The sequence below is a fragment of the Zingiber officinale genome, chromosome 2A (assembly GCF_018446385.1).
Source record: "Zingiber officinale cultivar Zhangliang chromosome 2A, Zo_v1.1, whole genome shotgun sequence".
NCBI lineage: Eukaryota > Viridiplantae > Streptophyta > Magnoliopsida > Zingiberales > Zingiberaceae > Zingiber > Zingiber officinale.
This window is the reverse complement of record NC_055988.1, coordinates 12,355,993-12,428,081: the sequence shown is the minus strand read 5'-3', so window position 1 is coordinate 12,428,081 and position 72,089 is coordinate 12,355,993. Positions and strand designations below refer to the sequence as shown.

Sequence of the window (72,089 nt, the reverse complement as noted above, 5' to 3'; positions counted from 1 at the left end):
ATATCAACTTATCGCTGAAGTATGAATTATTCATTCACCTTTTATTCAAAATAAATATTTTGTACACCTAACATTTACGTTTAGTCAATTGAACAACTTAGACTAAATCATAGATGAACTCACATATATGGTAGGGTTAAAACTACCAATAAGATTTTTTTTTATTCTCAATATGTCATGTCATTATCATCTCAAAAATATAAAAATTTATTATCCTCTCTACAATCAAAAAATTTTCCTATAATTTTTTTTAGACCCTACATTATAAATCATATTTCTTTTATTTTTTTATTTTTTATTTAATGTCTCTATATAATTTTTAATTAATAATTTAATTAATTATGATTTTAAATTTAATTTATAATTAATATATTAATTAACTTATGATTTTTAATTTAATTTAATTTTTAATTTTAGTTAATATTTAATTAATTTATAAATTTTAATTTAATTATAGTTATTTATATTTTTTTAACTTATAGAATGTATTTATTTTTAAAATAATAATTTATTAAGAATTTATATTATTACAAAAGGAAGAAGGAATGATTACTTTACACTTTACCATTAATTAAAGACTCTATCTTTGAAAGAAAAACATAGACTTTAAATTTTTTTATTCAATTTTTTAAATTATATAAATCTCTTAAAAATTTTGTGGTATTTGGCATCGGGACAGATCCTCTAATCCACGAAAAAAAATCAGGAGATGAACTACTTACAATTACGACCGTGATTCGATCGTAATTGGTTGTGATCCCTCCATGGTTCACCGCCCCTTTCAGGATATAGTTTGGGTCAGGACGGACGATCGAAGGCCGCCTTCCGCTAGGAGTCAGACTACCTGACCATTTGCCCACTATCGGCAGCCTTCAGATGACCTCCGATCGTCCGTTTTGATCTAAACTATAATATAAAAAGGACGATAAATTTAAGGAGGGATCATAACTAATAACGATCATGATCCGACCAATGGCAGATCCAAGAATTTAAGAATGGAGGGATGATTTTTACACGGAACAAGAGACGATATCCTCCATCTCCATTAATGAAACTCCATAATACTAAAGATTCCACTAGATCTACCTCTAAATCTGACAGTAATTACAACTGATTCATCCCTTTGTTAGACCGGGAGATCTGACCTCTTTCAACACCCACCCCGTTGCTTTGACTTGTCAATCTACCTCCGTATCTCATCAAAATCTAATGTTCTGTGTACTCCAAGGAATGGAATGTGACCCACGGTGGAAAATTATACTGTAGAGGAGGGAAGGGAAAGGGTATGGAAAACATATAAGAGCATCCATAATGCTCTAACATTATAATACTCATCATCTCATCAAAAAGTATGGGTCCACTACCATATACTCATTATAACAACATCCTTCTTTCACCCACATCCCTTTTAATATAATACTCATTATTCATGGGCCCCACCGTCCACTCACTCATTTTAATATTATATCATATTAAATAAATATATTTTAAATATGTTTTAAAATATTTAAATTATTATTATTTTTAATAATAATCTTATGTTTAAAAATATAATTTTATTATTTTTCAAAAATAATATTAATTTTTAAAATATATTTATTAAATAAAATATATGTTTGTGAGAAAACGAAATTACAATGTTAAGAAAATGAAATTATAAAGTTGGGAAAACGAAATTACAACTGAACATCTAAAATTATAAAGTTGGGAAAACGAAATTACAACTGAATACCTAAAATTATAAAGTTGGGAAAACGAAATTACAACTGAGCGATTAAAATTACAAAGTTGAGAAAACAAAATTTATTTTAAATATTAATTCACGGATTGTTATTGTATTGCCCCCAGATATGCTCAACTAAGTCGACGCGAAGTTGGTGATGAACTTGAGTGTCACGTAGCTCAGAATTTGTTCGAAGATAATCCTGAAATCCTCGGTTTGAGCCATGGATAGGTTGTGCGGGTTCGTCACCTTCTTCGTTGTACCAATTTGTCACGTGACCTCCCTCATCCTCAACAATCATATTATGCAAAATAATGCATGCTAACATGATTTGTTTTAAATTTTTCCTATACCAATACCGAGCTGGACCTCTGACAATCACCCATCGAGATTGGAGCACCCCAAATGCCCGTTCAATATCTTTTCTTGCAGACTCCTGTCTTTCCTTAAACAACTTCCTCTTGGGATCCTCCGGACAAGGAAAAGCCTTAACAAAAATAGCCCACTCGGGATATATTCCATCTGTTAGATAATAGCCCTTTGTATATGTAGTGTCGTTCACCGTAAAATTAATCTCCGGCATATTTCCTTGCAAGTCGTTGTTGAATATGAGAGATTCATATAACACGTTAATATCTTTACGTGAATCGGCGACCCCAAAAAATACATGTCATATCCACAAGTCATGTGACGCGACCGCTTCAAGTATGATTGTTGGTGACCCATGTCCCCTTGTAAATTGACTTTTCCAAGCAACTGGACAATTTTTCCATTTCCAGTGCATACAATCAAGGCTACCTAACATACTAGGAAAGCCATGTCTCTCATCATACATTTGAAGAAGACGTTGAACATCATCAGCATTTGACCTTCTCAAGTATCTATCACCAAATATTTCAACAACGTATTCGCAGAACTTGAAAAGGCACCTGATGGCAATTGATTCACCCATACGTAGGTACTCGTCAAGATGATCGGCGGGGACTCCGTAAGCCAGTTGACGAATCGCAACGGTGCATTTTTGTAGTGGTGACAACCTTTTTCTTCGTACAGCATCATCCCTTTGTTGAAAAAATGCTGAATGATTCTCTAATGCATTTACTATGCGGAGGAATAACTCTCTTCGCATTCGAAATCGTCTTCGAAATATTTCATCGTGATACACCAGGGTTATAGAGAAATAATCATTGACGAGTCTCTCATGTCCGGCTTCACGATTTCTTTGGACGAACCTTCTTCCGCGCGTGTCCCTCCTCTGATATGCTTCCATAAGTTGTTGGTGTTGTTGAAGAACCCATAACATCAGTTCTTCACCCAGATCATAAGTTTGCTCATCGATTTCAACATGGACTTCGTCTTCGCTTGTCGACCTAGAACTTGAGCTAGAGCTGCCTCTAGAGTGAGACATTTTTGGAGGAAACACGTTTTAGTATATGTGTTTGAGAAATGGTATGATGGTCTATATATATTGTTTTTCTCATGCAACGGCTAGTTTGCAATGACTAGTATGCAACGTCGCATTGCAACGGCTAGTTGTAACAGCTAGTTTGCAACGGCTAGTTTCCAACGGCTAGTTGTAACAGCTAGTTTCCAATGACTATTTTACAAACTTCTAATAATTAAAAATCATATTAATCGAAATGAGAAATACAATAATTAAAATTACAATCACTTGAAAATATAATAATACTAGAAAATGGACGTTAAGTAAACAATTTAGATATTCCATCTCGACTTAATATCCTTGCATAGACATTCATGTATGATAAGCTGCTCCTTTGTCATCTGCGAGGTGTCTTTGTTCAATATTTCGTACTCCTTCAACTTCAAGCGACGATTCTTAGCTTCAGATTAGGACAATGCAGCTTTTGCCTTAATCTCCTCTACTTCGAGTTGTTTTTGTTTCAAATCGACTTCGGACTTCTTCACGCTTGTGTACTCAGTGAACTTTGTGATAATATTGTTGTAGTTTACTGTCAAATCCTCCATGGTCTATTTTACTTTATCTTTTCCCTTTCTTTTTGCTGCCTTTTGCCCCATTGGACGAGTATCTTCATAATTCAGGTCTATACTCACATCTTTGTTGGAGGAGGTGTTGCTTACTCCCGACTCTGAGGTCCTCGTCTTCTTTGTGGCCACAAAGTTATCAACGGACTATGGAGTAAACATTGGACAGTCTTTGACAATTCTCCACACATGTTCGAGATTGAATGCAACACCATTGTTATTGGATAGATATTTTTCATACGCAAACCTCAATATATCTTCATCACTGTGACCACTTCGATATGAACTATAAATACTATTGTAATTTACGTTGAATCGATATACCTTCTTTTGGATTGTATTGTGCCAATGTGACCGTATAACATTTGCACTTCTGGTGTTTGAACCTAGGGGAAGATTCTCATTGTAGTAGCTTGCAACCCATCCCCAAAAAGCATCCTCCTTTTGATCATTGCCGATTATTGGATCATCACTGATAGTGGCAAAACTTCTCGCTAAGACCTCATCTTCTGTTGGATTTTTCGGGCCGCAAAAACCCAACATTGGTATCAGAGCTTGAGGAAGAAGAAGGAGTGAATGAGAATCAATTCTCACTAGTAACTCCCAAAAAGTGGCCGACCACCTTCAAGTGAGAGGTTATATACTCTATAGGATTTCAAGAGTCAAAAACTCTTGATCACCCTCATGAGGTGGCACGCCATGAAGTGATCTTGATGATGTGGCACATCATCATTAGCCCACTCAATGCCAACTCACCAATGAGGTGGCAAATGGTCAAGTCAAACTTGACCCTTCATCTTCCTCTCAAGTCAAGTCAAACTTGACTACTTCTCTCCCATGGTTGATCTAATCTAACCATTAATTCAAGTCAATTTTAATTTAATGAATCTCTATTCATTGAATTAAATTGATTCAATGAGTCTAAGTCCAAATTAGACTCATCTAACACATGAACCAAATTGAGACCAACTCAATTAGCCTAATTTGGATTACTCTTAATCCAATTTGGTTCATCACATGAACCTAATCCTTTAGGTTCATCAAATGAACCTAATCTCCATCTAATTGCCCTTTATGTGTGACCCTATAGGTTCTTATAACGTTGGCAATGCTCCTAAACCCATTAAGAAGCATAAGTAATGAACGATATCTAGCAACACATCATTACTATCCAAGTTATAAGAATGTTGAGATCCAACATCACCTTATGACTATTAATTGTGATTCTTCACAATATATGACAAGTGTCCTTCTATTCTTGACATCTAGATTGATCAATATGAGGCATAGACCGTGTCATCCTCTAATCAATCTAAATCTTGAACTCCAAGTAGACTCACTCAATCAAATGAGCTCAATATCTCATATTGACTCATTTGGGCATGGCCATGCACTTCGTGGTCTCACTCTATCAAGAATATCGATGTCACTCTCGTCATATAGGAGGGATAGATCTCATCTACATCACTCACATCCCTCCACATAATTTGTTACATACCCAGTAATTGCCTTTATAGTCCACCCAGTTACAGGTGACGTTTGACGAAGCCAAAGTATGTAACTCCTTATGTAGGGAACCATGGTGACTTCAGGTCCAAGGACTAGTAGTCATATTAATAGCCACATGAGAAAGTATATGACACTCATATAATGATCCATGATACTTTCTCATGGCGGGTCATTCAGTATACATTCTCCAATGCATACTCATGTGTCAACTTGATATCTCTATATCCACGACTTGTGAGATCAAGTCATCAGTTGACCTACATGCTAGTTTCGTCACATTAACATTGTCCCTGAATGTTAATACTCGACTAGGAATGATTAAGAGTAGTGTTCCCTATATCATCTCACTATCGATTCAACCAATCGATTGATATAGGTAAGAACCTTCTACTCAAGGATGCTATTATACTTAGTTATTTGACACCAATACAAGTAAGTATAATAACCAAAAACAAATGCCTTTATTTTATACAAGAATATGATACAACGAGTCCATACAACAATCATCAAATGATTGGCTCTAGGGCTCTAACTAACAATCTCCCACTAGCACTAGTGCCAATCAGTGTAGGCTCTAAGGTCTAATGACCTAGTGTGACTATCATGCTTTCTCTGTGCCAAAGCCTTGGTCGAGGGATCTGCGATGTTAGCCTCTGTGGGTACTCTGTAAATCTTCACATATCCTCTCTCGATAATCTCTCGAATGAGATGGAAGCGCCGTAGTATGTCTTTGGTCCGCTGGTGTGAGCGAGGTTCCTTAGCCTGTGCTATTGCTCCATTGTTGTCACAATAGAGCTCTATGGGATCAGCTATGCTAGGAACCACCCCAAGCTTAGTAATGAACTTACGGATCGAAACTGCCTCCTTTGCTGCTTTTGATGCAGCAATATACTCGGCCTCTGTTGTAGAATCAGGTATTGTGTCCTGCTTCGAACTCTTCCAGCTCACAACACTACCATCTATACAAAACACGAACCCTGACTGCGATTGATAATCATCCTGATCAGTTTGGAAGCTAGCATCACTGTTGTTGGATCGTGAAACGTTGATAGAGGGGGGTGAATATCGATTCAAAAAATAGCGTTAATAAGAGTTAAGCACAGCGGAATAATAAAAAACTTAGACAAACTGAACACGGTATTTTTTACTTTGTTCGGAGCCTGTGACGACTCCTACTCGAAGGCCCGTACTCCGTGAGTACTTTCGTTGGGCAATCACTAACAGTTCGAAAATGATTACAATTTAAAGTACAGGAATGCTAGCAAAATAAAGAAAATACCGACAAGAATTAAAGAAAAGGAAAGGAGCATATTGTCGGATCTTTGTTAGCGTCGCTGGAGCGCAGAGCAGTAGAGCAAGCAGTAGAAGACTTTCTTTTCGTTGTTGTTTTGAAGCTCCCCTCTGACCCTCCTTTTATATGAGGCTCGGGGCGCCCTGGATCCCTTCCGGGCGCCCTGGTGGGACGTGGCAGGTCCAATCAGCAAGCTCCACGTGGCGATGCGCGAGTTTGGATAAAACTTACCTCCGAGCGCCCGGACGTCCTATTTCCAGGAACTCCTTCTCCTGCAAAATAGAGTTAGTCCGAGGCAAATGTATATCCTGTAAAACAGATTGTTAGAACAATTAAAGTTCAACAAAGTAATAGCAAAGAGTATGACTTAGATTCCGTCTTTCCGAGACCGGAATCTAGTCACGATCTCGACTTAGATATCTGAAATGGATCTAAGCCGGATCGACGCCTAATGTTCCCTTCCCAGGAACGCGTCCTCGCAATCACTCCCCTCCAGTGACTTACCTCACTTACCTGCCAGACGTCCGGTCAGCCCGTCGACCCGTCTGGACTTCGTGCCAGCTATTCGGTCAGCCCGTCGACCTAGCTGGACTTCTCGCCAAGCGTCCGGTCAGCCCACCGACCCGCTTGGTCTTCTCGCCAGTTATCCGGTCAGCCCGTCGACCTAGCTGGGCTTCGTGCCAGACATCCGGTCAGCCCATCGACCTGTCTGGACTTCTCCTACACACTTGATCAAAGTGTCAGACAACAACAAACTAACTTAACCTGATTTATCATTCATCAAAACCTAGGTTAAATCGTTAATGCTAACCGCACCAACAATCTCCCCCTTTTTGATGGAATAACAACCTGGTTAAGTTAATGAAAACATATGCAAGAAACAACATGCATTTATGTGGTTTTAAAGGTTAGTTTGTATTTTCAAATTGGTTTAGCTAACTTAACCACCTAACCCTCCCCCTTTGGCATTCATCAAAAATAAGTATGGATTAAGTAAGCATAAACATAGACTTCAGACAAAGTAAGAAATAATGTCAAGTTAATCTGGGGGAGTTTAAAACATAGATTATTTTGCTTTTATTTCTTAAATCTTTGAAAAAAAAACCAAGTCTTGAAAGATAGCTAATTTTTTTTTTAAGTATAGTTTTTAAGGTCAAAGTTAAAAATTCAAGGTTTCAAACATAAGTTTTCAAAATCAAAATTCCAAAACTAAGTTTGAAAAAATCTATTTTCAAAACTGATTGAAATTTATTTTTCAGCACTAAGTTTGTAAAAGATTCAATTTTCAAAATTAAGGAAAATGATTTTGAGAAGCTTAGTTTGTAAACTTAAGTTTTGAAAAATTTAATTTCCACAATTTTCAATAACAAAGCAATTTTTAAAACTAATTTTTGTAAAATTTTAACTTTCAAATCAAATTGTCAAAATTAAGTGAAAAAAATTCAATTTTCAAAACTAAGTTAGATATAATTTTCAAAAAAAGTAAAACCCAAAACAACTTAGTTTTATAAGAGTTAGTTTTCAAAAATAAGTTTAAGAAACATTTTTCAATCACTAACATAAAATGTTGACAGTATTTGCTAAAAATATTCAAAGCAGAATATTTTTTTTTTTTAACAAAGGAGTTTTCAAAATAATTTTGTAAAATTTTTTTTTTCAGAATCAAATTTTCAAAAATAAAAAAATTGCACATTTTTAAGCAAGTTGAGTTTAGACTTTGATTTTCAAAGATAAGTTTAACAATTCAATTTGAAATACTGAAGTAGTTTTATTTCTCCCCCTGAACCTGACATTAACTCAAATGTCTAACCAGTTTGTTACTGACTGACTTATCAGAAGATAGCAGCTTTCACTTGGTTAGTCAAGTTAAGTTCAATCTTAACTTGATTAATGTATATTTTGTATTTAACGCTCAGACTTATATCGATGCACTGAAATAAGCATCTTAAGTCTTAGGCAAGTGGCCTATACATCTCACCCCTTTCTATGTTCGTCAATCACAAGCAAGTTAAGCCTAGAGTTTTGGTGAGATGCTCAAAACTAGTCCTATGGGTACATGCTTTCTAAGGATTTTGAACTAGTCTAAGGCTAAAAATATATTTAAAAATCTAAAAATAGGAAAGTTTTGAAAATGAAATATGTTTTAACCTATAATTTGAGAATAACCATTTTTGAAAGATATTTTTGAAATTTGAAACTCCTAGTCTATTAAGCACATTCCTAGATTTCTACGCAAATTGCTAAATTCACTTTCAGGGAGTGGTTTAGTGAATATGTCAGCTAAGTTTGATTTGGACTCAACGTATTTGAGTTCAATGTCACCCTTAGTAACATGATCCCTGATAAAGTGGTGTCTGATTTCAATGTGTTTGGTTCTTGAATGATGCACTGGATTTTTTGTTAAATTTATTGAGCTAATATTGTCAATTAAAACTTTGACATTTGTGATTTTTAAGTTGAAATCTTTTAAAGTGTGCATCATCCATAATAATTGGGCTACACATTCTCCTATGGCTATGTATTCTGACTCAGTTGTAGATAGTGCAACACAATGTTGCTTTCTATTAAACCAGCTAACAAGTGATGGGCCTTGCATCCACCACTTGTACTTTTGCGATCTAATTTGCATCCAGCATAATCTGAATCAGAATATCCTATTAATTCAAAGTCATTGGTCCTAGGATACCAAATTCCTACGTTTGTTGTTCCCTTAAGATATCTAAAAATTCTTTTGACTTGAGTAAAATGAGATTCTTTAGCACAGGTTTGGTATTTAGAACACATACTAACTGCAAATAGGATATCAGGTCGACTTGCAGTTAAGTAAAGTAGACTACCTATTGCACTTCTATAATACTTTAGATCCACTAGTTTTCCATTTGGGTCATTGTCTAAGATTGTGTTTACTGCCATGGGTGTTTTTATTTCTTTTGTATTTTCCATTCCAAATTTTTTTAAGTAATTCTTTAGTGTATTTATGTTGATAAATGTAATTTCCTTCATTTGTTTGTTTAATTTGTAATCCTAGAAAATATGTCAATTTTCCTACTAAACTCATTTCAAATTCTTGTTCCATTAGGTTGATAAATTCTTCTAAAAAGTCTGAGTTAGTTGAACCAAATATTATATCATCTATATATATTTGTGCTATAAATATGTCATTATTTAGTAATTTAACAAACAAGGTTGGGTCAATTTGTCCTTGGTTGAATCCTTTGGATGTTAAGTAAGATGTTAGCCTTTCATACCATGCCCTGGGTGCTTGTTTAAGTCCGTTTAATTTACTTATATTTCTAAAGTTGGTGTGAGACATTCTCCTATGCCATAACCAAGTTTCTTCTTTTTGTGTTAAATAACACTTAATTGAAGAGGTGGTTAAGTTGATAGCATAAATGTTGTCTTTTCTAAAACCCTTTAGACTTATAGTAGGATTATCTAGATGTTTGATTAAACACTCCGTGGATAGAAATTTAACCTTATACCTAGTATCACACAATTGACTTATACTCAGGAGATTATATTTAAAATTCTCGACAAGTAGAACATTTGTAATTATGAAATCTATTTTTAATTCAATATTACCTATTCCGATTACCTTGAGTTTGCCGTTGTTTCCAAAGGCAACTGTTCCTAAGCTTTTGTAAGTGAGTTGAGTGAACTTGGTGTGATCTCCAGTCATGTGTTTGGAGCAACCACTGTCCAAAATCCACTTGGTTTCCTACAATGAGTAGGAATTAAGGTTAGTCTTTTATTTTTAAAGTTAATTTAATAATTCTTAAAATAATTTTTAAAGTTAAAATAATTTTAAAATAATTTTTAAAGTTTAAAAGAAATTTAGTTTTAATTCGAAATTTAATTTAAATTTGAAATTTGAAATTTAATTTTAATTTAATTTAATTTGAAATTCAAAATTTAATTTGAAATTCGAAATTTAATTTCAATTTAATTTAATTTGAAATTCAAAATTTAATTTTAATTCATTTGAAATTCGAAATTTAATTTGAAATTTGAAATTTAATTTTAATTTAGTTTAATTTGAAATTCAAAATTTAATTTTAATTCATTTGAAATTTGAAATTTAATTTTAATTAATTTAATTCGAAATTTAATTTTGATCCTTAGTCATCTCACCCGATTTAAGTTTTCAATCAGGGAATCCTATAATTTTGTGAGATGGGTTGGATTTTAATTATGGAGTTTGGTTTAACTTGTGTTAGATTCAGGTTTAGCTTTGGTCTCTACAAATAGGCATCCTTCGGATAAACTTCTAAGCTTGGTGATTCACATGGACGTCATTAGAAATAACCAACCTTTCGAGGTTTCCCAAATAGTCCTATCCACGGAGCTTAGTACTAAATCTTGGTCTAACTAGTTAGGATCTATTTAAGGGTAGCTTCGATCAGTTCCACTTGGCCAAATGCACCATATCGAAACCATATCTTTCTAGACATGCGATGCCCAAGCTTCCCTAACGTACTATCATCCAAAAACTTCACCAGTACCATGATTCAAGTTAAACTTGGTCTCTTTTTAACTAATCCTAATTACCCTGCCGGGTTAGTTTGTTTAGGTTATCTTGTCGGGTAAGTTAGTTTTGGAGGTGCCAGCTATTCTGGAGCCTCCCCCTGAATTATTGACTTTTAATTTAAATTTTCGCTTTAGGTTTGTGTCGATTTCTTTTATATTATAATTAACTTGGTGATAATTTATATTTTGTTGAGTTTTTGATTTCTTTGACTTGTATTTTGGTTTTTGAATTGGTTTATTCGAGTTTATATAATATATTTTTTCTTTAGGTATGTAATATTGATTCATTCCTACTTGCGTGGTCAAACACGCTTTCGGAACCCAAGCTTGATTAGTTGATTTATATTGGGTTATTAATGACTTAAAGGTTTTATTTGAGTTCGACTTGTATCCAAGTCCGATTTTATTATAACATGTTTTTTTATTGTTCAGGATTAAGTCTAGATTTTTTGATCTTGTAGTGAATTTTTCTAGTATTTCTTTTAAGTTATTAATTTCTGATTTTAATGATGAATTCTCTTCAAGTATTAGATCTTGAGTTGGATTTGAATTTTTTATTTGTTCCTTGAGGTCTTGATTTTCCTCAAGGAGTGATTTATTTTCATTTTCTATTTTAATTAACTTACTATTTAAGCAAGAAATAATTTTAAAGAATTTTTTGTTTAAATTAAAATATACCTCATCCGGGCCTTCGGAAACGAGTACGGACTCGTGGCTTGATTCGGGTTCCGACTCGTCTTCCGATTCATCTCCTGACTCGTCTTCCGTTTTAGCTTCGCGGGCCATCAGCGCGAGGTGGCTCTGGTGTTTCTGCTCTTCTACCTCCGATTCGTCCTAGGAGTCATCCCACGTTGTTTTGAGGGCCTTCTTTTTGGTTGGCTTCGGTTTGTTGAACTTCAGTCTTGGACATTCGCTCTTGTAGTGCCCCTTTTTGTTGCATCCGAAGCAAGTCACATTCTTTTGTTCCGCAGGAGGACTGATCTTTTGAAGGTCCTTTTTGCTGAAGCTCTTTTTTCTCCTGGTGAACATTTTCTTACCAAGTTCACCAGGTATTCTTCGTCTTCTGAATCTTGACCGGAATCCTCTTCAGATTCAGACTTGCTCTTCTTTTCTTTGGATGGTCCTGCAAATAAAGCAATACCTTTCTCGGCTCCAGCATTAGTTTGTTCATGTAATTCTAACTCACAGAAAAGCTTGTCTAATTTTAACTTAGATAGATTTTTCAAAATTTTGTAGGCATCTACGATTGATGCCCACAAGCTATTACGAGGAAAGGCATTTAGTGCATACCTTATTAAATCTCTGTTTTCCATCTGATGGCTTATCGCGTGGAGTCCGTTGAGGATGTCCTTGATTCTTGCGTGCAGTTGACTTGCCGTTTCCCCTTCCTGCATTTTTATATTAAATATTTTATTTAAAAATAAATCTCTTTTTGTTACCTTTGCGTCGCTCGTTCCTTCGTGCAGCTCGATCAATTTGTCCCACAATTCTTTAGCATTCTGATGCGGTCCGACCCGGTTCAGCTCTTCTCGTGTTAGGCCGCAGTGTAGCGTATTGATTGCTTTGTTTTCTGTCGACGCCTTTTTCCTCATGTCCGGAGTCCACTGTTTCGTGTCTAGTGGATTTCCGGAGTTGTCGGTTGGAGCTCGGTAGGCCTTTATTGTTGATGCAGTGAGCACCAGATGATCGAACCTGAGTTTTGATTATGGCAAAGGGCTCAAAGTTAAGTGGTGGTGTTATCTAACAAAGTTCATGGAGCTTGCAGGAAAGTCCTAAGTGATACTTAGGCAAAAGTCCTAGCTGCGGTTAGGCAGGTAAAAACCCTAGGGGTTGGTAACCCTAGGTCATAGGGGGTGGCAACCCTATGCGGGAAGTCTTGGCAGGTCGATGGCTTCAGGCAAAAGTCCTAGGGGGTGGTAACCCTAGGTGAAAAGTCCTGGTGTCGCGAACCAGGTGAAAGTCTGGACTAGCCGGGAAGCGGATGTCCAGCAGAAAGTCCGGAAGCGTCAAATGCCGAGCAAAAGTCCAGTCGATCTGGAGGATCGTACTGGCAACAGGTAAATCTCCTGAGTGGAGTAGGTGAGGACGCGTTCCCCGTAGAGGGAACAGTAGGCGTCGGGTCGACCTAGGGTTTCCGGTTGGAAACCTGAAGTCAGACTCGGACAGTCCGGAGACTGTTAATACTTCATTTATAATATCTGTTGTATTATGTGCTAACTTTGTGCTGCAGGGTAGTGTTTGGGACTAACGTATCTTGCAGGTGCAAAGGAGCAACTTAAAGCCTCGGATGCAAGGCTGGAGCTGGCTGCGAGAAGCTGTTCAAGGCGCCTTGATGAACAGTGGAAGGCGCCTTGAACAGATGAAGGCGCCTGGTGAACAGTGGAAGGCGCCTTGAGTCTGTGATAAGATTCGACCAGTTCGCTCCTCATCTCCCCGGCTGACTCGGCTGTTCAAGGCGCCTTGGTGAACAGTAGAAGGCGCCTTGAACACCCTTTATAAGGGGTTTCGACCAGCAGCTCCTAATAACAACTTCCAAGCAATCTTTCTGCTACAAGCTACTCACGAGACGATCCCGAAGTGCTGCTACGAGACACCGACGACCCGGAGCTCCGAAATCTTCAGATTACGATATTGTCGTCGGTATAACTGTACTTTTTCATTATACTTAACTGTAATACTTGTACTCTTGTCGAACTTATAGTTGTTGCCCACGGAAAGCGATCAAGGATCGCGGGCCTTCGAGTAGGAGTCGTCACAGGCTCCAAACGAAGTAAATTCTCTTGTCTTTCTGTGTGGTTGTTTACTTTCCGCTGCGTTACTTCTCCGATAGATTTTACGATTCCGATAATTGAACGATTTTAGCCACGAGCGCTATTCACCACCCCTCTAGCGCGTCTCGATCCAACAATTGGTATCAGAGCGGGGTCGCTTTGAACTGGTGCAACCACCATTCAAGCATTTTTCGTGGCTTTGTCGTGTGTATAGGGTAAAAATAAAACCTTACGCGTTTCATTTTTTTTCCTCCAAAATTATTTTCGAAAAATTCATTTTCATCCTTTCACGGCTTATTAGTTTGGCAAAATTTGAAATAATATCTTTTAAAATATTTTTTTTAATAATATTTTATTATTTTTCAAAACTGGTGAACTTCTGTTTCTATCCTTCCATACCGCACTGCTAATCCAGGATCAAGTCCTGGTACATAGTTTTTGCTATTTTTTTTGTGGGCAAGGTTCTTTTAAATGGCCCTCCAAGAAGGCTTTAGCACTTTTCGCCCCCCGCTCTTCTCCGGCGAAGACTTTACCTATTGGAAGAACCGGATGATCTACCATCTCAAGACGCAAGTCGAGATGTGGATCATCATCCAGACCGGTCTCGAGCTACCACTTGACGGCGCTGGAGAACTCGTTTCATGCACTAACTGGGATACCAGCATAAGAAAGAAGGTCGAAGCTGATGCCAAAGCAACCTGTATGCTGCAATGTGGGTTGACAAAAGAAGAATTGAATAGAGTCGGACCATTTTCAAGTGCGAAGGAGCTGTGGAACAAACTAATCGAGCTGCACGAGGGCACGTCAGACGCTAAAGTAAGTAAGCGTGATTTAATTTTAAATAAATTATATAATATTAAAATGCAGGAAGGTGAGACGGCGAACCAGCTTCACGCACGCATCCGGGACCTACTCAACGGGCTTCATGCGATCGGCCAAAAAGTGGAAAACCGCGACGTAATAAGGTACGCGCTAAGTGCTTTTCCGAGGAACACTTTGTGGGCATCCATGGTTGATGCTTACAAAGTTTCCAAGGATTTATCCTCAATAAAACTAGATGAATTGTTTTCTGAATTAGAATTGCATGAGCAGACTAATGCACGCCCGGTCGAGAAAGGTGTTGCTTTGGTTGCAGTACGCGAACGCGTGAACCGACGTCAAGGCGCAAATCTAAAATATCAGAGGACGAAGACGATGAATCAGACGCAGAAGACGAAGACGAAGTTATTTCCAAGTTGATAAAACTCGTACGGAAGATGTGCAAGTCGAAGAAGGCAACTCAAATGAACACAAAGGACAGATCAGATGTCACCTGCTACGGCTGTAACCAAAAAGGTCACTACAAGCCAGATTGCCCAAACAAGAAGAAAAGAAGAAAGGCATTGAAAGCAACCTGGTCCGAGTCGTCAGACGAATCCGAGACTGACAAGGAAGAAGAACCAACGAGCTTTCTCGCATTACCGGCGCAGGCTAACATAATTGACGAAATCGAGTCCGAACTCGAGTCCGAAGCCGAGAACGAGTCAGAAACAGAGTCCGAGCGAAGCCACGGATCCGCATCCGTTTCCGAAGGCCCGATCCCCACTGTAAGTTCTTTTCTCGCCGAAACTCAAATAGATGACTTAAGAAATTTAGTTCCTTATTTGCTTAAAAAATTGGCTAAATCCAACATCCGGGTTAAGTCACTCCAAAAGGAAGTAATAGCCCTTAAGGAAGCGACTGACTCGAGTTCTTTAACTGAGTCAGTTCAAGTTGGAAGTTCAACTCAAGTCCAACAACTTGAGGAAGAAAATTCCAATTTGAAAACTCAAATTAAAGAACTCAAGGATACGTTAGAACGCTTTACTTTGGGTTCCAAGAATTTGGATCTAATTCTTGGAAAACAGAGTGTCGTTTACAACAAATCCGGACTTGGATTCAAGCCCAAAACTAAATATAGATCATATCTGTCGTTGGTAAATAGAAATAAAAGGAACATAATTCAAGCATGGGTCCTCAAGTCCAACCTAGTTAATCAAATTGGACTTGGACAATATTGGGTCCCCAAGGATTAGGTCCACTACCTCGATAGACCATATCGAGGCTATGATCCAGGGGGAGCAAGAAGGAAAACAATTTTAATAAATTAAATTCAAAATTCATAAATCTAAAATTCACAATTAAATTAAAATTCAAAAATTAAAATTCGAAATTTAATTAAAATTCAAAATTCGAAATTAAAATTCAAAAATTCAAAATTCAAATTACAAATTACAAATTCAAAATTCGAATTCAAAATTAAATTCAAAATTTGAAATTTAAAATTCAATAGAAGGAGGATCCAGAATAGCTGGCACTCCCAACTAAATTACCCGACTGGGTAACCGAACTTAATCTACCCGAAATGGGTAAACAAGAGTAGACTACCCGGCAGGGTAATTAAGGTTAGATAAAATAGGCTAGGTTTAACTTTACTAACAGTACTGGTGAAGTTTTTGGATGATAGTACGTTAGGGAAGCTTGGGCATCGCATGTCTAGGAAGATATGGCTTCGACCTGATGCATTTGGCCAAGTGGAACTGACCGAAGCTACCCTTAAATGGATCCTAACTAGTTAGACCAAGTTTTAGTATTAAGTTCAATGGGTAAGACTATTTGGAAAACCTCGAAGGCATGGTTACTTTAATGAGTTCCTTGTGACTCACCATAGCCCAAAAGTTTATCCAAAGAATGATTACTTGTTGAACCCAAAGCTAAACCTGAATCTAACACAAAGTTAAACCAACCCCTTAAACTGAACCACAATTCATCTCACCACAATTATAGGATTACCTGATTGAAAATTTAGATCGGGTGAGATGACTAAGAAATTAAAACTAAAATTAACTTAAATCAAGTTAATTCAAAATTCATTTCAAAAATCTTTTAAAACTTAATTTCAAAATTCATTTCAAAAATCTTTTAAAACTTAATTTCAAAATCAATTTCAAAATTATTTAAAAATCATTTCAAAAATCTTTTGAAAATCAATTTCAAAATTATTTAAAAAATATTTCAAAAATCTTTTGAAAATCAATTTCAAAATTATTTAAAAATGATTTGAAAAATCTTTTGAAAAACTTATTTAAAAATCCCTTGAAAATTCATTTCAAAAATCTTTTGAAAATTCTCTTCAAAATCTTTTAAAATTAATTCAATTACTATCAAAATATTAATTTAAAAGGATTTAAAAATATTTAATTATCAAATTCTGATTGGTAAAGTTAACTCTAATTAATTTTCAATAAATTCTCAAAAGTTTAGCATTTTCTCATTTGGAACTTAAATTTTCAATAATTTCAAATAATCTCATCTCAAACTCATTCATAAGCTGCACATGTTTGATAATCTAGAATGGATGAGCTGGAATTAGGATAATATAAAGTTCTTCTCTTGTACTCTAAGACCCTAAGAATTTGGCATTAATTAAGGGGGAATAAACAGAGTCATGCTAGTACTTTAAGGCTAAACAAATTCCTTTAGGGCTCTGATACCCAATCAAGTTAAATAATTTAATTTGATTCATGCTTGGACACCTAAACTCAAAGAAGTTATTAAGGCATTAACTTAAAATTTAAATTATCTATGCAACAATTCTTCTCAAACACCTTATGAATTGAGCTAAGTACTTCACCTAATTTTTTTTTAAGTCTGAGTACTTAACTATGCTACCCTTTAGGGGGAGCTTAAATTAACTAGACTATTTCTCTCTTCTTAATTCTTTTTGATTTATGTCAAAGGGGGAGAGAAAAGTCAAAGTTAAGAAATCAAGAATGAAAGGGGGAGCATAAACTTTAAATTTTATTGATGCTTCTGGTTAACTTTCATTATTTATTCCTTTATTTAAAAGTTATGTTTTACTTAACTTTGAACCAAGATTGCCATAATCAAAAAGGGGGAGATTGTTGATGCAGTGAGCACCAGATGATCGAACCTGAGTTTTGATTATGGCAAAAGGCTCAAAGTTAAGTGGTGGTGTTATCTAACAAAGTTCATGGAGCTTGCAGGAAAGTCCTAAGTGATACTTAGGCAAAAGTCCTAGCTGCGATTAGGCAGGTAAAAACCCTAGGGGGTGGTAGCCCTAGGTCATAGGGGGTGGCAACCCTATGCGGGAAGTCTTGGCAGGTCGATGGCTTCAGGCAAAAGTCCTAGGGGGTGGTAACCCTAGGTGAAAAGTTCTGGTGTCGCGAACCAGGTGAAAGTCTGGACTAGCCAGGAAGCGGATGTCCAGCAGAAAGTCCGGAAGCGTCAAATGCCGAGCAAAAGTCCAGTCGATCTGGAGGATCGTACTGGCAACAGGTAAATCTCCTGATTGGAGTAGGTGAGGACGCGTTCCCCGTAGAGGGAACAGTAGGCGTCGGGTCGACCTAGGGTTTCCGGTTGGAAACCTGAAGTCAGACTCGGACAGTCCGGAGACTGTTAATACTTCATTTATAATATCTGTTGTATTATGTGCTAACTTTGTGCTGCAGGGTAGTGTTTGGGACTAACGCATCTTGCATGTGCAAAGGAGCAACTTAAAGCCTCGGATGCAAGGTGAGAAGCTGTTCAAGGCGCCTTGATGAACAGTGGAAGGCGCCTTGAACAGATGAAGGCGCCTGGTGAACAGTGGAAGGCGCCTTGAGTCTGTGATAAGATTCGACCAGTTCGCTCCTCATCTCCCCGGCTGACTCGGCTGTTCAAGGCGCCTTGGTGAACAGTAGAAGGCGCCTTGAACACCCTTTATAAGGGGTTTCGACCAGCAGCTCCTAATAACAACTTCCAAGCAATCTTTCTGCTACAAGCTACTCACGAGACGATCCCGAAGTGCTGCTACGAGACACCGACGACCCGGAGCTCCGAAATCTTCAGATTACGATATTGTCGTCGGTATAACTGTACTTTTTCATTATACTTAACTGTAATACTTGTACTCTTGTCGAACTTATAGTTGTTGCCCACGGAAAGCGATCAAGGATCGCGGGCCTTCGAGTAGGAGTCGTCACAGGCTCCGAACGAAGTAAATTCTCTTGTCTTTCTGTGTGGTTGTTTACTTTCCGCTGTGTTACTTCTTCGATAGATTTTACGATTCCGATAATTGAACGATTTTAGCCACGAGCGCTATTCACCACCCCTCTAGCGCGTCTCGATCCAACATTTATAACGCTGAACCACTGATCGTAATCCGTCTTTAGGTACATTTCCATTCTTTTCTTCCAGTAGGAGAAGTCATCCCCGTTGAATAGGGAAGGACGTACTGTGCTGAAGCCTTCTAGTTGAGACATTCTGCACACAAGTAAACAACGAAAAAATATTCCAAGACTTGGTCTTGGATTAGTAGTGCGGGAAAAAATAATAGCTGTGTCTAAGTTGGTGTTGCACCAATTTAGATTTAATTGCAACGAGAGAAAAATCCCAAATTAGTAATAATATCAACTTAGAATTAAGCGTAAATAAAAAAAGAAAAAAAAATCTTTTCACCCCCTGTCTGATTGGTGGTTGCACCAAATCAGAGCGGTACCTGCTCTGATACCACTTGTTAGATCGTGAAACGTCGATAGAGGGGGGGGGGTGAATATCGATTCGAAAAACAGCGTTAATAAGAGTTAAGCGCAGCGGAATAATAAAAAACTTAGACAAACTGAACACGGTGTTTTTTACTTCGTTCGGAGCCTGTGACGACTCCTACTCGAAGGCCCGTACTCCGTGAGTACTTTCGTTGGGCAATCACTAGCAGTTCGAAAATGATTACAATTTAAAGTACAGGAATGCTAGCAAAATAAAGAAAATACCGACAAGAATTAAAGAAAAGGAAAGGAGCGTATTGTCGGATCTTTGTTAGCGTTGCTGGAGCGCAGAGCAGTAGAGCAAGCAGTAGAAGACTTTCTTTTCGTTGTTGTTTTGAAGCTCCCCTCTGACCCTCCTTTTATATGAGGCTCGGGGCGCCCTGGATCCCTTCCGGGCGCCCTGGTGGGACGTGGCAGATCAAACCAGCAAGCTCCACGTGGTGATGCGCGAGTTTGGATAAAACTTACCTCCGGGCGCCCGGATCCCTTCCGGGCGTCCGGACCTCCTATTTCCAGGAACTCCTTCTTCTGCAAAATAGAGTTAGTCCGAGGCAAATGTATATCCTATAAAACAGATTGTTAGCACAATTAAAGTTCAACAAAGTAATAGCAAAGAGTATGACTTAGATTTCGTCTTTCCGAGACCGGAATCTAGTCACAATCTCGACTTAGATATCCGAAATGGATCTAAGCCGGATCGACGCCTAATGTTCCCTTCCCGGGAACGCGTCCTCGCAGTCACTCCCCTCCAGTGACTTACCTCACTTACCTGCCAGACGTCCGGTCAGCCCGTCGACCCGTCTGGACTTCGTGCCATCTATCCGGTCAGCCCGTCGACCTAGCTGGACTTCTCGCTAAGCGTCCGGTCAGCCCGTCGACCCGCTTGGTCTTCTCGCCAACTATCCGGTCAGCCCGTCGACCTAGCTGGGCTTCGTGCCAGACATCCGGTCAGCCCGTCGACCTGTTTGGACTTCTCATACACACTTGATCAAAGTGTCAGACAACAACAAACTAACTTAACCTGATTTGTCATTCATCAAAACCTAGGTTAAATCGTTAATGCTAACCGCACCAACAACTGTAACCCTTTACAGCTAGCTCGTCATCGCCTCCATATATCAAGTAATATTCTTTAGTCCTTCTCAAGTACTTAAGAATATTCTTGACCGCTATCCAGTGACTTTCACCTGGATCTGACTGGTATCTGCACATCATGCTTAAAGCATACGAGACATCAGGATGAGTACATAGCATGACGTACATGATAGATCCTATGGCTGAAGCATAAGGGATCTGATCCATGCGGTCTCTCTCCTCTCTAGAAGAGGGACCTTGAGTCTTCGAAAGACTCACATCATGTGACATCGACAGAAATCCCTTCTTGGAGTTCTGCATGGCAAACCGAAGTAGTACCTTGTCAATATATGTACTCTGACTTAGGCCAAACAATCTCTTAGATCTATCTCTATAGATTTGTATCCCTATAATGCGGGATGCTTCACCTAAGTCCTTCATTGAGAAATAAGTCCCTAGCCAAGTCTTGACAGACTGCAACAAAGGGATATCTTTCCCAATGAGTAGTATGTCATCCACATACAATATAAGAAAGACAACTGTGCTCCCAACAACCTTCTTGTAGACACAAGGTTCATCTTCATTCTTGATGAAACCAAACTATTTGATTGCATCATCGAATCGAAGTTTCCAGCTCCGAGAAGCTTGCTTTAGTCCATAAATGGACATATGCAGCTTGCATACTCTACCAGTATGCTATGGATCTATAAAACCCTCAGGTTGTGTCATGTACACATCCTCGAGCAGGTTTCCATTCAGAAACGCGGTTTTGACATCCATCTGCCAGATCTCATAATCGTGGTACGCTGCAATAGCAAACATGATCCGAATGGATTTAAACATCGCTACTGGAGAAAAGGTTTCATCATAGTCAATACCATGAATTTGCTTGAAACCTTTAGCTACCAAGCGACCCTTATAAATAAGTTCATCCATGTCAGTCTTTCTCTTAAAGACCCACTTACACCCAATGGGTTTGACCCCTTTAAGTGGATCAACCAAAGTCCATACTTGGCTATTGTACATGGATTCCATCTCGGATCTCATGGCCTATAGTCATTTCTCGGAATCTGGTCTCATCACAGCTTCCTGATGGGAGGTAGGCTCATCCTCAATGAGCACAACGTCATCATGGTCAGACAAGAGAAATGAGTATCTCTCAGGCTGACGACGTACCCTATCAGATCTGCGAAGAGGTAGGTCTACTTGAATTGGTTGTGGTTCCTCAACTCCTTGTGGAACAACATCATCCACAACACTTTGTGGTTCCAGTTCAATTTCCATCGAGGCTTCTGTGCTATGGTCCACATCTTGAACTTCTTCAAGATCGAACGTACTCCCACTAGTCTTTCTAGAAATACCCCAGTCTTAGCCACAACTACCTTGTGTTGACTGGGAATGTAGAAGTAATATCCCTTCGTTTCCTTGGGATATCCAATAAAATAACACTTATCAGATTTGGGTCTCAGTTTATCCGAGACTTGACGTCGAACGTAAGTCTCACAGTCCCAAATCCTCATAAAAGACACCTGGACATCTCTCCCAGTCCATATCCTATATGGTGTCTTTATTACAGCATTGGATAGAACTCGGTTGAGAATGAAGGTTGTTGTGTCTAGAGCATAGCCCCAAAGATACATGGGAAGATCTGTGTGACTCATCATAGATCATACCATATCTAATAAGGTACGATTCCTCCTTTCGGATACACCATTCCACTGTGGTGTTCCAGGAGGAGTGAGTTGAGATAGAATCCCACACTCAGCTAGATAATCACGAAACTCATGGCTAAGGTATTCATCACCTCGATCTGATCGAAGTATCTTAATACTTTTGCCAAGCTGGTTTTGTACTACATTCTTGAATTCTTTGAACTTTTCAAAGGATTCTGACTTATGTGTCATCAGGTACACATAACCATATCTACTAAAGTCATCAGTAAATGTAATGAAGTACCTATAACCACCTCTAGCAGCGACATTGAAAGGGCCACATACATCACTATGTATAAGTACTAACAAGTCAGTCGCTCTCTCGCTGTGTCCACTAAAGGGAGTCTTGGTCATCTTGCCTAGAAAGCATGACTCACATGTCTCATATGATTCAAAATCAAATGAGTTCAGTAAACCATCTTTATGGAGCTGGGATAAGCGCTTGTCATTTATATGACCTAAGCGACAGTGCCAGAAATAGGTTTGGTTCATGTCATTTGACTTGAAACTCTTGGTACTTATGTTATAGATAGGGCTCTCAAGGTCTAGAATATAGAGTCCGTTCATTAGAGGTGCACTACAATAGAACATATCATTTAAATAAACTGAACGACATTTGTTCTTTATTATAAATGAAAAACCTTTCTTACCCAAACAAGAAACTGAAATTATGTTCTTAGTTAAAGCAGACACATAACAACATTCATCTAATTCTAATATAAGCCCAGAAGGCAGAGATAGATGATACGTTCCTATAGCAACAGCAGCAACCCGTGCTCCATTGCCTACATGTAGGTCCACCTCGCCCTTCGTCAATGCCCTGCTATTTCTCAACGCCTGCACATTAGTACAAATGTGAGAAGCACATCTGGTATCTAATACTCATATGAAGAAATAGATAGATTGACTTCTATAACATAGATACCTGAAGTGGAAGTCTCACTTCTCTTCTTCTTAAGATCTTCCAAGTACACTTTGTAGTTCCTCTTCCAGTGCCCGGTCTAACCGCAGTGGAAGCAGGTAGCATCCTTGGCGACCCCTCCTTTGGGTTTTAGTGCCTTGCCTTTGCCCTTGGCTTGGGACTTTCCCTTACCTTTAGGCTTGCCCTTGCCTTTGCCCTTTTGCACCATCAAAATGGAGTTGGGCTTAACCTTCTTAAGGTTGAGCTTAGCAGTTCTTAACATGCTAAGCAGCTCAGGCAGTGGTTTATCAATTTCGTTCATGTTATAATTTAGAATGAATTGACTATATCTATTTGGCAAGGATTGCAAGATCAGATCAGTGGCCAACTCTTGGTCAAGTGGGAATCCCAACCTCTGTAGGTTTTCTATGTACCCAATCATTTTGAGTACATATGGGCCTACGGGAGTCCTATCTTGCATTTTGCACGGAAACAGTGCCTTAGAGATCTCGAATCTCTCGTGCCTCGCTTGTCCTTGATATAGTTGACGAAGATGTTCAACCATATCATAAGCGCCCATCAACTCGTGTTGCTTCTGAAGCTCAGAGTTCATGGTCGCAAGCATAAGACATGACACATCTAATACGTCATCTTGATGCTTCTTGTAAGCGTCACGGTCAGCTCGCGTGGCAGTGGCAGAAGGTGTCTCCGGAATGGGATACTCCAGAACGTACAGTTTATGTTCTTGTGTGAGAACGATTCTCAAATTCCTGTACTAGTCCAGGAAATTAGCTCCGTTGAGTTTGTCCTTCTCAAGGACGGAACGCAGGGAGAAAGAGTTCGTATTTGACGTCATGGTTATCTACAACAGAAAAATGTAGAAAAATAAATAAATATCATATTCTATTAATCATTTAATTAGGCCTTTAATTAAATGACGCTCCCACTGAATTCTATAATTCATGTGGGACAAGATCCACATCATACTATGCCCTGAGTTAGCTTTGGCTAAATCGCCCAAGACTTAGTATGATCGGTAGGTAACTAATTACCAATTACATCTCTATGCAACTCTTGTTTATAGGATCAAGATCCGCATTTATATTAAAACTCGAGTTAACTTTGGCTAATATGCCCAAGAGTTAATATAAACGTGATTTTGACCTATCTACCAACCATTGGAAAATGCCTATAGTTAAACTCGATCCAATTGAGTTAACTAGTTACTCGATCTAATTGAGTTGTACTCACTTATGTGTTGATAGGCGAGACCAAGATTGTCCCTCCGTACCCTACCAAGATAATATGTGTTGCTCTGCTTTGGCAGATTCAACAACAACATGTGATCGAGGTAGTGATAGGTATCACGGCATGGTAGGCATTACGAGTTGACGCGATTGAGATCTAATCTAATCGACGAGGTGTATCATATACACGATTTAGATCTAATCTAATCGTTAGGGAACATCATGTACATGATTTAGATCTAATCTAATCATCGAGGTGTATCATATACGCGATTTAGATCAAATCTAATCGTTAAGGCACTAATTAATTACTAATCTAGCATGCATCACATATACACACACAAGCAATTAATTAAATATTTTGTGATTAGTCATGACCCTACTACTATCTTCTCAAGTCAATGAGAAGATCGGATGGTCAAACTAAGGTCAACAACTTCTCAAGCTCCTTCCTTTGACCACCTTGTGTTGCTCGCGCTCTCCTCGTAACTCTGTCTTGAGTGGACTTTCCACCGCTCCATTTTGTACATTACAAAAGTGAAACTCGAGTTACATTCGAGTCTAAACTATTTACAACAGGAATAAATAAATAGAAAGGCACGACGCGTAGGTCGCGTATCAAATATACAACACGCACAATCACATCACGGCACGCAGACCGTATTATGAATTACAACACACAATATCCAATCAAATTGGGTCTTTTGGGCCATGACCATCACAAAATAATACATAATTCTAAATTATGTAATTTCTATAAATTTCTGTAATTTTTCTTACAATTTTTACAATTTTTATCAGTAAAAATTTCCAGCGGTCCCGTTTAGCGATTTTCAGGCGCAATCGCTGAACGAAGCCCCTTGCGGGGTCAGGGGCAACACCCCTACCCGCGATATAACCATCGCGAGTGTTCCTAAGCGATCCTACAATGCCTTAGTCCGCTGTCCCAAAACGATTTAGGGCGAAACCTTGCCGTTTCGGAAATATTTTCTCGGTAGTCGAAGCTTACAAGTGTCTAAACACTTGTGCTTCGCTTCTACGAGAAAATTACCCATAAAATCTATAAAAATCATAAAAACACAGAAACTTACAGATCTGTAGAATTTCATAAAATTCAAAATAAAAATCGTACGCGCTTCGCACGTGGCTCTGATACCACTGTTGGGTTTTTCGGGCCGCAAAAACCGCTTTTTGCATTGCGGAAACCCCGAAATTCCCATGCCACGGATCCGTGCGAAGAAATAAAATTTCGTAAAGACTTTCACGTACGAGTTTTCTAAGCCTAGATCTACTTTAGATCTACAAGATAAGAATTTACCCTTGATGCGAAGCCCTTCGCTTAATCCCGCTCGTCCAAGGTTCGTCGGATCTCGAGAGTATCAAAGTAGATACTCCTCTATGTGTATCCACACAAGCAAGAGATGGAGAAAAAATCTTGAGTGTGCTAGCACTCCAAGAAGTCACGGCCAAAGAGGAGGAGAGGGAGAGAAGAGAAGAGAGCAATGAGGAAGAAGATGGGAGTTACTCCACAAAATGAAAACTCCCACACAAGAATGAATGTGGTATCATAGCTTGAGGAAGAAGAAGGAGTGAATGAGAATCAATTCTCACTAGTAACTCCCAAAAAGCGGTCGGCCACCTTCAAGTGAGAGGTTATATACTCTATGGGATTTCAAGAGTCAAAAACTCTTGATCTCCCTCATGAGGTGGCACACCATGAAGTGGTCTTGATTATGTGACACATCATCATTAGCCCACTCAATGTCAACTCACCAATGAGGTGGCAAATGGTCAAGGCAAACTTGACCCTTCATCTTCTTCTCAAGTCAAGTCAAACTTGACCACTTCTCTCCCATGGTTGATCTAATCTAACCATTAATTCAAGTCAATTTTAATTTAATGAATCTCTATTCATTGAATTAAATTGATTCAATGAGTCTAAGTCCAAATTAGACTCATCTAACACATGAACCAAATTGAGACCAACTCAATTAGCCTAATTTGGATTACTATTAATCCAATTTGGTTCATTACATGAACCTAATCCTTTAGGTTCATCAAATGAACCTAATCTCCATCTAATTGCCCTTTGTGTGTGACCTTATAGGTTCTTATAACGTTGGCAATGCTCTTAAACCCATTTAGAAGCATAAGTAATAAACGGTATCTAGCAACACATCATTACTATCCAAGTTATAAGAATGTTGAGATCCAACATCACCTTGTGACTACTAATTGTGACTCTTCACAATATATGACAAGTGTCCTTCTATCCTTGACATCTAGATTGATCAATATGAGGCATAGACCGTGTCATCCTCTAATCAATCTAAATCTTGAACTCCAAATAGACTCACTCAATCAAATGAGCTCAATATCTCATATTGACTCATTTGGGCATGGCCATGCACTTCGTGGTCTCACTCTATCAAGAATATCGATATCACTCCCGTCATATAAGAGGGATAGATCTCATCTACATCACTCACATCCCTCCGCATAATTTGTTACATACCCAGTAATCGCCTTTATAGTCCACCCAGTTACAGGTGACGTTTGACGAAGCCAAAATATGTAACTCCTTATGTAGGAAACCATGGTGACTTCAGGTCCAAGGACTAGTAGTCATACTAATAGCCACATGAGAAAGTATATGACACTCATATAACGATCCATGATACTTTCTCATGATGGATCATTCAGTATACATTCTCCAATGCATACCCATGTGTCAACTTGATATCTCTATATCCATGACTTGTGAGATCAAGTCATCGAGTTGACCTACATGCTAGTCTCGTCGCATTAACATTGTCCCTGAATGTTAATACTCGACTAGGAATGATTAAGAGTAGTGTTCCCTATATCATCTCACTATCGATTCAACCAATCGATTGATATAGGTAAGAACCTTCTACTCAAGGACGCTATTATACTTTGTTATTTGGCACCAATATAAGTAAGTATAATAACCAAAAACAAATGTCTTTATTTATATACAAGAATATGATACAACGAGTCCATACAACAATCATCAAATGATTGACTCTAGGGCTCTAACTAACATCTTCAACCTTTGTCCAACTTGAACGCTTTCTTGTACCCTCAACATTTGAAACCGCCTTTTCTAAATTGACCATCTCAATTGGGGATTCACGGTCGGAAAGTTGAGTCTCCGGGACAAAAGTCAGAGTTACAGGTTCATTCGACATTGAAGGAGTGAAAGACATACCAGTTGTGTGGGGGGTGTCATATCCATGAACAACCGACGACGTGAAATATGGATGGCTCATGTTTTGCCTATATTCGGCTGGAAGCGGTTGATATAGACCTCGAGGGGTATAATTCAGATTATTCATAGAATTTCCAAAACCTTGGAAATTTTGAAGATTTTGTGGAGGAAACGACATATTGAAAATGGATGTGGGTATTGATAATTTGGTGAAATTTGTGGATTTTGGGAAGATGAATATTCTTGCGAGTTGTTTGTAGAATTCAAGAAATTTGTAAAAAAATATCCTATTATTTTCATCCATTTCGGATAGAAAATAAGATGGTAGGAACTTGAAAAAATAGATGAGGAGAGAATTTAGAGAGTAAAATTGAAAGAGTAGTGAGTCGAAATGAAAATATATACACATATGGGTGAATATTTATAGTCGAAATTTCAAACTAGCCGTTAAAAAATAATCGTTAAATAACTAGTCGTTATTTAATTTTTAATTCAAAAATTTACATTTTAAAAAATCCGTTATTAAAAAAAATAAAAAACACACAGATTTTACACTTGGCGTGGGCCCGCCCTGGGCCACCCCTGAACGCTTGAACGCGTTCAAGCGTTTTAACGCGGTACATTCATATGCAACGCGGCGTTAAATGCACAGTCTCATTATAACGCGATATTAACGCCGCTTTGCATATGCTCTAATAGGAAAGAAACAATAAGAGGAATCCTTCGAGACCCAAAATTTTGTTGAAGGAACCCTCCACCAGGAAGTCTCCTTGGCTTCCATTCCACCTCCAAGCCAGTGTGATGCTTCTCCATATCTCTTCGTACCTGTCCACCAAATCGACTTAGTACCCACACATCCAGCAGTTCCATACTCCACTAGCAATTGCGCTGCAAGAAGATGTCGTGGTGAGGGCGATCCAAGCATGCTTCTCGAAAATTAGGTGTGGTTAACCGAGGATGGCGAGATTGTGGGCGGCGTAGCGTCAGAGAGGGATTTCGAAGGCCATTTCGATGAAGAAGGCGTCGCGATTCATCCACCAGAACCATTCCACCTCTTGGTGGGACAACATCAACCGCCGAATCAATGAGAGCTTGGCCCAATCCTCGGCGAGCTTGTGGTCGAGGTGCATCGTGTTGTAGATGATTCGATCCCGTGGAGGCTGCAATAGTCGATTTGGTTCTTGGTCCCTTTCAGAAAGTAGTGGTCGCCCGTGGGGTTTTTGTTGGGATTGGGCATCGATCCAGTGACGAGGAGGATCCGTGGCTTTCCGTCAGGGCGCCAGCTCGGGAACCCCGGGTTCTTGTCCAGCCACCTTCGCCGATGCTCGTCCCAGTCCGAGATCTTGGGTCCTATGGTGAACTTGGACATGAAGGTGGAGAGAGCTGCGACGGCATCGACAACAGAGCTGTAGTTGTGCGCCCGGGTACCTCCCCTCGCCAACCCAATCTGAAGCGTACAAGTTGAGTTGGACGGCTCAGATGTCACCTCCAAACTTTCCAATTGTTTTTGCTGAATCTTATTAGGATTATTCAACATCTCATGGTGCGTGTGGTGGGACGGCAGCCTTAGGGCATAGTACGGTGGGACATTTCCTCTTAAGCAAGGTCCGATTTCCATGCAAAGCATTTGATTAAGTTTTAGATGATTCATTGGACCGTCTATTATAAAATTAGCTTTCTGAATTAATTTGAGGGGAAGAATATGAAATTGGATAGTCTATTTTGAAATTAATCAGTTTGCAACATCTGAATATCTGCTCCTGGAGGTGGGCGTCCACCCTAGCGACGCCATCCGAGAGGAGGCGGGCACCGAAGAGGAGCGTCTCCAACACCGTGAGCAGCGATAACAGAGTATTCATCTGGGTGGCATAGCCGGAGATCCGCCGGAAGTCCGACATATCCACAGGCCTGCAATTGATCAGTATGGTAGGCGTGCACTTAGGGACCGCCTCGATGGGTCTACGTTGGATGAACATGAAAGAAGCTAAAGGCAGAGTTAATGAAGAATCTCAGAAGTATCGTTCGGTGTGCAGCCTCGATGGGTCTACGTTGGATGAACATGAAAGAAGCTAAAGGCAGAGTTAATGAAGATCTCAGAAGTATCGTTCCGTGTGCAGCCTCGATGGGTCTACGTTGGACCTATCTGTGCTACAATCAGTGCAACTCGTGCGGCCCTTAATTACGTAGCCCTCCAATGAGGGAAACGAATGCTTCAATGTTGCTTCAATGTTGCCCTCACCATGTGAGAGGTGAGGGCAGTGCCGGTACAGGTAGAATCGAATTTACCGCCAACGACCAGAGCTTGTCAGTGGCTATTCAAGTCAAGAATCTAATTGCCCCCCGCCAAAACAAGAGGAATGATGAATAGTTTAGACAATGATGTGACTGCACTCCTGAAAAATATCCTTAGTTAATAAGTGAGCTATAGCAGATGCTGTCGTAGATAGATAGACGGGCATTAAATTGTTATTGACAGGCCGACAAGAGCAGGCTTACTTTATAGAGAAGAAGCTTCATCAGTTCTCTCCAAGAGAACAGAAGATGGAGGGGGAACTGTTCTGTGTTCTTCTCATGGCCGGGTTGTTCGTGGTGATGTTGATTCTGGTGTTGAACCATTTCCTTCCCCTGTTACTGAATCATGGAGTTGCTCCAGGAGGGAACTTTGGCTGGCCTTTTATTGGTGAGACCTTAAGATTTTTGGTTCCACATGCCTCTTACACTCTTGGACGTTTCCTGGAAGAACATTGTGCCAGGTAATGATTTTTCCTCCTGCACAATTGTCTCTACATGTCCATCAAAGAAAGGAAGTAAAAGTTTGTTTTGAGTATAAGCAGGTACGGGAAGGTGTTCAAGTCACATCTCTTCTGCACACCGACGATCGTCTCATGCGACCAGGAACTGAACCATTTCATTCTTCACAACGAGGAGAAACTCTTCCAGTGCAGCTATCCCCGTCCTATCCATGGCATACTTGGATATCTTATTGACATAGGCAGGATCGCTCTTGAAGTCATCGCCGCCTGGAAGGGCAAGCAAAGGATCTTCCTCTGTGAAGAGGCCAGAAAGGTTTACTTCAAGATATTACGACAGAAATTAGTGTTGCATGCTAAATCTAATGCTTTACCTTGTTGATAGTTCACTTTCAGAGTTATAGTGAAACAAGTGCTTGGGATGTCGCAAGGTGAGTCGGAGACTGAAAGAATTCTTGAAGACTTCCTTACCTTCATGAAGGGGCTCATCTCCTTCCCCCTTTACATTCCAGGGACCTCCTATGCCAAAGCTGTACAGGTAAATTTTGTTTCTTATTTGATTGGAGATAATCTCCATATCCTAACACAACTTTACAGGCAAGAGCTAGGATATCATCCACTGTCAAAAACATACTTGTACGAGACAAAATGGAGGAGATTCCAGCAAGAAGGGTGACTTCCTAGATGAATTGCTGTCAGCTAGCAACCTATCTGAGGAGGAAAAGGTCAGTTTTGTTCTGGATGCTTTGTTGGGTGGCTATGAGACAACCTCTCTTCTGATCTCCATGGTTGTATACTTTCTTGGGCAATGTCCATCAGCTCTAGAGCAGCTCAAGGTAAGATCTCTATCTCTCCATCTGTATTAGTTAATTATTGAAACTATTCCTGCAATGTTTTCAGTCGGAGCATGAAACCATTAGAGCCAACAAAAAAGAAGAGGATTTAACTCCAGAAGACTACAAGAAAATGGAATTTACTCAGAATGTAGGTCAGAGGATGAATTACATGAAGCCTTATACACAGTGTGGATTAATAAGATAGGTTCTCTTTTAGGTCATCAATGAGACTTTAAGATGTGGAAACATTGTCAAGTTTGTTCACAGGAAAGCTCTGAAGGATGTCAGATACAAAGGTGTACTTCCACTTGCTCTGAAGCATGGATGCATTAGATGAATCTTTTTCATACACATAGTTTGTAATTATATAGAATATTTAATTTCTATGTTCTTTAACCAGATTACTTTATCCCATGTGGCTGGAAAGTCCTTCCAGTGTTTAGTGCAGCACATTTGGATTCCTCTCTCTACAAAAATCCTCATGAATTTTTCCCTTGGAGATGGAAGAAGGTAATTTGTCACAAGAATTTTGTTGCATTCTTACATTGATTTCGCTTATCTTCTATGAGAACCCTCATTTTTCCCTTGGAGATGGAAGAAGGTAATTTGTCACAAGAATTTTGTTGCATTCTTACATTGATTTCACTTATCTTCTATGAGAAGCCTCATCTTCCAGACCTGAATCATTGATGATGCAGAAGTAACATTATGCTGTATTATCAGTTTCACTTTTGGAGTATGAAATGCCATGCATCCAAAAATTTTATACTTATGATATTAAGACCTCAAAACAAGTTGAACATTTTTCTTGTAAAATCAAACTAATATTGGTAATCTAAAGTCCAGCTTTTTCATGTAAATGGTGAATAGGATCAGAAACAAACAAGCAAGAAATTTACACCATTTGGTGGTGGTCCAAGGCTTTTGCCCAGGATCAGAACTTGCCAAGGTAGAGGCTGCTTTCTTCCTCCACTACATGGTACTCAACTTCAGGTATGCTAAAAGCCATTTTTTTGGCCTAAACACTGCATGAAAATGAATTCATGTAAATGGTGATTTGCGGCATGGGATTTATCTTCAGGTGGAAGGTAGAGTGTGGAGACATCCCCATGGCCTATCCATATGTGGAGTTCAAAAGGCAGCTGCCCCTGCAGATTATACCAACATCATCAAAATATTGAACTAGCTATAAGAGAAACAAATCATTTCAATGAACTGTAATTTTTGTCAGTTCCAGAACTTCAAGGATTAGTTGTTTACATTGACGTAGCAGTAGTTAGATTAAAAACAGAGCAAGGGAAGTGAGAAAGAAAAGATGAAGCTCTGCCTCTTAATTTCAGTCTTGACATTGTAAGATGAATTAAGCTTCATTTATAAATTATATTCAAGTTCTCTTAGGATAATTATGGCAGTATAGGCAAGTCAAGCTTGTTTAATAAGCTAAAAACTACTTATATCTTAAACTATGTTATCAAAACCAAAATTTAGCGTATTTAATAATTTATAATATGTATATTTTTAAATTTATTTGAATTGTTAATGAACTTGGTAGCTTATTTTATTTAAAAGTCTAACAAGAACTTTATAAAGTAAGAAAAGTCGATACACTCACCAAAACCAACCATTATAAAGAAAAATTTAAAAAAATCTTATCAAACCAAACATAATCTTACTAATAAATTTAGTTGATTTACAATCATAATCAAAGTTAAGTACAACATTCAATAATTTAACCATTTTCAACTAGACACTCACTTTTCTTCGCATATAAACATGGATAATTCTTCTCTTCTGTTCTTCCTTTCCAAATGCACAACAATCATCAATCTCATATCCCATGAAATAATCTCAAAATGCAATATTAGTTTTAAGATGTGAACAGGATTTAGTAACAGGAAGCACACTTACAAAATGAGCAACCAGTGTCGCAAGGCCTGTCCTCCCTTCCATCTCTGCCATTTTCACGAGGTGCTCAGCCATAAATTAACAGAGCACCAGATACCTCGTGGCATCAACATATTACAGGTAAAAAATTCTCAATAAAACTTGAAAAAAACGAGTTCGTGCAATCTCAGCCGAAAGATGGTGATAATTTGTTAGAAATAATCATGGAAATCAGCATCATAATAACTTCATCCTTGATTGCATATCGTATTTACCAAATCAAACAAAAATCAGATTCAGCTTTAAAAAAAACCCAAATGACAAAAAAAAAAATTACTTGAAAGGGAGATCAGATGGTAGTGCATGTATAATGATGATTCATCATCTGGATTACAGAATGAAGTCTATGGATCTGGAATCATCAGTTCTCCAATAAAACAAGAGACACAAGCAATAAAACGAAGAATCAAACGAATATAATCAAAGAGAAGCTTGAGAAGGAATCAGATAGAAATGTCCATCACCATAAACAATCCGATCGAAGAACGACAGGATTCGTAAGACTGGGGCGACATTTATACAATCATCACGCTCAAAACAACGAATTGAGAAGAGGAAACGATCTCAGATCGGAGCAAAGGAACCCAAATAAACGACTACAGACGGAAGACGGTGGTGGCGCTGCTCCGATAGTAACGAGAGAGAGAGAGACGGGAAGGAAGCGGTATTTAAAGAGGAGGGTTAGGGTTTTTTGATAAGGCTGGCGGATCCAATTTTACCGGGTCCCTCGCCAACCGGGCCGAAAAGACAATCGAACGGGTTGGATCGGATCCGGCGGGGCTGCTTAGCCCTTTTATGGGGTGACCCAATTGATTGTGTTAAAAATAAATGCGTAAAAAAAAATTCTAAAAAAACAAAAATAAAATAAAATCAATAAAATCAAGGCAACGATGCTATATGATTTAAAGACTAGTCTGACTCTAGAATGAGTTGCAGAGAAAAAAATCTAAAAAAAAAAATTCAAGAGGAGACACCTAAAATAATAAGTCTATAAAAATAAAAATAATGGATTATAAATTTATTTATCTATTCTTGAATTTTTTTTTTTAAAAAAAAATTACTCTACATACCATTTCTCTTAAAGTTATCTGGCGCAATTAAAATTATGGAATTTTTAAAATGTGCATCTAATTTTTAAATATTTTATTTGTTTTTTTATTTATCTCTCCCGTAAATCATAATGGCGCATTGAATTTTAAAAAATAATACTATTGTGTTAATGCATTTTAAATATTAACACTGATATGATACTTGCTTTGATACTATATTTTACAAATCAATATTAATTTGTAAAATATAGTTACAATGATTAGCAGAAGGGATAAAATAAAAATAAATTTATCTTTTAGAAAATCTAATTCCCTTTCACAAAGTTAATGGGAGTTAAAAAAAAATTTATAAATCAAATAATATCGAATTTAAGGCGATTTATCAGTTTCATAGATATTTTCTAACGGACGTTAGGATAAATAAAAAAAATACTCATTAAAGAAAAATATATATAAATAATTTATAATTGAAAATTAAATCATGAATATCTAAATAATAACTAACACTCTTCACTAATATGAATAAAAAAATGATAATTTTAATTAATTTTATTAATTATTTTTAGAGTAATCGATCAATCCACTAAATTTTCACACAAGTAAACCGTTTTCACAAAATGATCATCCAACATATGTCAAATTAATAATTATTTATTTTGAAAGATTACTTAATTTAGTGAAAAATAAATTAGCCAAATCCATATGGAGGTCTAGCCAAATATGAACACAATCATTGAAAATCTCCCACAAGATTTTTCTATCGAAGGTCTCTATCGAACCGTCCGGATAAGATTTTGACTACCAGTGACAAAATGAATCATCAATGACTCGAATTCAGAGGCTTGTGTTCCACAGGTCGCTGGGCGTGATGCTGATGGCGAGGAGGAGCCAACACAGCCAGCAGGGCCGGCTCTAAGGAAGCTATGCTTAGGCCATATAATATATATATAAGTTAAAATGGTAAATATTTGAATTATGATTACAATATTTAAATCAAATTTTTTTATCGATAATTATAATTTTTTATTAGTTAAATTAGATTTATCAATAATTTTTAAATTTTAAATTTGATCATTAGTTTTTAATTTTGAATATATTAAAATTAAATTTGTTTTTTTTACTCGTTAAAGTAAAAAAAAACGAAATTAATCATAATAAAATAAAATTAAAAAAATATTTAAATATAAATAATATTATAATAGGAAATAGAATATAATTATATAGAAGGATTTACATAGCACACCTCATTTATTATTAATTTTTTATTTATTAAATCTAATTTAATTGATAATTTTAATTTTTATCGTTAAAGTTAAAATTAGATTTGATTTGTAAATTATTTTTAATTTTTATTAAGATCCGTAATTTTTTTTATCTCTTATTGATATGAATTTAATTTATCCACCAAAATTAAGTTTAATTAATAAATTAAAAATATTTATTAGTTATAAATCAGCGACTTTAACGTCTTCTATGAGTCACATAATAATAATAATTTTATAAATGCATCTAGACTTTCTACATCAAAATTAAAATTGATATCTTTTTTATAAATGACAATTAAAATATATTAATATGGTGGTAAAAAGAGTCCACAGTCAGATGTGAGAAAAGTAGTTGACGTGGAGGTCAAAGTCAAAGCGCTCAAAGATATATAATCGTCAAGTCATCAAAGTTAGTCAATCTAGGAGCAACAGGGCGATCGGGCATGCCCGCCTACTCAGTGAAAGGAGGGCCTAGTATCATGATACCCGCCCAAAGGCTCGTCCGACCAGATCGCTCGTCTGGCCGAGAGATAAGCATCGACCTGATAGCACAACGACTAAAGAGAGGAGAACATATATTCGCAATTGTGACGACCCTACAAGTGCTAGTTCGATCGGACCACTCGTCCGGTCATACGAGGAACAACCTACCGAGCCGAGCGATCGTGGAGAAGAATAACCCAGAGCGACTGGGCAGGGAATCCCGGCCGAGCGACTCCCCCGCTCGGGCAAACAGTGTGACCTCGTTTAGCTCATTATATCTTTCTGAAAGCTAGTGTTGTTGCCACTAGGGCATGGTCAACAAACAAATCGTACAATGGAAGTTTCTATTGTCATGTCAGGGATTTGCACGACCTGTTAAGGAATGATGTCATAAATACATTTCTGATCTATCTTTTATGCGATCAAGCTCTTGTTGCTACAGTTTCTACTATTCTGGTGACTGACTTGAGTGTCAGAGGGCCAACGTCGGGACCCCTTCCTTGGCCCGAAACTAACATCCTTGGTTTTGTAGGGCAGAGTGGAGTCTTCACACGGTCAACTGCAGAGCCACATCCCCAGTCAACTGTCTTCACAATTTTCGGATAGAATCATATTAACGCCGTTTGTGGAACTTAACCTGTATCTGAGACGTGAAGATAAAGGGCGTTGGACGACTTACGACCATGCCATTGACGAAAGAAGAATTGGATATGCTTATACAAGCACAAACGACAAAGATGTTGGAGCAGAAGCAACATGCGTTAGCCGATCGCCAAGCTAATGAACTCACGGTGTCAGCAACCGCCTAGCAATCCGGCTGTCTAGGTTGAGCGGAAAACACCGCCGCTCACAAGATAAACAACAAGTCGATCGACACATTTGGAGATGCACCAAATTCATTGATCCCCTTTTACTAGGTGTTGTTCCACACCCTTTTAGAGAAACAAGACTGAGCGGATAGAGAATAAGGATCCTCCTCAGATGACACGCTTATCCGGGACACAGAAGGGTAAAGCACATAGGCTAGATGACTCCCCTGAACAAATAAATAGACTGCTCTCTCAGATGATCCTGGAACACCCAATACCACGATATTACACACCATTGACGATCGGAGAGTACAATGGAACAACCGACTCAGAGGACTATCTGATCAGATTCGACAACACAACCACACTCATCAATACATTGATAGAGTGAAGTGTTAAGTCTTCCTCACAACTCTTTCTGGATCTGCACAGAGGTGGTTTAATGCCTGCCAATTGGATTAATCCACTACTTCAAGGACTTCCGAGCCTTGCTTCTACACTATTTCGCTAGCATCCGCTGTTATCAGAAGACGAACATTAATTTGTTCGCTGTAAAGCAAGGGCCCAAGGAAGCTACATCAAAAGGTTCAACTAGGTAGCCATGGATATCCCATCTAGGAGTGTAAATTAACCAAACCGCTCATGAACTATTCGAAGCTCGATTCGATAAAAGCTCGTTTGAGCTTGTTTAACGAAACTTGTTAAGATAGACAAAACAAGGTCAAGCTTCACAATATTCGGCTCTTAGCTCATGAACATATTCGTTAAGTTCATGAATCAACTTTTAAATTAAAAAAATAATAGTTTTGATATTGAATTTATAGATTTTACACTCTATTTATGAAACATATAGATAAATATATTAAATTTATTTATTAGACTAAAATTATAAATTTTAATAAGAATATTATAATTTTTTCTAAATATATAATTTAGTTTTAATGGATATTTAAATTTATAATTTATATTTATTAACCTCGTTTTGGCTCGATAAAAGCTTATGAACTATAAATATATTCGTTAAATAAAGCTCGAGCTCAATTCGATTATAAATGAGCCAAACTCAAACATTCAATAATTCAGCTTGACTCGGCTCTATTACACCCCTAATCCCATCGGCCACCCCGGAAATCCTGGTAAGCGCCTTTTCGTAAGGACTTACAAAGGGCGAGTTTTTTCGCTCACTCGTCTGAAAACCACCAAAGGACTTCGACCGGCTGCTCTGGAGGGCTAGCGAATACATCAACGTGGAGGAGACCCAAGCAACTCGAAAAAAGAAAACCATTCCTGAGCCGACAAGCGCACTTGAGCGTCGGTCGGCTCTAACCCATCAACCACCAAAGTGCCCCCGAGTGGGAGCGACTCAACCACACCAGGAGCTCTGAGCCCATGCTGTGTAGCATGTAGAAGCTACTACCATTGCTATTTTACTCCTACCATGGACATCATTATTCTTCTCCTACCATCGCTCGACGACACATAATACCTGGGACTACTACCACTTGAGGCCAGTTTCAAGACAACTTGCTCCTCCAGGATATCATCGCTGGTCACGCTCTCCCGATCTACATCATCAACGTCGATCAGGTGGACGATGAGAAGAAGAAAAGTTGACGGCCGAGTAGCATCAACACCAACATCAATGTAGAAGCAATGCAAGTCTCGCCCGGGTGTCAGCCGAGCGAGCTCAACTTTCAGCTCGGGAGGAGGAGAATAGGAGTAACACTGCATGGGGGCGATATCGGGATGATCCCTTGAGGGTTAACCGACGGTGATTCTAACAGGGTGAGGAAATCACATGCTCAGTGATTAGAGATACACGTTGTCAGGTGCAATAAGGAGAAGGTCGAGTGATCAGAGATCAGATTTGGTCCTCAAGACTTATAGGGGGTGGAGGCCCCTCATGACGATGCCCTGATTATCCGAGCGGTAATAGCTAATTATAATATTCATCAAATTTTTGTAGATACGGGTAGCTCGGTAAATATCATCTTTAAGAAGGCGTTCGACCAGCTGTAAATCGATCGGAACAACTTGCAGGCCATGACAACCCCGCTGTACGAATTCACGAGTAATGAAGTATTGCCAATCGGTTAGACTCGGCTAGCCATATCACTCAGAGAGGAGCCATTCAAGCGGACAAGGACCACAAACTTCATCGTGGTGGATGTGTTGTCTGCCTACAACGTTATATTGGGCTGACCAGCCTTGAATGAGTCCCGAGCAGTAGTGTCCACCTTCTGTTAGAAGATCAAGTTCCCAGTGGATAATAAGGTAGGTCAAGTCAAAGGTGACCAACTGGCTGCTCGACGGTGTTACATTGAGATGGTCAAGTCCAAGGCAAAGGCCGCTTGGAAGACATAGCGATTGGCGGTAAACACGATTATAGAAGGAGCTCTTGTTGGTCTACGATACAAAAGAGGAGGTCCAGATACACCTCAGCCGACCGAAAGCCACAACTTTCGTTACGGCTGATCTGGCCGACACAAAGGAGGCTAAGATGGTGGCTTGCCTTAGGAAAAACCATGACGTGTTTGCTTGGTCGACACACGAGCTACCGAGCATCTCGTCGAGTGTGGTGGAGCACGAGTTGGATGTCCGACCGGATGCCTAACCGGTGAAACAGAGGAAGAGAGACTTCAACTCGGAGCGGAACAAAATTATCTAAGCGGAAATAGAAAAATTACTAGAAGTAGGCCACATTCGGGAAGTCTAATTCTTAAGTTGGTTGGCCAACGCGGTGCTGGTCTCCAAGGCAGGCAACAAGTGGCGGGTCTGCATCGACTTCTGGGACCTGAACAAAGCCTGCTCGAAGGATTTCTATCCCCTACCACACATCGATCAAATAGTGGACTCCACGGTAGGCTGCGAGCTGATTTGTATGCTTGATGTGTACCCGGGTTACCATCAAGTTCTGTTCGCCAAGGAGAATCAAGAAAATGTTAGCTTCATCACGACTAATGGGACCTACTACTACACTGTGATGTCGTTTGGATTGAAGAACATCGGCGCCACTTACCGAGGGATGATGAACAAGGTGCTCCGACAGTAGATCGATCATAATATGGAGGTATATGTCGACGACATATTAATAAAATCTCTCCGAACAACTAACCTTTGTGCAGACGTTGAAGAGACCTGCTGGACCTTGCGGACATACGAGATCAAGTTTAACCTGAGTAAGTGTTTGTTCGGGGCTAAAAGCGGGCGCTTCCTTGGCTACATTGTGACCGAACGAGGGCTAGAAACAAATCTAAGTAAGGTGAAGGCGCTGCAGGACATGCCCTTACCCCGTAACTTAAAGGAGGCCCAGTTTTGACCAGATGGATTGCTATTGTCGAGATTTATATCCAAATAGTTCGATTGGAGTCACCTTTCTTCAATATTCTGCATCGAGCAACAAAGTTCTAGTGGGACTCGGAATGCGATAAGGCGCTGGAAGAGCTTAAGAAATACCTAACCTCCTTACATGTACTGGCTAAGCCTATCGCCGGTGAACCGCTCTGGATATACTTGTTATCCACAGAGCGAATGGTCTGCTCGACGCTGGTGTGGTAGAATGACACTAAACAATAGTCGGTGTATTACTTAAGTCATATATTGAAAGATGCAAAATCTCGCTATACCTGCCCCAAAAAATTAGCGTACAGGTTAGTCCTCGCCACTCGGAGACTTCGTCCATACTTTCTCTCACATCCCATAGTGGTGTTAACTAACAGTATGCTAAAAAAAAGTCCTCCTTAACCTAGAAGTATTCGGACAACTGATCAAATGGACCACCGAGCTAAGTAAGTTTGACATATAATATCAAGCTCAAATGGCGATCAAGGCTCAAGCCTTAGCTGATTTCGTCACGGAGGTACAGAACTCCGAGCCAGACACGACTTGGAAGATATATGTGGACGACTCGTCCACCCGGCAAGACAGTGGAATAGGTATCCTCTTAATATCACCATGCAAGGATAGAATGCAACTATCTGTGCGATTGGACTATCGGACCATAAATAATGAGGCAAAAATATGAGGCCTTAATAACTAACCCGCAAGTAGCCGTGCATGTTGGAGCCAAAAGAGTCCCTATCCACTCAGATTCTCAGCTGGCAGCTCAGCAACTATCGGGAGTGTTTGAAATAAAGAACGCCCAGCTTAAGTTGTATGTTGAAGCTTTTAAGAAACTGAAGGTAGGTTTTCAAGAAGTGATCATACAGAAAGTACCCCAGTTAGACAACTAGTACGCGGACGAAATGGCCAAGTTAACAAGTGTTTTATATCCAATCATTGTAGATAAGCCGGTCGAGCAAGTTCTTCTGGTGACACATATCAATAGGACGGATGGAATAGTCATACAAAGTGACTAGAGGATGCCACTGGTCGAGTTCCTCCGATCGGGTGCCACACCGGACGATCGGGAGGAAGCTTGGTCGTTAAAAAGGAGGGTCAACCGGTTCACCCTAATTGGAGATCACTTATATAAGAGGGCTTTCTCAAGGTCGTTGCTTAAATGTATCGAATCGAATGATGTTTAATATATATTGTAAGAAGTGCACCAAGACTCCTGTGGTAGTCATTCGGGTGGCAGGTCATTGGCACGCAAGATCCTACTAACAGAGTATTTTTGGCCAATATTGCAGGCAGACACCATTTGGATGGTGACCACAAGCATGCCCAGCGAGAAGTATCAGAACATATCGCACCAACCTACTGAAGAGTTGAAGGCGCCCACTGTGTCTTGTTCATTCGACTAGTGGGGTATGGATATCATTGGACTATTTCCCTTGGCGACCAGGCAAAGAAGATTTTTACTGGTGGCAGTCGATTATTTTTCAAAATGGGTGGAAGTCGAATCGGTCGCCAAGATAACCGAGCACATTGTTATCAAATTTATATTCGGCATCTCTCGCAAGCTCGTCTCGAACAATCGTAGGCAGTTTACAGGGTGGAGACTCAGGGAGTGGTGTATGAGCTAGGACATTTTGCAGGCCTTTACATCAGTGGCCTACTCATAGAGTAATGTCCAGACAGAGGTTACCAATTGAGAGATCCTCAGAGGGCTCCGGGCTCGGCTTGACCACACCAGAGGCAGCTGGGTTGATGAACTCCTGAGCATGCTATGGGCCTACCGCACCACGCGTAGAGAAGCAACCGACATAACCCCATTTCACTTGGTGTACGGAGGCAAGACAGTTGTGCCGGTCGAAGTAGGGGTAGAGTCTGACCGGGTGCAGCTCTATGACGAGGAAAACACCGATCGACGGCTTATGGAGCTTGACTTGATAGACAAAGTTAGAGAAAAGGCAGCTGTCCGACTAACGACCTACTAGCAGAGAATAAAGCAAAGCTACAACCGAAGAGTGATTCCCAGATCGTTCTAGGTCGGCAACCTAGTGTGAAAGAGAGTGAAGCTGGTCGGCGATATCACCAAAATTAGAGGCGCCATGGGGAGGCACATACAAGGTCATCCAGAAGCTCAACTCGGGATCCTACTATTTGCAAGATGAGAACGGGGTGAAATCTCGAGCGACCTTGGAGCGTGAACTACCTCTAGCCCTACCGAGTTAGATGAGAGGTGCATGGTCAGAGTCATATAAAATATAAAAAGTCCTATTTTTGTGAATGTAGGGAAATGATGAATGAAAAAACCAAGGTGTTCCAGACTCTTGTGTCGATTAGCCAAGTTAAAAGTCGAGCGACGATTATAAACCCTTGTGAAATAATATCAAAAAGTTGAGCGGCGACTATAAACCTGAGCATAGTGCAAATGCGACAGCCGAGTGACAACTATAAACCTAGGCATGTGAAAATCACAACCGAGCGACAACTTTAAACCCTTGCATAATATAAATCAGAAAGTCAAGTGACGACTATAAACCCTTGAGCATTGACGATTAACACGCAGCGGCGGCTATAAACTCTCAATACTAAATTATTGAAGTAAAGTCGACAGCCGAGCAACGACTATAAAATTGAGGTGCGACGAAAAGTATAAGTTGAGTGGCGGCTATAAACTCTCGTTACGAATTTACTGAAAGTAGAGGGACAGTTATAAAACCTAGCCTGCGAGAATTACAGTCAAGCAGTGGCTATGGAATTTGACAGTCGAGCAGTGATTATAAACCAAGGTTCAAGATTAGAGTATAAGTAAGCCGATCGACGGCTATAAAACCTTGAAAATGGATAATCAAACAGCCGAGCGGTGACTATAAATCCAAGCATAAGCTAAGAGTAAACTGTCAACAACTGAGCAATGGTTATAAACTCAAGCGTAAGCTAATAGTAAATTGTTAACAACAGAGTGGTGACTATAAACCCGAGCACAATGGCAACTCAACAGTCGAGTGGTGACTATAAACCCTTAGATTGCAAATTATAAATAGGTGAGCGGCAACTCTAAACCCATAGTAGAGAGCAGTTACAGTATTTACAATAGCCGAGTAATGACTCTAAATCCTAATTAAGTCAAGCGGTAACTATAAACTCTTGGTCAGCAAAGGTGTAAGCCGAGTGGCAGGTCTAAACTGAGAATGTTCGATCAGGCAGAAAGGCTGCTGAAGACACTGCTTGTCCAATCAGTCGGACTTATAGTCTTCTTCGACTAGACTTGAGGGGAAGGCTTGTGATGCGGTAGTAAAAGGAGCCCACCAAGGATGAGTCAAAGGTGGGAAAAGCAGTTGACGTGGAACTCAAAGTCAAGGTGGTCAAAGGGATGTAATTGCCAAGTCATCAGAGTTGGCCGAGCGGGGGGCAACAGGGCGATCGGGCATGACCGCTTACTCGGCGAAAGGAGGGCCTAGTATTATGATGTCGCCTGGAGGCTCGTCCGACCAGATCGCTCGTCCGGGCAAGCGATAAGCATCGATTAGATAGCCAAACGACTAAAGAGAGGAGAACAGATGTTTGCCACTGTGACGACCCTATAAGTGCTAGTTCAACCGGACCATCCCGTTCAGCCATACGAGGAACAACCTATCGAGCCGAGTGATCGTGGAGAAGAATATCCTAGAGCAATCGGGAGGAGAATCCTAGTCGAGTGGCTCCCCTGCTCAGCCAAACAGTGGGACCCCTTACTTAGCTCATTGTATCCTTCTGGGAGTTAATACCGTTATAGCAGTGCATGGTTAACAGATAAATTGTACGACGGAAGCTTCTATTATCATGTCAGAGATTTACCCACCTTGTTAAGAAATGGTGTCAGAGACTTTTCTAACCTATCTTTTCATAGAAAAGATGGGGAAACGTGCACGTACTGAGAAGCATGCATGTATGTTACATGACCACTATATAAGGGAGATCCATACACTAGAGGAGGTATACATTATTTTGTGATCAAGATCTTGTTGCTATAGTTTCTACTATTCTTCTACATTCCAGTGATTGACTTGAGCGTTGGAGAGCCAACGCCGGAACCCCTTCCCTAGTCCAGCATTGAAGTCCTTGGTTTTGCAGAGCGGAGCTGAGTCTTCACACATCAACAATAGAACCATATTCCCAGTCAATTGTTTCATCATTTTCGGACATGATATATATATATAACTTGAGAAATATAAAATTATTATTCATCGACTATAATTATGAAAATAATCTTTTATAATAAATCAAATGGTCTTTTTTTATTTTTATTAGTAAAATTAAATCTGTCTAATAATATTATTTTATACAAAATTTATTTTTTTAAAGAAAATAATATTTATTTTAAAAAAAGAAATATCAAGGCTTTAAACAGCCAACGTGCATTCATGCCCTCCCGGACAAATTAAATACCTAGTTACCTAATCATGACGCACCAATCGGGTCATTTGGCGATTAGATTAGGCGTCGATCAATCATTTGGAACGCAAACAAGGACGTCGTCAACAATTCCGCTACTAGCACAGTTCGTTTCCTACTAACCCCCACTCACCTCTTCCTGTTTAATTTCTTCTGCCGTCAATCTGAAATCGATCGTATATAGACGCCACGGCTTTCCCCTTCTCTGTCCCTTTTTTGTTTTTCTCACACAGCGCAGGACCTAGCAGCAGAATGGCAGACGGCTGCGACACTCACCTTGCTCTTGCGCTAGCTACGCCTCCATGGCCCTCGCCCCGCCGACGGCAGCCTTGTTCCACACTACTGCAGCGAGAGGGAGCTGCTGAATTAGCAGCGAGAGAAGGCGATGAGGAGGAAGACGCCGACGTGAGGAAGAAAATTAGACTCACCAAAGAGCAGTCTGCCATGTTGGAGATCAGGTTCAGGTTGCAAACCAATCTTACCTCAGTAAGTACAATTCATACCCGCCCACTTGGATCGATCTTTAACTAAATAACTGATATATAGCTCTCGTAATAAATGATCAGAAGCAGAAACAAGCGTTGGCTAAGAAATTGAAGCTTCAGCCACGGCAAGTAGAAGTATGGTTCCAGAACAGGAGAGCCAGGTTCTTCCTTGTCATATTTATCTCTCTCTATATATATCACATCGGCGTTTAATTAATTTGGCTGCGACGTGTAGGAAAAAGCTGAAGCAGACAGAGATAGATCGTGAGTTCCTCAAGAAGCGTTACGAGGCGCTGAGCAAAGAGAACCAGATGCTGCAGAAGGAGTTGCAGGACATGAAAGCCCTGGAGCTGCCGGCGGCCGGCCTCTCAGTTTGTCCGACTTGTGGGAAGATAAGCGGAGGCGATGCAGCTCCCTTGGTATAAATTTTTTAAGCGACACATATCAGATTGCGTTCTTAGTGTGCGTCTGATCTGTAAGTTGATTGGATGGAAGGAAGGTTTGCGGATCTAGTGAGTAGATTTTGTTTGCCTCGGATGCGCTGTTTGACCCGGTCAGGCCAATGATTCGGGTTGCTGCTTATGACGCCTGCATTTACACGATTGATTTTGCAGTCTTCCGGGGGGCAAAAACAGTGAGTTGTCATCTTGAGAGATAAATCATGAAAACTTATTCAAGTTTAATTTAAACGGGAAACACGAAATAATCCAAAACAATATTTTCGCCGTTGAAAATGGAATCATAAATTTTGCATTCTTCAACGCGCAGAAACAATGGATGATGACAAAGAAACTAAACGTAGCATCTATCACAAAATCCATTGATCCCGGGAAGCGTGATGGCAATGCCACGTCAGTTTGGTCAGTGAAGGACCACCTACATTGGATGAAAAACTATTTTAGGGTAACCATAATGAACTCCATGAGGCCTGGGACCTGAAAATCTATTCCCAGTTAATTAACCTCCAAAGGAGTTGGGTAAAGAGTAAAGGGAAAATAAGCGGACAAAAGTAAAAAAAAAAAAAAAAAACTCCTATATTTTCAAATCGTTCACAGTAAATTATCCTAAAATCGTTAAAAGAAAATTTTTATTCCTATTCTCTACGTACACTTTCTAATAAATACTGATTTATCTATAATTATTTTTATTTTTTTAAGTAAAAATAATTTAAAATAAGATATAATTCTATTTAAATTCAACATTATTTAATTATAATTTACTATATTTTTTATCAATTAAGTAGCTCCGATTATTTAGGAATCAATCATCGATCAATTTATTGCGAGGGAACAGAAGTCTTCATTATTTTTTATAAGTATAAAAAATTTAAAATGAGATATAATTTTTCTTAAATTCAGTATCATTTAATTAGAATCAAATATATTTTTTATTCAATTGAATATGTCTCTTGTTCCACATGAGGACCATTGTATCTAAAAAAAGGTGAGGGTAATTAAGTAAATCGATGTGCATTAGGAGTTGAAAATGAATTGAAGCAAAAAAAAAAAAAAAAAAAAAAAAAAAAATTTACATGTAGAGTGTGAAAATAAGTTTTTTCTAACATAGGGAATGAGGAGGAAATTGAATTTGCATGCATACAGTTTAGGTCAATTTGCCCAACGTGCACTCTACTTTCAGCAAAGTATAAATCGTCGACGTCATTTTTTATTTTATTATCAAATGGTCATCTCACCCCTCGTTAATTTATTCTTTTCTCCTTAAGCTACAATTCATCTGGGTTTTAGTTATTTTCAAGGGCGGGAGGACATGAAAACAAAAATATATTTAGGTTTTAGTACACTTCTCAAAAAATAAACTCAAATATTTTGAACCCTCAAACTCCCTCGTTCCACCCTTAATCATCTTCACTGATCAACTTCCGCCTGCCTCTCTTAAGTTTCCTCTACAGTGTGACCCCCTACCCATATTCTATTATATATTTTTTAATTGTATGTTGCTACCTCGTCTTATTATTTAGCATTTAGATTTTAGTGTCAACTCAGTTCTCATTCAAGTTCCCGAACATCTTCCTCCATCCAAATGTCATTATTTTAGTAAATACAACATTGTAGCAACTACGAAACTGTAACTGTTACAACGTTCTTGTTGTTGGTGCAATAAACCTTTAGGGTGCGTTTGGTTCAAGTTATCATGTATAACCTTAGTTATGTGATTATCAGGTAATCGCATAACCAAAGTTATGGGGAATAAAACATAATCAAATATTGTTGGTTCAATCTAGGTAATGCAACAAAAATTTATTTGTTTAAAGGTTTTAATGAATAACCTAGTTTAATATTTTACTATATTACACTCAGTTACAAAACCAACTATACTTAACTCTACATTTTTTTAAACTTTTTTCACGTTTTTCTTTATTTATATATATATTTTTTATTTTTTTTATTTTGTTTGTTTTTTTATGTTTACGGTGATAAGGACAGGGGACCCTCGTTGGCTGGAGGCCAACGACACGTGGAGGTCAATGGTCAAGAGGGTCAACCCTAAGGTCGTGCCAAGTGGAGTGATGGGGCCGACCAAGCATCTGGCAGACCGGACATCTGGCCAAGGGTCTCCCGGACCGGACGAAAGATAGCCCGACCAGGGGTCGGGTTTCCGATGATCAGGTAAAAAGGTCTATGGGCTGGGCGGATAGGCTGCTCGGCCGAGATGCAGGACAATAAGGCGCAATCCCAGCCAAGCACGTGAACAGGGCTTCCCGGAAGCCATGAGCGCCGAGCGGCTGGTCCGCTCGGCCTGGGAACAGATAAGAACGCTAGAAGACAAAAAGGACAACTGGTAGCTTCGTCCTCGAGACAACTGCCGCCGACAAACAGCATGGTCGGCGGCCGGAGTGGACAGAATATCGTACGGTGGAAGCTTCCACCGTCACATCCGGGATATGCTCGGACGATTGCGGAATGACGTCAGACATGCTTTTCTGACACAACCCTACTGAGGTATGTTTGGGGAAGCGTGCATGCATCGAGAAGCGTGCCCGCGCCTCCCCGGGTCATATATAAGGACCCCCAGACTTCGACGAAGGTATGCAATCTTGATCACTGTAGCCACAGTAACGTTACTCTGCTTCTTCGCTGCCAGACTTGAGCGTCGGAGGGTCGTCGTCGGAAAACCCCTCCCGGCTCGACTTCTTTGTAGGTTCGCCGAAGATCTACGCCACCAGTCGGAGACAGCGGAGAGTGCCACGTCCCTAGCGTCCGTCGACTCAGTGCTCGGACATGATCAAATTGGTGCCGTCTGTGGGAACGCACCTGAATCCGAGTATCGAAGATGGAAGAAGCTGGACGTCAACTCCTGGTAACACTCTCTCCTGAGGAGCTCGAAGCACTCATTCAAGCGCGAGCTGCAAAGATGGTTGAGCAACAACAGAAGGCTCAAGCAGAAAGGATAACGCAGCAGGCCGCATCCATCTCTGGAGGCCGAGCGGCAATGGAGGACCGATCGGAACAATATTCTACGTGGGCTCAGAACAAGGGGCAGACCGACACACTAGGAGACGCACCGGCCGCCCCTATTCCATTCCATCGAGCACTATTCCAGACGCCATCAGAATTGACCCTAGCTAACCAGGGATCGTCCGACGAGGCGCCTATCCGTGACGCTAGGAAGGGCAAGGCGCCCCGGACGGATTCATCCCCCGAGAGGATCAATCGGCAGTTCTCCGACGCCATCCTGAGAGACCCACTACCAAAGCATTATGCGCCTCCGGCGATCGGAGAATACAACGGGACCACCGACCCGGATGACCATCTGGGTAAGTTCGACAACACCGCCACTTTACATCAATATACAGATGGGGTGAAGTGCCGAGTGTTCCTCACCACCCTTTCTGGGTCAGCACAACGGTGGTTCCGGAGGCTGCCGGACGGATCAATAACAAGCTTCAAGGAGTTCTGCACGGCTTTTCTTCACCACTTCGCGAGTAGCAGACGCTATCAGAAAACCAACGTTAGCCTATTCGCCATCAAACAAAGACCGAGGGAGTCGCTCCGGGCCTACATCCAGCGCTTCAACCAGGTGGCCATGGATATCCCGACGGCCACCTAGGAAACTATGATGAACGCATTTACACAAGGGCTTGTGGACGGGGATTTCTTCCGTGCGCTCGTCAGAAAGCCGCCCCGCAACTATGACCATATGTTGAACAAGGCCAATGAGTACATCAACGTGGAGGAAGCTCAGATGGCAAGGAAAAAGGAAGCACCGGCCGAGCCACTAGTCCCCGCCGAGCGGAAGCCGCCTTCCAATTATCAACCGCCAAGAGGACCTCGCACAGAGATGGCTTGTCCCCATCAGCAAACGAGGTCGCACGCCGTTCAACAAATAGCGGCCGATCGGCCTAAGCAAAAAGGGAAGGTGTGGACTCCCATGTTCTGCTCGCTCCACCAATCCGCCACACACAACACCCGGGATTGTCGGAGTCTCCCTTCGATCACTCATCCTGCTCCCAGGAGTTATCGTCGCCGATCCCCATCGCCTGACAAGCGACATCGGCACCAAGAGGCCGGGCGGCGGGCAACCAGAGAATCACTAGAGCGGCACCTTTACCAGCCACATAGAGCTAATCCCCGAGCGTCGCATGAACAACCTAAGCTGTCCGCTCGGGAGGAAGAGAATAGAGGAAATGCCTCAAGGGGCGAAATCAACATCATCGCCGGAGGCCCGATCGGAGGAGATTCCAACAGGGCACGGAAGGCGCATGCAAGGCAGCTCACGATCCATGCAGTTGGCTGCAGTCAGGAGCGGGCGAACGAGCCCGAGATCAGCTTTGGGCCTAGGGACCTCGAAGGAGTCGAAGCCCCGCATGATGACACCCTCATCATTCGAGCGGTAATAGCTAACTATACTATTCACCGTATTTTTATTGATACAGGCAGCTCGGTCAACATCATCTTCCGGAAGGCATTTGACCAATTGCAAATCGACCGAGCCGAGTTGCTGCCGATGATAACCCCCCTCTACGGATTCACCGGTAACGAAGTTTTGCCGGTCGAACAAGTCCGGCTGGCTATCTCGCTGGAGGAGGAGCCACTCAGAAGAACGCGGACTGCCAACTTCATTATGGTCGACGCTCCCTCCTCATACAATGTTATCCTGGGGCGACCGACTCTCAATGAGTTCCGAGCAGTCGTCTCCACCTTCTGCCAGAAGATCAAGTTCCTGGTGGAAGACAAAGTGGGGGGAGGTTTGAGGAGATCAACTTGCAGCCCGGCGATGCTACGTAGAGATGGTCCGAGCCGAGGCTAGATCCACTCGGAAAGTGCCATGAGTCGAGGTAAACGCTATAACCGAAAAGCCACCTTCTCTAGTTTATGAAGAAAAAGAGGAGGTACAGATCAACCCTTCCCAACCGGAGGCCACGACTTTTATAGCAGCCGATCTGGAAGCATGTCAGAAAGAGAAGCTGATCGGATGCCTCCAGAAAAACTGCGACGTTTTCACTTGGTCGACCCATGAGCTGTCAGGAGTCTCGCCGAGCATAGCGCAGCATGAGCTTCACGTCCGACCGGATGCTCGGCCGGTAAAGCAAAGGAAAAGGGACTTCAGTGCCGAACAGAATATCATCATCCGGACGGAGGTGGAGAAGCTCTTGGAGGCCGGCCACATACGGGAGGTGCAGTTCCCGAGCTGGCTCGCAAACGTGGTGCTGGTCTCCAAACCAGACAACAAGTGGAGAGTCTGCATCGACTTCCGTGATCTGAACAAGGCATGCACAAAGGATTTCTACCCCTTGCCCTGAATCGATCAACTCGTAGACTCCATGACCGGATGCGAGCTGATATGCATGTTGGATGCATATCAGGGCTACCATCAAGTGCCGCTCGCTCGAGAAGACCAAGAGAAAGTCAGTTTTGTCACTGCAAACGACACTTACTGTTACAACGTAATGCCGTTCGGACTGAAGAATGCCGGAGCTACCTATCAGCGACTGATGAATAAGGTATTCCGGGAGCAGATCGGGCGCAACTTGGAAGTGTATGTGGACGATATACTTATCAAATCATTCCGAGTGGCGGACCTTTATGCGGATTTGGAAGAAACTTTCCAGACACTGAGGAGATACAGGGTCAAGCTGAACCCCCAGAACTGCTTGTTCGGAGCAAAGGGCGGACGTTTCTTGGGCTATATTGTGATCGAGCGGGGCATAGAAGTGAACCTCAGCAAGGTAAAAGCATTGCAAGATATGCCTCCGCCCAGAAATCTTCGAGAAGTACAACGCCTCACCGGTCGGATAACGACACTATCAAGATTCATCTCCCGAACGACCGACCGAAGCTTCCCTTTTTTCAAGATTCTGCGCAAGGCTACCAAGTTTCAATGGGACGAGGAATGCGATCGGGCGTTCGAGGAGCTGAAAATTTATCTCAATTCTTTACTCGTGCTGGCCAAACCGGCTGTGGGAGAGACACTCCGTATTTACTTGTCTTCGACCGAGCATGCTGTGGGCTCGGCATTAGTAAGGCCGAACGGCGAAGAGCAGCCCATGTACTTTTTAAGCCACATTCTAAAGGATGTTGAAGTTCACTACACTGGTCTCGAGAAATTGGCTTTTGCCTTGATCCTCGCCGCGCGGAGATTACGCCCTTATTTCTTGGCGCATACAATCATCGTGATGATGAACAGCCCACTGGGAAGAGTGCTCCTGAATCCAGAAGTGTCCGGGCGGCTCATCAAATGGACAACGGAGCTGAGTGAGTTCGACATTCAGTATCAACCCCGCTCGGCGATTAAGGCCCAATCCTTGGCAGATTTTGTGACCGAAGTACAAAATCCTGAGCCCGAAGCTATGTGGAAGGTATTTGTGGATGGATCGTCCACTCGGCTCGGAAGCGGAATTGACATCCTGTTGCTTTCCCCTCAAGAAGAGCGGATGCACCTATCCGTCTGGCTGGACTATCGAGCAACCAATAATGAAGCGGAGTACGAAGCCCTAATAGTCCGCCTGCAGGCCGCACAACACATGGGAGCCAGCCGGGTGACTCTGTTCTCAGACTCTCAGTTGACCGCTCAGCAACTCTCAGGGTCCTTCGAGATAAACAATGCGAGGCTCAGGCTCTACACGGAGGCCTTTGAAAAGCTCAGAACCAACTTCGTAGAAGTTGTCATACAGAAGATCCCCCGAGCCGAGAACCAGTCTGCGGATGAGCTAGCCAAGCTCGCCAGTTCGATATCACCGGTCGTCATCCAGCAACCAATCGAGCAAGTGTCCCTGGTGGCGCACATCAACCGGATGGAAGGTCTCACATTCCCAAGCAATTGGAGGACATCCATAATTGAATTTTTGCGATCGGAGGCCACGCCGTCCGATCGGGAGGAAGCCCAACTATTGAGGAGGAGAGCCGGCCGATTCACGCTCATCGGGGACCAACTCTACAAGAAGGCATTCTCCCGACCGCTGCTAAAGTGCGTCAGCTCAGAGGACGCGGAGTACATTCTCCAAGAGGTACACCAAGGATCTTGCGGAGGTCATCCGGGCGGCCAATCTCTGGCTAGGAAGATCCCGCTGGCCGGATACTTCTGGCCAACTCTACAGGAAGACGCCGCTCGGACCGTCGCTACCTGCCTTTCTTGTCAAAGGTACCACAATTTCTCCCATAGGCCTACGACGGAAATGAAGGCGTCCACAGTATCCTTCCTGTTCGACCAATGGGGCATGGATATCGTAGGGCCTTTCCCCATGGCGACCGGTCAGCGGAGGTTTCTACTAGTGGCAGTCGACTACTTCTCCAAATGGGTCGAAGTCGAACCACTAGCCAAGATAACCGAGCAGATGGTCAAAAAGTTCATCTGTCAGCATATAATCTGTCGGTTCGACATCCCTCATCGACTCATCTCGGATAACGGTCGACAATTTGTTGGTCAGGAGCTCGGAGAATGGTGCAAAGGATATGGCATCGAACAACACTTCACTTCCGTGGCGTATCCTCAGAGCAACGGTCAAGCCGAAGTGGCCAATCGGGAGATCTTGCGAATACTCCGAGTTCGACTCGATCACATAGGCGGAAGCTGGGTGGACGAGCTGCCCGGCGTACTATGGGCCATCCACACAACCCCAAAGGAGGGTACGGGAGTAACACCGTTCCACTTGGTGTACGGCGGCGAAGCGGTCGTCCCAGTCGAGGTCGGGGTGGAGTCCGATCGGATCCAAAGCTACGATGAGGACAATGTCGAGCGGGGGCAGCTGGAGTTGGACCTGGTGGACGAAGCAAGAGCTAAAGCAGCCGTCCGGCTAATGGCGTACAGGCAGAGAATGAAGCAGAATTACAACAGGCGTGTAATTCCCAGAGCATTTCAGGTCGGTGATCTTGTATGAAAGAATGTGAAGCCGGTCGGCGATGTGAGCAAAATGGCAGCTCCCTGGATGGGGCCCTTTAAGGTCGTCGAGAAGCTCCGATCGGGTGCCTACTACCTGGAAGATGAAGGCGAACGGCGGCTAGATCGACCATGGAGCACAAACCACCTCCAGCCATACCGTGCTGGATAAAAGGTGCACCATTGTAATTCATTTCATGTACGTTCCGTTTGTATGTATCCATTGGTTGCAGGATTGAAGATAAGAAAAATTGTGAAGAGTCTGGCCGTTATTCGCCGAACGACAACCTACCTGAAGACCGTCGAGCGACGACGTTAAACTCTAGAGTCGAACCGGCGACTATAAACCCCCCCAGCTTGAAGACCGTCGAGCGGCGACGTTAAACTCTAGAATCAGACCGGTGACTATAAGCCCCCCGGCTTGAAGATCGTCGAGCGGCGATGTTAAACTCTAGAGTCAGACCGGTGACTATAAACCCCCCTGCTTGAAGACCGTCGAGCAGCGACGTTAAACTCTAGAGTCTAACCGGCGACTATAAACCCCCCGGCTTGAAGACCGTCTAGCGGCGACATTAAACTCTAGAGTCGGACCGACGACTATAAACCCCCCAGCTTGAAGACCGTCTAGCGGCGACGTTAAACTCTAGAGTTGAACCGATGACTATAAACCCCCCGGCTTGAAGACCGTTGAGCGGCGACGTTAAACTCTAGAGTCGAACCGGCGACTATAAACCCCCCGGCCTGAAGGCCGTCGAGCGGCGACGTTAAACTCTAGAGTCGGACTGGCGACTATAAAAACCCCGGCCTGAAGACCGTCGAGTGGCGACGTTAAACTCTAGAGTCGGTCCGGCGACTATAAAAACCTCGACCTAAAGACCGTTGAGCGGCGACGTTAAACTCTAGAGTCGGACCGGCGACTATAAAAACCCCGGCCTGAAGACCGTCGAGCGGCGACGTTAAACTCTAGAGTCGGACCGTCGACTATAAAAACCTCAGCCTGAAGACTGTCGAGCGGCGACGTTAAACTTTAGAGTCGGATCGGCGACTATAAATCCCCCGAACGGGACAGCTCCGCGCAAATATATTGAGGCCCAGCATCTAGGGCCGATGATCAGCAAGCCTTGATCCTAAGGACAAGCAATGGCGTGTGCTTACCAGCACCGATCAACGAACAACTAATGGAAATTCCATACGGAGGGAAGGCCGATGGACCGAGCGGCGCAGTTGGAAAGGACGCGAACAAAGAACTAACCCCGTAAGAGATAAAGGTCGTTTGACCGAGCGAGGAAGTTAAGAAATTACATGGCGGGAGAAGGGTCGAGCGACCGGTCGGAGTAGTTACAGGAAGCACTCAAACGAAAAGCTAACAAAGCAAAAGTTGGCATTCCAAAATTACATTTAAAATCTCGCCGAACAAGGGCAAAGTTACAAACGCCATTCACTAAATCAAGGCTGTTTAAGCCAACCGGGAGAAGTACAGAAAAAAGAAAGCAAGTCTTCATTAAAGGTAAGGCTGTCGGAGCCGACCGAGAGAATTACAGAAAATACTTTCACTCAAGAACGTCGAAAATGGGCTCGGGAATGTGCTCCAGTAGCCCGGTCAGATCCTTGGGGGGAATAGAAGCCGCCTCCGGAAGTTGGCCCTTGGCCTTCAAGTACGTAGTTGTGGCTTGGATGGCTTCTTCAAAGGCAAGGACTAGCCGATCGCTGAATTTGTTGCCAAAGTCATCTGACCGAAAGTAATTGTGCCTCATCGTCACGAAGCACCCTGGTTCGCCATCTTGGTATTCTCTGAAGGCGGCTCGGGCGTCTTCTAAGGCGTCTTGGAGATCTTTAATGTCTCCTTGAAGTTTAGCCTCAGTAGTCGAGCGGCCCTCTCTCTCGGCGGACAGCAGGTCGGCCAACTCGTTTACACACTGCTTCAGCGCTCGGGCCTGTTGATTCTTGGCCTCTAAATCGGAAATGGCTGTATTTTTTCTATTGGTCGCCAGCTTCATCTCCCGGTCGTGAGACTTGACCTGGGCCTCAAGTCCAGCTACCTTGGTCTCTTAGCCAGAGGACTTGTGCCGTTCGGCCTCCAGTAATTTCTCAGATTTGGTCAGTTCGGCTCGGAGCATGACATATGACGACCCCTGAGCTGGCGCCCCTCCGGAAATTTAAAGCTTTTTTAATTCTTCCTCCAGGGCAGCCAGGCGATGGCTGACCGCAATGTTCTCCACCCAGTACTGTTCGGATGGAATAATGTCAAGAACCAAGATTAAACATACAGTAGGTTAAAGATCATACCCCGGTTGTTTGTTGTAGATGGCTGTCGCCGAGCTGCCTGGGGGTCATCAGGGCAACGCGAGCCCTCGCATCTTCCCATACTTTGGCGAGCGGTCCTCGTATGGTGATCTGATGCTCCGGAGCAGTTGGCCGATCAGCGGCCAAAAGGTACTCTTCAGTGGGAAGATGGAGGACGACCTTGATCGTTCGACGGCTGCTCGGATCGGATTGGGAAGAGATGGATCGACCGGATGACTCGCCGAGCAGAGCAGAAACTATTCCTGAGCGCCTGAGCCGAAGACGAACCCGCGGCAGGGAACTAACGGGTCGCGCTTTGAGGGAGGCTACTGGTTGGTCGAGCTGGGAAGGAGTTCGGTCCGAAGAGATGGCCTCGGTTGAAGCAGGGACTGGGTTGACTGCTTCAGAGGGGGCATCAACTGGCTCGGTCACCGGTTCCACAAGTGTGAGATTCGTTCGGCGCCGTTTGCGTGTTATCAAGGGGGAGTCGCCGACCGACTGCCCCACGTCTTCAGAGGTAGGCTTACCGGCGGACGAGATTGCGTCGCCGATCGCTCCGGTTGCAGGGATCCGACCGGTAGACTCTCGGGCCTCTGTTGGAGCTTCTTCGCTCTCGCCCTCACGCGAGCCGACCGACGCAATCCCCAGATCGGCCATCTCCCTAACGGCTGCTGCTTCTATTTCGGCGGCCTTCAATTTCATCCGCTCAGTGGCCTTCGCGCGCCACATGATGTCAGCTGCATAAAAGAAGAATAAATCAGTTAGACCAAAAGGAGCGGGGACAGGGAAAGCGCTTACCCAGGCTGCTCGGGAGCTTCGTTCGGATCGGGCTCAATTCGAATATGTACAACACCCCCTCGTGAAGTAGCTTATTGATATTGAACCTCTGGCCGGCTAATAGATTGGCTGCATGAAGATAATCCGGCTGGCTCTTGTATTTACCGAGGTCCGATCGGCTTGGCACAGCAGTCTGCCATTTAGTGCGGAAAGGTGGCCGTTCGAGAAAGCGAAGGTAAAAATAATTTTCCTTCCAATGCTTGTTCGAGGTCGGCATCTTGTCGAAAAAGACAAGACCGATCCGTGATTGGAAGAGAAAAGTACCCCATTCGGACTGTTTGGGATAGTAAAAATAATGGAAGATTTTGGGGACTAAGGGAATGCCGTGCAGCTTGAAAAGGACCACTACGCCGCACAACAACCTAAAAGAGTTGGGAACAAGTTGGCCGAGCGGGAGGAGGAAATAATTACAAACCTCACGGATAAAAGGATGTAGGGGGAAGCACAGACCGGCCACAAGTTGGTCGCGAAAGAAACAAACAGTGCTGGATTGTGGGTCCGATCGGAAGAGGTGGCCAAAACTAATCTATGGTCAGGAGGAAGTTCGAATTCGCGAAGGAAGTGTCCTGTGTCATCCTCGTCAAACCGGCTTACCATGGTTATATACCATAGGCCAGGAGAAGGTCAGAAGGTTGTGAGGTGCTAGCCATCGCCGGGACAATACCGAGGAAGAAAGGGCTGAGGGAAGAACGAAAGGGTTGACGGAGGGGGTCGAAACTGTATTGAACGGGCGCAAAGGCCACCGGAATGGAGAACACAGAGGAAGGTAAAGATAGGAGAGGGCTTACTGGGAGGCGAAGTGTGAAGAAGAGGGAGGCCGAAAGTTCGTCGGGGCGCCGAGGCAAGCGAACGTCGGGAAACTGAACGAGAGGAATCACCAAAAGCACGAAGGCAAGAGCGATAGAAGGAAAATCAGCGTCGACGCTTCATAAACCCGGGGCTCGGTCCACCGCAGCCGTTCGATCCAGGTCATCGAAAGGAACCTTGGCATCGGACCGTCAGATTTGAACCGACGTCTGTCCCATCGAAGCTGACGCCCACTCCGTACGATGACGACAGACTTGCCAAGTGGCAATCAGTGATTGGGTAGCATTTAATGAACATCATTACTCGCGTGTGGGCAACTTAATGAGGATTGGCATGGACTCCGAGGAGACCCGATGACTCCGACCGCCCTTAAAGCGGTAGCGCGACAAGCGACAAATAGAAATCAAAACTACCGAAGGCATAGCCATCAACTCACCGGTCGGCCGAATGGGCCTCCCTAGAGCCGAGCGGAGATATACTTTCAGATGCGGCAGAGTGGATGTCGCTCTACCTAACTCATAGTCCAGTCAGTCGGACTTAGAGCCTCCTTCGACTAGACTTGAGGGGGAGGCATGTGATCCGGTAATAAGGACGGGGGACCCTCGTTGGCTGGAGGCCAACGACACGTGGAGGTCAATGGTCAAGAGGGTCAACCCCAAGGTCGTGACAAGCGGAGTGACGGGGCCGACCAAGCATCTTGCCGACCGGACATCTGGCCAAGGGTCTCCCGGACTGGACGAAAGATAGCCCGACCAGGGGTCGGGTTTCCGATGCTCAGGTAAAAAAGTCTATGGGCCGGGCGGACAGGCCGCTCGGCCGAGATGCAGGACAATAAGGCGTAATCCTAGCCGAGCACGTGAACAGGGCTTCCCGGAAGCCATGAGCGCCGAGCGGTTGGTTCGCTCGGCCCGGGAACAGATAAGAACGCTAGAAGACAAAAAGGACAGCTGGTAGCTTCGTCCTCGAGACACCTGCCACCGACAAACAGCATGGTCGGCGGCCGGAGCGGACAGAATATCGTACGGTGGAAGCTTCCACCGTCACATCCGGGATATGCTCGGACAATTGCGGAATGATGTCAGGCATACTTTTCTGACACAACCCTACTGAGGTATGTTTGGGGAAGTGTGCACGCATCGAGAAGCGTGCCCACGCCTCACCGGGTCCTATATAAAGACCCCCAGACTTCGACGAAGGTATGCAATCTTGATCACTGTAGCCACAGTAATGTTACTCTGCTTCTTCGCTGTCTGACTTGAGCGTCGGAGGGTCGTCGCCGGGAAATCCCTCCCGGCTCGGCTTCTTTGCAGGTTCGCCGGAGATCTACGCCACCAGTCGGAGATAGCGGAGAGTGCCACGTCCCCAGCGTCCGTCGACTCAACGCTCGGACAGGATCAATCTTCACTGATCAACTTCCGCCTGCCTCTCTTAAGTTTTCTCTACAGTGTGACCCCCTGCACATATTCTATTATATATCTTTTAATTGTATGTTGCTACCTCGTCTTATTATTTAGGGTTTAGATTTTAGTGTCAACTCAGTTCCCATTCAAGTTCCCGAACATCTTCCTCCATCCAAATGTCATTATTTTAGTAAATACAACATTGTAGCAGCTACGAAACTGTAGCTGTTACAACGTTCTTGTTGTTGGTGCAATAAACCTTTGGGGTGCGTTTGATTCAAGTTATCATGTATAACCTTAGTTATGTGATTACCAGGTAATCACATAACCAAAGTTATGGGGAATAAAACATAATCAAATGTTGTTTGGTTCAATCTAGGTAATGCAACAAAAATTTATTTGTTTGAAGATTTTAATGAATAACCTAATTTAATATTTTATTATATTACACTCAGTTACAAAACCAACTATACTTAAATCTACATTTTTTTTACTTTTTTCATGTTTTTCTTTATTTATATATATATATATTTTATTTTTTTATTTTTCTTATTTTTTATGTTTTTATTTATTTTTTTTCATTTTTTTATTTTTTAAAGTTTTTTTTTTACTTTTTTTATTTTTTAAAGTTTTTTTTACTTTTATTTTTATTTTTTTATTTTTTTTACATTTTTTTGTTTTAAAATTTTTTATGTTTTTTACATTTTTTTCTATTTTTTATGTTTTTTTACATTTTTCTATTTTTTTATTTTTTATGGTTTTTAACATTTTTTATTATTTTTTTAAAAACATTTTCTATTTATTTATTTATTTTATATTTTTTCCTCATTTTTTAATGTTTTTTCTATTTTTTAAAGATTTTTACCATTTTTATATTTTATTTTTTTATGGTTTATTATTTTTTATGTTAATTTTATTTTTATATTTTTCAATTTTTTTTCTTTATGTTTTCCTTTTTTGTCACATTTTTATCTTATCCGAGGGTATTTTGAGTAAAAAAAATTCGTTAACCCCAGAATTAAGAAAAACGTTAGTTTTCCGATTCCTGGTTACATGCCCCTTTTGCTGACGTGTCGGGAATGGAACATTACTCAGGAATCATCAATTACTTAAACCAAACAGGAGTTTTGGTTATAACATTCGATGGATAACTAAGGTTATCAAGAATAACCCCAACCAAACACACCCTTAAGGTTTTGATGTTTGTTTGACAAAATGTTTAGAGTAGTCAAATGAGCTAACTCGTAGCGGGACGGGTCAGCCCATGGCGGGCTAGCTATTTGGTGAGATGGGGCGAGCCGACCCATTATCTTAGGATGTGTTTGCTTCAAGTTATCATGTATAACCTTGATTATGTGATTACTAAGTAATCACATAACCAAGTTTATGGGGAATAAAATATAACCAAATGTTGTTTGGTTCAACGTAGGTAATGCAACAATAACTTATTTATTTGAAGGTTTTAATAAATAACCTAATTTAATATTTTACTATATTACCCTTAGTTATAAAATCAACCATATATATCTTTTAAACTTTACATTTTTGTTTATTTTTTCTTTTTCACATTTTTCTTTATTTCTATGTGTTTTTTATTTTTTTTATTTCTTTTTGTATTTGTATTTTTTATTTTTTTAAAATTTTTGAAGTTTTAAAAAAAATTTCGTTTTTTTATTTTTTACGTTTTTTTAATTTTTTAAATTTTTTATATTATATATATTTTTTAATTTTTTAATGTTTTTATTATTTTTTATGTTTTATTATTTTTTTTTTACATTTTTCTATTTTTAAAAATTTTCAATGTTTTTTTTATTTTTTTTAAGTATTTTATTTTATTTTATATATTTTTTATCATTTTTATTTACATTTTTTTTATTAAAATTTTCTTTAATTTGAGGGTATTTTGGGTAAAAAATTTTGTTAACTCCGGAATCAAGAAAAACCTCAGTTTTCTGATTCCGAGTTGCATGTCTCTTTTGCTGACGTGTCGGGCAAGGACATTACTCGGGAATCATCAATTATCTAAACCAAATTGGATTTTTGTTGATAACCTTGGATAGATAACTAAGGTTATCAAGGATAACCCCCAACCAAACACACCCTTAAGATTTTGATGTTTGTTTGACAATATGTTTAGAGTAGTCAAACGGGCTATATGACGAGTCAACCCATGGCGAGCTAGCCATTTGGTGGGGTGGGGCGAGTCGACCCATTATCTTGCCGGGTTGAGAACTCCCCAACCCAACCCAATCTAAGGTGGGTTGCGAGTTAGATAGGCCAAACCGTGGGCCCATAATTTTTTTTTAAAAAAATAAAAAAGTTCATATTTTCAACATTTTACTTCGAAAAGATTTCATCAATCAAATGTATCCAGAAACAGATATTTTAAATATAAATAGACACAAATGAGTAATCATGTTTGATAAAAAGTACTATTTTTATTTCAAAATTATAAAAAAATAAATATAATAAATTGATATAAAACTTGACTTACATGTTTCAACTTGCGGGCCAACCCAAGTATGTTGAGGGCTGACCCACACAGGTCGTGAGACTTGGCAGGTCGGTCCGCGCTAAATTTGGGTTGATAAAATTCTAACCCAACTCGCTTAAATTATTTGGAGGGGCGAGCCATCCCGACGAGCCCAACCCTAATTGGCGTCTCTAAATATGTTTAATGGAACTTGGTCAATGTTGACATTGTCAAGTGTGTAGTCAACCGAATGACATTAAGGGTAATGAGAAGTTTTGGAGGAGTGAACTCCAAGCAAAGTGGAAAAGCCCTAGTGAGTGAAGCTAGGTAATGGAAAGTCTTGGTGAGTAAAACTAGGCCATAGTGAGTGATTATAGGCAGTGAAAGTTCCAGTGAGTGAAACTAGGCCCTGGTGAGTAAAGCCAGACAGTGAAAGTCTTAGTGAGTGAAACTGGATAGTGAAAGCCCTATTGAGTGAAACTAAGCCCTAGTAAGTGAAGCTATGTGGTGAAAGTCTTGGTGAGTGAAGCCAGACAATGAAAGTCCTAGTAAGTGAAACTAAGCCATAGTGAGTGAAGCTAAGAGAATGTCTTGGAGGAGTGAACTCCAAGCAAATTTAACTGAAAGGTTTTTGGTCGACTACGTACGGTCGACCAGACAGTAGATTTTGGTAAACCCTAAGCATAGTTTTACCAATACTGTTTTGCATTACTATTGTTGTCATGCTAATTTAATATTACAAGAAAAGTCTTAGTGGATCAGGCGATCAGACACTGAGCAGAAAAAGTTTAAATATGTCTAGAGGACCAAATATTTGGCAGGTGAGTTGAGGTAAGCTCCTAAAGTGAGTGTAGTGAGGTGGTGCCCTAGTAGGGACAAATCTTAGGCATTGATCCTATTGGTGCAGTTAGCACCAATGATCAAATTTAGGTTTTAATAAATGACAAATTAATTAAAGTTAGATGTTATGTTATCTAACCTTGATACCAACTATGCAGGAATTGACAGGTCTAGAGGACTTGACACCAGGTTGAAGTTCAGTTAGGTCTGAGAACCTGATAACTGACACAAAGTTTAGATAGGTCAAGGAGTGACTTGATATCTGGCGGGAAGTCCGGCTGGATCTGTGTGACCTGACAGTTGACCAAAGTCCAGTTGGGTATGCGGACCTGATAACTGGCAGGAAGGCCTAGTAGGTTAAAAGGTAAGTCAATTAATTGTAAATGGTAAGTAAAGGTAAACAACCCCAGGAGAGATCCAACGAGGATGTGTTCGTGGTTGAGGGAATAATAGGCGTCGGTTCGACGTTTACCTTAAGACAAAATCGAACTAGGGGGGGGGGGGTTATTTAGGGGTTGTTCTCTAAACCTAATGTAATAAATGAAATCCTAACTACCTAGCAACGATGAAACCATAGCGCATTGTTACTCTATGCTACAAGCATCAACTTCTTCAGAATAAATATGTAAGGACCACCCTTCTTACTACTACTACTCTCTAAGGATGACCGTTACTTAACTACTAACTCTACTTAACCGGTATGATTAAAAATCACATGGAAACCCTACCGAAAAATTTCGGCAGAATCTCCCCTGTACCGGTAACCATATTCAACAATACATGCAATATATACTCAGCCACAAGCGGCTGGAACACATATCAATTAACCACGCAGTATAATAAATCCAAAATAAAGAAAATAATACCACAACTCATCACGCCATATCACAATTCATCTACTATGTCTTAATCACATCAAAATATCATGTACTATCTTAAATACTTCTAACATAGCAAAAGACAATAGAAACTAAAAGAAAACTTCTTTCTTAGTCCCAAGGCTTCCATAGTCCTGGCATCACACATCCTTCGACCACCTCCTTGTCGCCTTCCTTTCTATATCTTTTCCTTTCCTGTATCTGCAGTAAGAGGAAATGCAGTCTATAAGCAAAATTTGCTTAGTAAGCGCTATCTAACTCACAAAAACACGAATATGCATGTATACAGAAAGAACTAGAAACTATATGCTCTAAAAGAAAGTAAAGCATAAATATAACTGCTCATGCCAAACTAATAGCAAAGAAAACTAAGGAATCATGCTATACAAGGAATCATGCTAAATGACTAAGCAGGAAACAAATAAAACTAATACTGCATGCTTCAAATTAAAAGAAACTAAACTTACTAACTCTAAGCATAAATAGTGCTTGTTTCATTTGTTTCAAAACTTATACTTTATTACTTTAAAATAATAATCAACTTCTCTTGGGCCCGACATTGTACCAATTTACGCGCATCCTTAATATGAGTCGAGGTAGCTAATCCCGAAACTACTAAGGTACTTCTAGGCGATCTTGTGCCTAGGGGCGATCTAGGAGCCCACCCAATGGACCTTGTGTCCGGTACATGCCATTAAAAAGTAAAATACTTATTTTCTTTTTAACTATAACTTCCTTATACTTGTTATTCTTTAATACTTCTAATATATAATGCTTTGGCATTTTAATAAGCACCTGGTGTGCCAAAATCCCTAAAGTCTTGACTTTGGGATCTTTTTAAGCCTTGCCCTTTTACTTTCTTTTCTTTATCTTTTTTATACTTTTCTTAAACTCAAAATACTGTTAGAGTATTTTTAAATATGCATCTATAAGTGAAATCAACTAGGTAACACACAATCATGCATATTTAAAAGAAATCTAAAGTCTTGTTCTACAATGCTTTCTATAAACTATCTGTATTTTAAAAAAATAAAGACTACAGCTTTAGTTGTTCCATAATTCCAAACCTCCTAAGCAGTTAGGTGAAGCAACTACATTAAACCTCGATAGTACTGTAACATTCAAATATCGTAAAATCGATGGATCACAACTGCACAAATTCAGCTAACATGAGGTAAACTTCAACTCTACTCATTCTACAATCTTGCTCATTTAGTCATGATAAAGAATTATCTAAACCAACCATTACTCTATCTAGAAGAAAGATTTTATCATTAAACAAGTATTGTACCAGCATTTAGAGTCATCAAGAAAGAGTAGAAATCATACTCAGAATTGATGTAACATTTAAATCTCTTTTCTCATCTTCCAAACTAAACTTCCACTCTAAAGTTACTACTTGCATATCTAAATCAATCACATACTTCTTACCTGTTAAATTCATTACATCACTTCAAATCATCTTTTAGTCTTAATACATGATACTCACCAAAACATCATATTACATATGCTCATCTTCACCCTTTCATCCACACTTCTGCACTAAGGGAATTACACTACCTACTTCATCATAAATATCCAAAAATCACTGCCGGATCAACCTCCAATTAGCCTAATAAACCAGTACCTAATCCAAGCCATTCTATATTCATTGCCTAATAGCAAAACAAAGGGAAACTAAAAGCTTAAAGAAAAATCTAACTATATACTTGAAATAACACTACAAGAAATTATAGATTTAACCACACCTAATAGACAACAGTTTTTTGAGAAACTGTTGTCTTTTTGTTATTTAACAACGATTTTGTTGAAAACTGTTGTTGTTAGTCGTGTTTTTTAAAAAAGACAACAATGTTTAAAAAACCGTTGTCTTTGACATACATAAGACAACGGTTTTATGTCAAAGACAACGGTTTTTTAAATATTGTTGTCTATGAGATATCTTTATTTGGCATACGACAACAGTTTTAATAAACCGTTGTCTATTAGTGTTGTTTAAAACTATGTTGAAACTATGTTGTCTATTAGTTTTAATCAACAGTTTAATCAACATAGTTATTTGCCTATGTTAAACTATGTTGTGTATTAGTTTTAATCAACAGTTTAATCAACATAGTTATTTGCCTATGTTAAACTATGTTGTCTCTAAGATGGATGGATTTTAATCAAACTAGGTTTTAAGATGGATGGATTAGCAACACTTCACGTTTTCTTTTTACCACATCGCGCGCACCGCCACCAAAAACCCGCGCTAACCCTAATCGCCATCTTCTCCCCGACGGCGACCGCCATCTTCTCTCCTTCCAGTCCACGCCGTTCACAAGTTCGCGATCGCCGTGGCTCATTTTGTCCCGAGGTGCATTTTTCTTCTTCTAATCTGGTGAAGAATCATAGCTCCCGAACGCTTTTCTCTCTTCTTTGTGCTTTTCTCGGAGGTATAAAAGTGTCTTGTTCTCTTTTAGTCAATATATCATTTCCTTGAAACCACACTGCCAAAGAACACACCATCAGAAGCATCATGAACCTACGTGCCATGTATTACATATATCTTCCATTCTTCCACTTTCATTATCTTCTGTCTTCTCAAAGTTTGAAGTAAACCTACGTGCCATGTATTACATATATCTTCCATTCTTCCACTTTCATTATCTTCTGTCTTCTTAAAGTTTGAAGTAAACTTTAAGGGCCCAACATTGTCAATGTGTGCAACATCTTTAGCCAATTGTAATTCTAAATCATCATCATTTTCTGGGTGGGCATCCAAATCTTTGAACAGAAGGCTTCCCCTGGCATCTGAATCTATGTTTAAAATGTCACTGCTAGCTGAAACATCTGGATTTGTTGGGTTTGCAAGGATCCTTTCAATCTTTTCATTTCTGCTAACTTCCTTGTCTCCTTGCAGCATTGTTTGCTTCATAGATTTTTCCAGCAAACAAGGATCATGAACTGCCTGTGGCATCTCATCATACTTATGGTCTTCACCTGGTAGTTGATTTACCCTGAATTCATTGCAATCTTGTGAGAAAGCACCGACTGCTTTTGCATTATTGTGTTCTTCATATAGCATAACTCCAGTTTCTTTTCGGTTGATCTTAGTTTCCTCCAATTTCATCTGTATCTTCATCAACTACCAGCCCAGATACAAATTTCTGAGACATGGATGACTCTTTCTTTGAGCATGGTTCATGCCTAGCTTCCTTCAGGGTTTCCACTGAATTTCCATTATCTTCTTTTATTTCAAGATGTGTCATGAGTTTGTTTTTCTTGTCAATGATTTGCTCTTATATACCTACACTAGATGTTATTCAAACATGATAGGCACAAGAATTTGGTCATCTATGAATGTAAAATAAGATCAGTATGATATTGGAATATTAAAAGTGTCAAGCAATCTATGTAATAGTTTCAGTGGCACTAGACAACCTCCTAGTTTGTAGAATAGCTTCCTCTTGTAGTTTCTCAATATGCTGAATATTAGAGGATTTCACCATATATTGAATGTTAATTGACAAATTGTTACCTTAAGTTTCTCATAGTTGCCTGCAGACTAGCTTCCTGTTTCTTTATTCTTCAATGAAACAATAGTTGCCTCAAGTTTTTCAATATGCTTGCTTGCTTGACAAATTTTTAATCTGCTTTTGGTATTCATTAATAGTCCTATCTTTGAGCTAGAGTTCACATTATAGTTTATTTCAAATATTTTTTCATCTAAGGTGGTTTTGAACCCTTCACGTTTTTGCACTAAACCCTTCCCTTTCTTCACATCCATAGATAGTTTTTCTCTTATTAGCAGATTCGCTTATTTTAATAATTTAGTTACTTGATTGTATAGATTGTATGCTAAGAATATCTTATGTTTCTTGTTCATTGTGTTAAGATCTTGTTGTATACTGTACAATTGTTTTGAAGGTAGGTGTTATCTCATTTCTAGCTGATTAGTACTTATAACAAGAATGGACAAAGAATGGATGTCAAAGGATAGACTATCTAGTGAATATGATATTGGAGTAGAGTCTTTCTTGCAATTTGCACTGGAAAACGCTAACTATCCTAATGCAATACCTTGCCCATGTGCAAGATGTGGTAACATAAAGAAGAAAAATGTTGAAACTATAAAGGCACATTTGTATTGTAATGGTATAGATTTGACATATCATACATGGATATGGCATGGGGAAAGAACTATGACAGAAAACTCAATGAACAGTAATGATCGCGTGGGGCAAGATGAATACAAATATTTTGCCGAGGAGCCTATAGATATGGTGCAAGCTGTATATGATAGTTATGTTGAGAATCCAAGCGAGTTCAATAAGCTACTTGAAGATGCCGAGAAATGTTTATATCCTGGATGCACAAAATTCACAAAGTTATCTGCAGTTGTGAAATTATTTAACTTGAAGGCAAAATATAGTTGGAGTGATAAAAGTTTTACCGATTTACTTATTTTGTTAGGAGAAATGCTTCCAGATGACAATGAATTACCCTTATCTTTGTATGAGGCAAAGAAAAGCTTACGTGCATTAGGGATGGATTACGTGAAAATTCATGCTTGTCCTAATGATTGTATCTTATACCGGAAGGTGGAAGTTGAGCAACAAATCCAAGATAAAAGAAGGAGTTCCTGCAAAGGTCTTGTGGTATTTCCCACCCATGCCAAGATTTCAAAGAATGTTTCGGAATAAGGCGATATCCAAGGAGTTAACCTAGCATACTGATAAAAGAATTCATGATGGATACTTACGTCATCCAGCTGACGCACCTTCTTGGAAATTAGTTGATCGCATGTGGCCTGATTTTGCTTCTGAGCCTAGAAATCTGAGATTGGCTATATCAGCAGACGGGATTAATCCCCACAGTTTGTTGAGGTTTACATATAGTTGTTGGCCAGTTTTAATGATCACATACAACCTTCCACCATGGTTGTGTATGAAGAGAAAATTTATTATGCTCACTTTGTTGATATCTGGTCCTAGACAACCAGGAAATGATATTGATGTTTACTTAGCACCTCTGATTGATGATTTAAAATGTTTATGGGATAAAGGTGTCGAAACATATGATGCATATCGAGAAGAAAGTTTCTCTCTTAAAGCTATTCTGCTATGGACAATCAATGATTTTCCTGCATATGGGAACATGTCAGGATGTGTTGTGAAGGGATATCATGCATGCCCTATTTGTGCAGAAAAAACTTATTCAACAAGGTTGAAGCATTGTAGAAAAATGTCATATACAGGTCATAGAAGGTTTCTACCTTTATGTCATCCTTATCGAAGGCAAAAGAAGACATTTAATGGAAACCAAGAATTTAACCTTGCACCAAAGCCATTGAGTGGCCATGAAGTTTTGGAAAGAGTTGAAAGAAATAATTATCAGTTGGAAAAAATCAGCGGAAAGCTATCATCAAAGAGGAATGATGGAGAAACATGTTGGAAAAAGAAATCAATATTCTTTGAACTTGAATATTGGAAAGAGCTACATGTTCGACATGTTCTTGATGTGATGCACATTGAAAAAAATGTCTGTGAAAGTCTCATCGGTACATTATTTGACATTCCAGGAAAAACAAAGGATGGAGTCACAGCAAGATTAGACCTTATGGAAATGAATTTAAGAACTGAACTGGCACCAAGGATTGGGGAGAAAAGAACGTTTCTGCCAGCTGCCTGTTACACTCTAAGTAAAGCTGAGAAAAGAAGTATTTGCAATTCTTTGTCAGGAATAAAGGTCCCTGAAGGTTACTCATCTAATGTTAAAAACCTTGTGTCGATGAAGGATTTGAAACTTGTTGGCCTTAAGTCACATGACTATCACACTTTAATGCAACAATTACTTCCAATGGTTATTCGTGGTGTCTTGCCAAAACATGTCAGAGATACTATCACTCGGTTGTGTTTCTTCTTCAATGCGTTATATAGTAAAGTAATAGACGTTTTAAAGATGGATGACTTGCAAAGAGAGATTGTAATGATATTGTGTTTGCTTGAAAAGTATTTCCCCCCTTCATTTTTTGATATAATGATTCATTTAACTGTTCATCTCGTGCGAGAGGTCAAATTGTGCGGACCCGTTTGGTATAGACACATGTACCCATTTGAAAGATACATGAAGATTTTGAAAGGTTATGTGCGCAATCACAATCGGCCTGAAGGGTGTATAGCCGAATGTTATATTGCTGAAGAGGCTGTCGAATTTTGCTCAGACTATCTATCTAATGTCCACACAATTGGGATACCATCAAGTCATCACAAAGTAGAACGTACTAAGCCTTTATCGGGTGCAATAGTGCACTCCGCTAGGCATGATGAGTTGCAACAAGCATATCGTTACATATTGACGAATGATGATGAGATTGATCCTTATATCGAGTATGTTCTCTAACTTATCAATACTTTTATGCAATTTGAATTCATTCTATTGGTTTATTTATTTAAAATAATTCTATTAGGGCACACATGGTGGAGTTGAGAGCAAGATTTCCTCAAAAAGCTAAGTCCAAAAAGTGGCTACAAGATGAGCATAACCGAACATTTATTAACTGGTTGCATGATATTGTACGTTCCAAAACTACTATGTATTAGCATACATACAACTCTTGGTATCTTACACAAAAATTTAAATTTTATTATATTGTTAACTATAGGTTGAACGTGCGGTTGACCATTCGACCCTTCAAATATCTGAAAGATTAAAGTGGATAGCGCGTGGACCTAGCAAGAAAGTGTTAAAGTATTCTAGTTATTTGATTGATGGGATTACTTATGCTACGAAAGAACGTGATGATGTACGAGTTGCTCAAAATTCTGGAGTAAGCTTAGTCGCAAAGACAATGCAAGTTGCCAGTGCAAAGGATAAAAATCCAATTGTGTCGGACATGATTTTTTATGGAGTTATTGAAGAAATATGGTTACTTGATTACCACAAATTTCAAATTCCAATGTTCAAATGTAATTGGGTGGAGAATAATAATGGTATAAAAGTAGATGATCTTGGTTTCACATTGGTAAATTTGAAACGAATTGGATTCAAATCAGATTCTTTTATCTTGGGAAGTCAAGCAAAGCAAGTATTTTATATTGAAGATCCTGAAGATCCTGTATGGAGTATTGTACTTGCAACTCCTACTAGAGAGTCATTTGAATATGCAAATGGGGATGAATTGGAAGACACTATAGTCCACTATCAATCTTTTACCAGAGAGTTACCATCAATGGATGCTTACGGAGTAGATGACAATGAACCCCAATGCCTTCGTGAAGATTGTGATGGCACTTGGGTTGAAAATGTTTAACCAATTATAGTTTTTTTTGAAGATATGTTTGTAGACAATATTGATATGTATCTTGTTTTTGAATATGATTTTGTGCACATGATGGTATTTCAAATTTTTATCTATGTATGCTGATTTTCTTTTGTAGGTGAATTTCTTATTGTGTATTTTTTTTAAATATTGATATGTTGTTTCACTTTTTTATCAATAGATTAAATTTGAGATCTATGGCATCCTTTGGAAAGCTTAAAATCAAATCTGATGGTGATGACACAATTCATGCTTCAAGCAAGAGAAAAGGACAACCTGCAACGATTGGGAAGGGCAAAGGAAAAATTGCATCTACATCCACTAACAACGGTTTACAGGTTGAGACAATGCTGGAATCTACAGACACTGAAACAACAAGAACATCTAGAGGTCGTACCCATCTGGATAAGCTTACTAAACAAAGGGTTCAAGGAATTCGAAATGAGGTAAGATTTAATAAACTTGGACAGCCAGTAGGAGGAGCTGCTATTGCAATGCAAAGTTACATTGGCTTGCTTGCTCGAGAAAAGGTCAAGATATCTTACAAGACGTGGAAACAAGTTCCAAATGAAGTTAAAGAATTGATATGGGAATCAGTTAATGTAAGTAAGTTAAAGAAATTCTGGTCAATTATCATGTTGCAAATTTTATTTGTCATATCATGGCATGCATGAAAAGATGAGTTAAAGATAGTAAAACAGTATGAATTGCCTGCTGTTCTTGCTACTCCAGCATTCAACAGTATGATTTTTATATATACAAGTTAAAGATTGGTTTTCTATTTCAAGTTGCTCTGCTGCATTTGCTCAGGTTTAGATAGTTCAGTTGAAGGTTCTTAAATTTCACAAGGTTCTGCTTCCTTTCTTTCAGCTTCGTATGTTTCAGTAGGTTGTTCTTCTGTTGTTCGTGATTCTCCTTGTTCCATTTCAGTTTTAGATCCCTCAGTAGGTTCTTTTTCTATATCAGTGGGGTTTTCATTTGTACTTAGTTCTGGTAGCTTTGTTTCTGCATTAGCATTGAAACAATTGTAAAGCAAAGAGAAAACCAGGATTGCATTGTCGTCCAGTGTCTCAACAAGAAATTACCAAATCTACAAACATTGTAAGACCTGATTACCAACTGCCAATCATCAAACAATTTCAAAACGAATGTTGCTCCAACTAGAAAACTTAGGATTATAAGTAACCAACAATCCTCAAAGGATCCTAACATTGTCCTAGGTTAATTGTACGAAATCAAGAACAAATCCATTTGTCTGTCATATCAGTGTCCAAAGCTAGTGCTGTTTGTATATGTCTTTACTTGCACTTGATTCTTCAAACAAAATGTTAAGGGCATGATTTTATATCTGATATACACAAATATCCAATATGTGCAATAGCACAACAACTGAACTTAAGGCTCTAGACATGTTAAATACTAAAGCTCAATCTTCCTAACAAAACTATACAAATACAAGAGAAATGGTTGTATATCTCATTGTTTGTGGTTGTCTACTACAATCCAAAGCTTCCATCCATCTAATAACTTGAATATCAAATGTTTTCTGTTTTAGATATTACAACCCTACTATCAACCAAATTATTATGGGTGTATAATAACCTCCTATTTTAAGGCATTAGTTTCATCATATTCGGAAGTGGATACATCCATGCGAGTTACTACTTGCCTATAATAAGGCGAACGATGTTAACAGCGCTGAGACTCTATCGTTAACTAAATCATCCAGATTGAAAATAGATCCACAATTAAACTAATAAACAAATAGGGCAAATCAAAAGCCACGAGCACTCCTGCATTAGCTTTGTTTTGGTAATTTCAGATCTCCAAAACACTCAATGATGAGAATGCCTTAAACTTAATGTATGTGTGTGTTGTTTCAATGCTAGAATAATTTCCAGAAATTGTGTTTGCTTATGGTGTCAATGATGAATATAGGTACTAATCAGTTTATTGTATTCCCAATTGTGTTTTATAGCTGACATATGATG

General features: G+C 40.4%; 2 protein-coding genes, 1 long non-coding RNA gene, 4 other non-coding genes and 2 pseudogenes across 9 annotated transcripts in view; 3 read left to right on the top strand and 6 right to left on the bottom strand.

Moving 5' to 3' along the window:
* Positions 1-1,820: 1,820 nt before the first annotated feature.
* LOC122043551 lies at positions 1,821-2,852 on the bottom strand (annotated as a pseudogene).
* Positions 2,853-29,811: 26,959 nt separating this feature from the next.
* Positions 29,812-33,736, bottom strand: LOC122040736. Of its 3 annotated transcripts, none has more exons than XR_006128708.1 (4): positions 32,900-33,736; positions 30,683-32,292; positions 30,055-30,605; positions 29,812-29,951 (listed from the first exon to the last, which is right to left on the bottom strand). It is a non-coding gene; the product is annotated as an uncharacterized LOC122040736 (long non-coding RNA). The 3 variants fall into 3 exon arrangements; XR_006128709.1 differs by lacking the exon at positions 29,812-29,951 and having other exon boundaries at positions 30,464-30,605; positions 30,683-30,838; positions 30,943-32,292; XR_006128707.1 differs by lacking the exon at positions 29,812-29,951 and having other exon boundaries at positions 30,464-30,605; positions 33,053-33,736.
* Positions 30,100-32,607, top strand: LOC122040735 (annotated as a pseudogene).
* On the bottom strand, positions 33,015-33,158 carry LOC122044790. The gene has a single exon (XR_006129793.1). It is a non-coding gene; the product is annotated as a small nucleolar RNA F1/F2/snoR5a (small nucleolar RNA).
* Positions 33,209-33,291, bottom strand: LOC122044775. The gene has a single exon (XR_006129779.1). It is a non-coding gene; the product is annotated as a small nucleolar RNA Z196/R39/R59 family (small nucleolar RNA).
* On the bottom strand, positions 33,372-33,460 carry LOC122044774. The gene has a single exon (XR_006129778.1). It is a non-coding gene; the product is annotated as a small nucleolar RNA Z195/SNORD33/SNORD32 family (small nucleolar RNA).
* On the bottom strand, positions 33,529-33,622 carry LOC122044801. Its single transcript, XR_006129802.1, has one exon. It is a non-coding gene; the product is annotated as a small nucleolar RNA U31b (small nucleolar RNA).
* Positions 33,737-44,563: 10,827 nt separating the features above from the next.
* LOC122044407 (homeobox-leucine zipper protein HAT22-like) lies at positions 44,564-45,561 on the top strand. The gene is made up of 3 exons (XM_042604893.1): positions 44,564-44,944; positions 45,025-45,104; positions 45,179-45,561. Exons 1-3 carry the CDS (start codon positions 44,711-44,713, stop codon positions 45,366-45,368), a joined length of 504 nt encoding a protein of 167 aa, XP_042460827.1. The 5' UTR covers positions 44,564-44,710; the 3' UTR covers positions 45,369-45,561.
* A 24,734-nt stretch (positions 45,562-70,295) lies between these two features.
* The window catches only part of LOC122043550, a 3,577-nt gene continuing 1,783 nt past the window's right edge, over positions 70,296-72,089 (top strand). Inside the window, exons 1-2 of the mRNA XM_042604173.1 lie at positions 70,296-70,700; positions 72,077-72,089. The exon at positions 72,077-72,089 is cut by the window's right edge and continues 197 nt beyond it. Coding sequence (XP_042460107.1) covers positions 70,296-70,700; positions 72,077-72,089 — 418 coding nt within the window. The remainder of the gene's footprint in view (positions 70,701-72,076) is intronic.

Excerpts from the sequence above, each read along its gene's own strand:
- LOC122044407 (XM_042604893.1), top strand. The coding sequence starts at position 44,711 with ATGGCAGACGGCTGCGACACTCACCTTGCTCTTGCGCTAGCTACGCCT. Across the intron at positions 44,945-45,024 it reads TGCAAACCAATCTTACCTCA|AAGCAGAAACAAGCGTTGGC; the intron begins GTAAGTACAATT and ends ATAAATGATCAG. Across the intron at positions 45,105-45,178 it reads TTCCAGAACAGGAGAGCCAG|GAAAAAGCTGAAGCAGACAG; the intron begins GTTCTTCCTTGT and ends TGCGACGTGTAG.